The sequence below is a fragment of the Poecile atricapillus genome, chromosome 1, assembly GCF_030490865.1.
Source record: "Poecile atricapillus isolate bPoeAtr1 chromosome 1, bPoeAtr1.hap1, whole genome shotgun sequence".
Taxonomy (NCBI): Eukaryota; Metazoa; Chordata; class Aves; order Passeriformes; family Paridae; genus Poecile; species Poecile atricapillus.
In genome coordinates, this window is record NC_081249.1 from 35,224,521 (window position 1) to 35,296,609 (window position 72,089).

Genomic DNA, 72,089 nt, shown 5'->3' on the forward strand with positions numbered 1-72,089 from the left:
TATATAATATAATTCTTTGGTCCTAAAAATATTTTCAAATGAAGAAAAATTCATTACTTGGGGTTTTGCTTTTTTTCTATTCTAATAGCACTTCAATGCTTCTTTAAGATCAGAGGTAAAAGTACAATAGCTCCTTTGACCATACAATATTTGGGATAAAAAATGGCATAAATACTATCTACTGAACAAATCAGCCAGACAAAAGGAAAAATAATATCTGTTTATTCTTTCTACAGATCTGAATACTTTTGTAAAACAGAGTTCAGCACTATAGCCAAAACTGCAGAAAAAGCCTCTGAGATACAAGTTGATTTTCTTAGCTGCATGGCTGGTTTCAGATCTATTGGATTTTTCTTTTTATTATTTTGCATAGAGTGGATCATAGCAAGAAGTAAGGGAAATATAAAAAAATATGTATGAAGGAGTATTTCCATTGGATAAACTGCTCAAAAGCAGATAAAATTCTATGCCCAAATGCCCAAGGCTTATGTGTGTATACATAGTTTCAAATATATACAGATATGTCTATATAGTGTATATATATATATATATATATACACACATCTATATACGGCAGCAGAAATCATGGAGCCAGAATCCAATTCCAACCATGGTATTGTGTCTAATTGCACTGTGTTTCTTCCTGTGCCAGCCTTGTTTACACAGAAGTGTACACATATTCCTTGATGAGTAGCAGTGCTTTGAATATTGAGCTGTTAAAGCATTTTACATATCTTCTTTCCAGTAAAATTAATTCTAATTAGCAAATAGATTTAGAATAGCTAATAGATTTTAGTAATTTATTCACTTTTTGTTCACAGGGAAGAAGCAAGATAGTGGCTGTTGCTCTTCATATTTGTTTTCATTCTCCCAGACATTTAGAATTTTTCCTTCCTCAGTATCTTTGGGAAAAGAAAAAAACCCCAAAACTCAGAACCCACTTAACAATTTAATTTTGTGGTGAGGAATCTAATGATTGATGTTTTTTCCCCACACTTTATATATTAAATACTTTATTGATTAAACAATGCAAATCTAAAATACACTTTTATTTTAGATTTTCTTTTCAATTGATAACTATTTGATAGTCTTTGTCCTGGTCATGCTGTTATTTTTGGTCAATTCCTTCTTTGATTTATCATATGGACAACAAATTTTTTCAAAGCCAAAATCTCATTGCTTTATAGTTGCTTTATAGAGTCTCCCATTGTCTAAAATAAATTTGCTTTCTGGTAATCACATGGTGATTATATCACAAGCACATCTGGTATGTTTCCTGTTTTGGGTTTGCATATCAAAGCGAAGAAAATTCTTTGAAGCCTGTGGTGAACTGGGAGAGGCTGAATTGGAAGCTTTATTGCAATTCAATATTTTTTTCTGATGAAGGTATAGGCAGAGAAAAAAATGGCATTAAGCATAATAACAGAAATGAAGGGCTTCAGAGGAGTCTTACTGCACCAAAAAAAGTACCATCTCCATCCAAGGATATTTTAGCCCTTCTCCGTGGTATTGTAAGTTGAAGTTCATCACCTTCTTCTAATTTTGCAATGCCTGGCAAAAGATTTGGAATATTTTAAAATTAATATTTCAAATAAACTATTTTATAAAATGGTACTCAAAAGTCATTATGTATCATCTTGCAAATGTAAGCATGGCTTGTTACTTATGAGTGCTTTTATCTTTAGGCACAATCTTAGAGGTTACAGCCTATCCAAAACTAACACTTAACATCCTCTCTGAAGATGGCCCTAATTTCCACACTGCACTCGGCATGACACAGCTCACATAAGCAAACACTGCAAAAATTTTGAAGAGTGGTGTGCCCGGGTTCCTCATGTTATGGTGATGGGACAGTCAAGGGCGGCACTGAGTATTACTGGCCCTAGACCACTCTGTTCTACATGTCTGGGGGAGAGCTTGACCAGCCTAATGAAGTTACCACAGATCAGCTGATCCACTGCAACTGCAGAGCACAAAAGTTTGCTTCCTGCCAGCCACACATCAGCTGATATGATAACCAAGAGCACGTCACCTTCAAGCTGCAGCCTCTGAGCTGAGAACACATCTAACATCTGCTGTGACACACACTCATGAGAGAGAGCAGTCAGAAACATTTCTTTTCCAGGTGAAAACAGAATAGTGGGAATTTGGGAAGCAGGAAACGTGGAGTGGCAAGACAGAGATCCTAGCTAGGAAAGGGGAGCAGTAATACAAGGGTAAAATTTCAATATAGATGAAATTGAAGGTGGTTATGCTGTGAGAATGAAGGAGCAAAAAATTAAAGAAAATGTTTGGACAGCCTCAATTGCCAGGACAAAGTAGTTAGGTAGGTAGGTATGTAGGTATGTAAGTAGGTAGGTAGGTAGTTGGCTAGTTAGCTAGCTAGCTAGTTGGAATTTATTTTTATTTGGAGAAAAATTAGCTTCCTGCCACATCCCATTTGTTTAATGCCATTACTTGCTGACAGTCAATTCCATCCCTCAATGTCACCCACTTCCTCATAAGGCATTGAAAAAAAATCTTGCTGGAAAATAACCAAAGATAAAGCCCTCAAAATCACCATTAAGGTGGAAAGACAGACAGATAAGAAATTATATATGAGGTTTTATAGGCCTTGATACTAATTCCTTAAATGCTACTGCAGGAATTTACACATATATTCATCAAGCCTGCTGGACTTGCATTAAATATTTTAATTGGTCTTTCTTGTGGTGTTTCTAATTTGTGCAGTCATAAAGAGCACCGTATAGGAATTAACTGCTTTCCATCAAACCAAAGACTAAAAATGCAGTAGCTTTTATAAGGAGTAGAAATATCACATTAAGGTATGCAAGTATTGGATGGCTAAATACATGACATTTCAAAGAAGAATATAGCTCTTTAATATTTTCTTGGGATAACTAAATGTGGAATTCAACTCCTAACTTAAACTGAGTTCTTCAATAAGGATGGTAGGTACTACTCTTGCCTGCCTCAGGCATCTAACTGAAAGCACCAAAATGTCTAACCACATTACAGAGTCAATGGAGAGAGCAAAATTGTTCAGGTCACCAAGCTGGATGCATGATCTCCAGTTGCTGATACTTTACATAAAGCTGTGTTTTCTGGAAGTATTCTGTAATTTTTCAGTTAGCCAGATCCATGAATGCAGACCCTGCTCCTGCCGTCTGCTACAATACAACTGCCCAGCAGTACAGATTCTATTCTATACAGCTTATTTGCAAACAAAGAAAAGGAAAATGCAGATATTTACCAGCAGTATAGCAAGAATTATTTGGATAAGACTGTGGCATATTTTGGATGCAGCGAAACAATGTCACCAAGCTGAGATCATCACCAAACACATGAGCCTTCTTCCTCTGTATTAGGTGTCCCATAGCAAATGTGGTATCTGTATATAAAACCTACAGAAAGAAGAGGTGTAAACTTTATTTTATAGAGGCATTAAAAAGACCTTACAAAAGTCAGGTGTTGAAGTGAATTGAGCTTTCTCACCTGGCCATATATGAAAAAATAACCAGTTTCTTTGATCACTATTTTATTTCCTTGTTCTTCCAGAGCTGTTCCACGTTTAAAGCTCAGGAGCCAAGGGACAATGCTTGAATCATCTGAAAGAAAACATAATTTTGGGTGATTGGAAAGGTTATTTTCTTCATTTTCACCTGCCAAAAATTAACAAAGCTGACTTCTAGATGGAACTTCCAGTCTCACTAGGTGGATTTCCCCACTGAAAGGATATTTGTAAGAGCCATCCAGATAGAGGGACCTTCCAGATTCAGGGACTCCCTTGTTTTTTGATTTTTGTTGTTGTTGTTTTATTTTTAAATTTGCTGTTAAAACTCAGTTAATGCTTTGAAGTTAGGTTGAATTTGTTGAAACAGTTATCCCATGGAATAGTTAACTATAAATCATGGCACATATTCTTACCTTTCTGTTGGATATCACTTTTGCTGTCAGCAATCAGTTGCAAGCAGGCCTGCAGCACTGTGAAATGAAAGCATTTTGAAATCAAAGAAACATAAATCATTAATAGAATAAACTTATGAAATTACTTTAAGAAAAAGAGAAGGACATGAAAGAAATCACTCAGTCTCATCACTTATTTTAAAACAGAACACACTGGTTTTGACACAGATCTTATCATGTGTGCAAAATGAAAATTCCTGTCACAAAACATATTAGATGACTTTCAGAGATCATGCAGATAAGTAGGAGGCCTCAGGTAGCAGCACAAGTACCTTGCTTGTTTTAATATCTGGTCTTAATATAATTATGTAGCAGTAAGTCAAATGAGCTAGAAATCATCAGGTCAATTAGCCTCATTAATTTTCTAAGCAAAAAGCTTGAAAAAAGCCCCAACCCAGCTAGCTACGACAGATAGCAGACTTTCCAACTATATTTTCTGTATTATTTAGAGAAATCACTTTATTTTTATAGTTGCTGTAAAATGTTAGCCATATATTATATCCTGATAAATTCTCAAAGTCCATATAAATATATATATATATATATGTACTTTCAATATGTTTTCAGTTACCTACACTCAATCAACCAATACTGAGACTAAGAGGGAAAATAGAGAGATGACTCTTAGCAAATTAACGCACACATAACAAACAGCTTGGTTTTTGTCAAAAAGTGTTGCTCAAAACTGTAGAGAATGGTGGCACTAATGAGAAATTAGGTATTTCTTCAAAGAAAAATACTATAGAATGTTAAAATATAGATTTGCAAGTGAAACAAAGGTCTTGTAAAAAAAGTCCTAAGGATAAGTGTCAGGCAACAGGATAAAAGGAACAAAGAACAGCTGCATTTTCTTGGAGCAGATTTTAATCAAAACATCTGGTTCTCATTCCACTTTGAAGGATGGAAAACTGAGTAGTAATATTTACTGCACATGACAGAGACCAAATGAATTTATTAAGAGTCAAGAGAAGAAAATTCTGCCATGGATTGCTCCATTTTGTTTACCACTTCTCAGACAAGAATCAGATTTGACCACACAGATTTGGTTATAATGAGGAATGCCATGGATATGTGGGATCCTGTTTCTGCATGTGTCAGTGGTACCCACCTGTGTCCAGAAGCAAAAACCTCTTGCTGCACAGCTGGTAGCAGGAGAATTCGGGTGGAAAGCAATCTCTTTCTGTTTCTAAGTCTCCTTATTAAGGGGTCCTTCTTGAAAACAGCAGCAGAGGGCTGGATGCTCACCAGCACTCAGCAGCGCCAAATGGCAGCACACAAGGATTCAAGTGCACATCTGGGAACGCTCCTATGCCAGAATGATCACACAACCTGCAAGCTCTATTTATGGTAATAGGAATGCTACTATCCAAACTCCTGTCTCTTACACGGAAACGTGTCCTTGAGTCCCATCAGTACACATCAATAATGTGCTACAATCTATAGAGTTTTCAAACCAAGAATTTAAAGGCATCTGAATTATCTACCTTCTTGTAAGAAATAAAAAAGAACTCAAGCCAAGGCAAAATTAAAAAAGGTATTATACTTCATATATTTTTCTATCACACTTGTGAGCAAAAGACTTTTCTGGAAAATAAACTTCCAAATAAAATTAAAATGTGATTTTATGGAGACACACAACGCAGCACATCAGGCAATTAATTTCACAAGGTATTAATTCTTCTTTTGAACAAAATGCCTGCCTAGTGAATGGATTTTGCTAATTCCCTAGTATTTCAGTAAGCCCTAAAACAAAATTTTAATTCCTGCTTTTAAAAGAACTCACTAGTGTGGCCACCAGATTTTTCACGAATCAAACGAGAGGATTTGTGATGATTCTCACTAATCAGCTGCTATCCAGCTGGGTACCAGTGAGTAGTGTCTACAAGCAGTGACAGCTATGGCTACTTTAGCAACTCTTGTTAAACTCACTCTGCAAACTTGGTGGGCATTCTACAAACTATCCTAATTCTCAGTTTTCAAGTCTGGATTTCTTTGTCAGCTGGTTGTAGCCCTGAAATTCTAGTCAGCATTGATGAGAACTGCTGACAGTAATTAAAAACTGTAAGATCAGTACAGCTTGAGAATATCTCCATCTTTTTTAAAAAACATACCAACTCTGCTTTATTCTACAGACACCAGATTTGCACTTGATCTCTAAAAAAACCAAATCCGTCTCTTTTAAGAAATAAAGATAGGAACAAGCCTCCACAGAATGTAGTAAGCTTGTTTTTAGAGAAAATGCGTGCAACAGTGCCCTTCATGACAACACAAATTAGCACAGTGGCCATTTTGCCTAAAGCTATGAAAGACAATCTCTAAAAAAGTGCTTGAAGGATTAAACAATGTTCTTCAAAAATATGTTCAGAAGCCAAAGCTGACATGTAACTATTTCCAGTATATACAAGTACTTTGACTTCAGTGGAACTACTTACATGCCTAAAATTAACTAATTAATTGAAACAAATTCCAGTAAACACTATTGCTATTAAGGAGAAGATATGGATATACAAAAAAAAAAAAAAAACATTTTCTGGGTAAATTAACAGGAATTTTCAGTAAAAAGTAAATGTTGTTAAGAAACACTAGCAATTCTATTTCAGGTACCCTAATCTTACCTTAAGTACAATAAGAAGAATATATGTGTTACGAAATACACGTTGGATAGTTGCTATTGAATGTCTTTCAGCCCAGTGTCAATCAAACCTGAGCAACACCTTTATAGTCTAAAGGATTTTTGATTAATAATGAAAAAAAATACAGGATTAATAGTGAAATAATAATAATCTTGAAAATGTGGAAAAAAATATCTAGACTGAGTGTGACCATGAGATCCGTCTGTAAATGAGTGTATCTAGAATGATAACGCGTGTCCCATCCGCTTGTGAGCTCATGTAATAGCTTTGCTTTGATGAACATTCTTTTTTCCCCACTGATTTTAATTGCTCTGCAGGCTGTGGGTTGGCAGAACTTCATTTCAGAGACTGTCTTATTCCATGAACAGAAGACTCAATTCTGAAGATGTTAGTCAGTCCAGATGCCTTTATAAACCACAGCCAGCACATGAAATGATGCATTCTCTACTGGTTGAGCAATGTAGTCAGAATTTTAAAAAAACCTACTATCTTTTGCTGAAAGACAGCAATCCAGATTTCTGCATACCTCCATGATTTAAGACCATAAATCAAAATAATTAGATTAATTAAATTTATTAAATTTATTTAAATTAAAATAAATTAGATTAAAATAAAATATTCCCTCAGATGCAAACTTTATAATTTAAATTGCATAATAATTTTAGTATTTTGCAATCTCATTTAATGATCTATCCAAACAACATTTCAAATTTAATATTTGTAAGCTCATGTATAAAATTTAAAGTTTTAGTATCTGAGGCCTGAGACATCTGTGCCAATTTTTGCTGAAATAAAACATAGGAAAAACCCTAACCTTGCAAAAAAAAAAAAAACCCAAAAAACACCAGACCTGCTTATTTAGGTTCCTTTTTTTTTTTGTCTAGATCTCTTTGTAAGCTTCCCTAAGCACATTTAAAGACCAGACAATTTAATTTATGACAAGCATTTTCTTGAACCATTTACAGTTCTTCTTACCTTAACTTCTTGATTTCGCATCACAAGATATCTTATTCTATTTTTTGCTTGTGCATTTTTATAAACTGGTTTTCGTGACCTCTACCACAGCAGAAACCAGGGCAACTGGTTAATTTGATGCTTTTTAGTAGAGTTGTCTTTACGTGCCATTAATATGGATTCAATCAGTCCCTGCATTAAAATGCCTTGATCATAGTTGCACATATGACTAAGATCTAATAAACATCTTCAAAGAATTAGTATCATTATTTTGACCTTCACAGAATTGTCAATAATGTTACATTTAGAAAAACAAAGGAATTGTTTACAAGGAATTAAGACTTCTGTTATACAGTAAGAAGCACAATATTGGTTTTAAAACTTAGAGCCTATTTGATGTATTTTTGACTGTACAGTGTTCTGCATAAAACACAGCACTGGTTTATTCACTTATTCATTCAGTGAAATTCTTCATGTAAAATTGCAGGAATTGCATCAAGTAATTTTCTATCATTTTGCATGGAAGGTTCTATTTCCTTTTGAGTTAGACTGCTGCCAGCAGAAACAAATAAGGTTAACATATCTTTTCAAGAAGTAGGCCTTCCTTTTTCCTTTTTAATTTGATTTTAAGTTTTATTTTATATTTGACCTCTTTAAACAATAAAATATGAAGAATTGTGAATATTTGGTAAAGGAATTTTATATGTGGCATTTGTTTAGGCTAGTAAAAAAAGCTTACATCTCAATTCAAAGATCACTAAGGTCAAGTTCCACTTGTAAAACCTCTTGCTATCCCTCTATCAGAGGGATAGATAGCTAAAGCAACAACATACAGAGTCAAAACACTTCCTACCAACAAATGTACCAATTTTCCAGTACAGCAATTTTATCAAGAGCAATGGGAAAATCCTCACACCATGCTTGGAAGGCAATAGTTACTTCCCATGGACACAACAGATATTGGAATAGAACCTGAGAATTGCTAGTAAAAAAACAATTGCTAAGTCACATGCCAGGTTACCCTGCCTCACTGATTTGTGGAATTGCATAGAATAGCTCCTCAGCTCCTTCACACATGCTAGGAGCTAGGTAACCTCAATACACCAAAGTAAATGTAGTCCATGGGGGCTCCAGTCTGATCCCAGTGGGTCACCTACATTTGTGTTTACAGAAGTCCTAATTCTCACCTCCCTATGTCATTGGAGTCAGAGTCCCACAATAATGATCAGAATGAGGCACTGAGGGAGTGTGAAAATGAAACCTGCCATTTGTACTTTGGCTTAGGCAATACAATCTAAATCTTTTTCCTAGACTCAAGTGCACATGCAGCTTAGGAAGAAACACACAGGCAATGCAATCAATAATTGTAAATAGAACATAAAATTCAGAAGAGGTCTTTTGTTGTGCACCAATTTTCCTCCACAGATGAAATTTGTGAAGAGAAAGATAAAAAGAACAAATGAATCTGTTGTAATGTGTCCTGATATGACATTTGCCAGAAGCATACATTTCAAAATCACCTATTACCTCCTACTCATTGCATCAAGAACTCTGGTTCTGACTGCTAACTGTGAAGCTTTACTTGGAATTGATGCTCGAAACACTCCTCTTCAACCTACCCAAGCTGGAAATTTTTGCAAGACATAAAACGTATGACTACTGATGACTAATAGTTTTATGCATTAGCACAGACAAATGTGTACCCCGTAAAAAAAGAAATAACATTGTGTTAAATCTACTTCTGTTCAACTGACCTTTCAATTAAAATGCTAATTTTTGGCCACTGGTACGCATTAAAATGGAAATTCAGTATGTTTAAGAAAGGCTGTGCTGGGTCTAAAAAAAAGAATGATGGGGCATCCATTCCTGAATTTAATGATTAAAGTCTAAAAACCCCAGAACTGAACAATAACTTTATTTATAAAAAATATACTAGCTCTATATTTTACTTCTGCTCTGTTGAAGCACAAGAGAAGCAATTAAATACTAGTGATGTTTCCAAATATTAACTTTCTAAGGAATTGATCCATATAAAAGTAAAAATGGTGAGTCAACAATTAAATATGAAGTCGGACTCTACTTTGAGACACTGCTGAAGCAAACAGAAGCAGGACAAGAACAGGCACCTCACTCAATACACTGATTTAGCTGCCATTATAACAGAATGAGTGCCACACACCTGCAGGACAATTTGGAGACTGATGGGATTCTGGTACCTAGATATGAATGTCAAAAGATCAAAATGCAGGGCCTGTAATTCTGTGTACATGACCGATAGTAGACTGGATTCAGCACCATGAACAACACCATGTTCTTCTTTAACTCACTCTGCTAAAACAAAATTTAACACTGACTAGTGGGTTCATGGTCATCAGTGAAATGTGATCTGAGAAAATATGTTACTGAACTCTGAAAAGCTAAATCTTTTGTAATTAGAGCAGGCAGAAAGCTAATTCTAACAGACAACCTTTGATACATATGCAAGATTTGAAATTCACTTTTTTTCTTTTTTATATACAAAAATATGAGGTTCATGTTAGAAAATATTTTTGTAATAGGTCAACTTATGTAGCTTTTCCCTTTAAAATTAATGTTTATATTCTGTGTTTTCTGTCATCCATCCTAAACAACTTTAAAGCCAGCTGCACCTTAAAAACTGTTTACAGAAACAAGTAGCTTAATTGAAATTTTACGTGTTAGAGGTACACAGGCGTAATCAAAGGTGGCTACATGATGAGAAGAATCTCAAGTTCTACTCAGAAGCACAGCTGAGGAGCCCCAAACCCTGCTTGCCTCAAATAGCAGGAAGACTAAAGATGAAAGCTACTGTGAAGGAAACTGCACAGTATTGATGCTCTAACATTAATTTAAAAAATGACATCTTATTTTTTATGATATTTGTACTTTAGATCACTTGTTTTTATTTGGGAGTTCCTAGGGTGGGGAGAGGGCAGGGGAGCTCTGTGGTTTCTGTAATAGGAAACAGGCTACAAGAAATGCAATTTAAGCAATCATGACCTCAGTCCTGTTTGCGAAATCTTTCTTAGCCAATATCTTGAATCAAAGACTACTAATGAAATAAGAATAAATCTCTTATAAACTTGTGGATTTTAAGTGATGTCTTAAATTAATGGGTGTTTTCTGAATATTGGAAGTAGAGTGATTATACTCTAGAATTTTAATTTCATTTAGCTTACTGAAGCTCAAGTGAAATACATTTCACATTAGTTGCTCAGTGAGAAACACATTTTATGCAAAACTTCCTTTAGTATTTACCTATAATTTAGTCCATTTCAACTTCTCTAAACAGTTTAAGATACCATTTAAAATAATATAAAAGTATACATAAGAAGAGTGAACTGATTTAACAACTCAGGAATATTTTTAGTTATTCAGTGCAATTAGAGTACGTGTGCAAACTGGCATAATAAAATTATGCATTTCATCTTATAAGGCCTCATTGTGTTTGGAAAAAGAAACAAATGTAGGCATATTGTCCCAAAAGAAACAAATATATCCCATTAATATGTCAATTCTACACATCTGATGTCTTTTATGGAGCACAGTCTTCAGTGTTCTTTGCAGAACCTTTGAAAAAGGAGATACATGACCAAAAAACAATCTTACTGGAGAGACATTCCTTTATTAATTTTACTATTTATTGATATGTTTTAAAGTAGAACTGATGCTAAACTTCTGAATTCCTTGTAGTCTACCTCCTTTGTCAGGTACAAGCCAGCCTTTCTTTTTGAAAGCTCCTAATTCCCTAAAGTTCTCATTACTTCCCTCTGTTCCCCAGAATAGTGAATTGGTATTTTTATTAATAGATTTCCGTCCCTACTTTGATCATAGAGAATTGAACAGTTAAAAATCTGAATGATTTGAAGTTGCCTTTCCCAACTCTAAGACATCATGCAGAATCTAACACTCAAACTATACCTGCAGATAGCGTAAATATTTGTCATCTTAAACAGTATGTCCCTGCTCATGGCAGAATGGTTGGACTACATGGCCTTGAAAGGTCCCTTCAAACCCAAAAAATTCTGTGATTCAGTATTCTGTCCTTTAAGAGAATATGCCTATCATTAACACTATTCATCCACCAATAATTCTGAAAACCAGAATGGGCTCCAGGAGCATGGATCAACTGACACGAGAAGGAAAACATAAATCAAACACTCCTGCTTTTCTCTAGACAGTACTCAACTGCAGCATCCCAACCCACTTCATCAGCTGGTATTTACCTTTTTCTTCTGTGTTGGCGACAGACCGCCTGCCCCTGTTTCTATTCCCGTTCCAGATTTCCTTTTGGAAGCTCTCAGCTGGGCCAGTACCAGCAAGCCTGCTCTCCTAGCAAGGAGAAGCAACACTCAGTGAGAGCAGCTCCACATTTCACCATGCCCTGCAAGTCAAAACCCACCCCTCCATCTTACCTGCCTGGAGCCAGCTGCAGACGCTTGCAGGAAGGAAGAAACAGGGGTACCTGCTTTATTTTCACCACGGGACACAAGTGGCTGGTCTAGCGGAGACCTTGCCTGGGCGCTGTAGATCAGCTCGCTGCGCAGAGCTTCTAGTTCTGTTTTCAGGATGATAACATGGTAAAGAGACACTGCTGCAAGACAAGAGGACAGGAGCATTGCAAGCCACAGGAATGTGACAGAAAAAAGTCCCGTGGCGCCTGAAACAGCACCAGGGGGGGCAGAGGGAGAGGAGGCGGTATCCTTCTGTTGGATGACGTGCACACAGTCCACGGATTTCATCGCTGCTCTTTCCTTACTAAAGCCAGAGGGAGAGTTCATCTGTCCCCTTCCGAGGTGCAATCCATGTTACCAGTTGCTCTCTGAAACTAAGGGCATCCAGAATAAGTGAACAAAACGCCCAGACCATTTCCTGTCATATGAAGCTGTTGATAGCACCATTAAACTTATTGTACAGAGTGAACATCTAAGATTCTGTCTTCCCTTTGTTTTTACCTCTCTGTGCTGCATTTTGAAACGAATACTTTCTCACAAGCTACCTTCCTCCTTTCACTTTCCACTAGTTATTCATGTGGCAGCTTGCTATAGCCATTTCCCATTATTTTTAAATTTAGGCACAGCCAGCACCACCGGTAACTTTGAGCCTTATCTAGAAGGGCAGAAACTGTGTAAAGTTTCCTGGCAGCATTTCATCCACTGCTGCTTAAAAGATATACACGCATGACAGGCATGTGAAGGCATACAGATGTACTCTCTATATACATTATATCACCTATATTAACATGTTTATATTCATATCTAAAGTGCCAATATGCCTACAGAGGAGACAAATTATTATATAATTTTTTTGTCCTTTCCTTAAAACAATAGTGAAAAACATTCCCAGGTATGTGTCACAAATTACAGGTTTCTCATTTGTATGAAGATGCAAATCGTGCAGTTCAATTCATCAAATTAACTTGAAAAGGGATGACATTTTATTAAACTTTTCTAATAAATACAGTCTCTCTAAAGAATTTAAGAACCTGCATTAATGCAAAAGGGAATGCAAAGAAGGAGGGAGAGGAAATTTGGTGGGGTGGAACTAGAAAAGGTGAAATCTAGGGGATGGAAAAGAATAAGAGAGGAGGAAATAAGAACAGGGTGAAAGGACAATTATTTATGTAGAGAATTTAAAATTAAACACAACCCAAAACTTTAAACAAGCATGCTGACACACTCAGGTGAATCCTGAGTGTCTGGTTTAAGTTTTTTAAGATTTTATTAGTCTTTTCATCTTAAAACTCCATATTAGGAATTTCTTTCTTCTCTGCAACATCAAGGCTACCTAGATATCCCACAAATGTTCATGTGATTTTTTACTATCTTCTCAAACAAAATTCAACTTTTACCCCTTTGTTAAAAGTTCCATCAGTCTGAGACAGAAGAAAAAAGATAAACAGTATCACAATTATGGCTAAAATCAATGGGTCAACCCCTCTTACCATGTAAGTAAACTTTATCTTTTCAAAAGAGAAAACTTTTACAGGTCAATCCAAACACTGTGTAATAAATCCTGATGATGACACCTACCAGAGTAATTCAGATCAATTAATTCTGTTGGGAAGGAGAAGGAAGAAGGAAAACCAGATAATAACAACTTCCGTAGCCTCTCCCTCTTCTGTTTCTTAAGGCTACAAGAAATTTAGTGTGATTATGAGCTTTACCATCTTCCGTTGTGATGCAAGGCACTCTTTATTTTGCCACCTCTATCAACCACACACATCCTGCACAGTACAGTAAATCTGTTCCTAAATGCAAAGGAAAAAAAATATACCCTGTATCTTGTGCCTAGAAGCCACATACACACTGTGAGACATCAGTATGGGGTGGAAAAAATAGAATACCATACCATTTCTGTTCCCATTTTAAAGGCTAAGTTAAGCTGCAAATGGGGTTGCATTTTGAAGTTAATTTAAGATGAACTAATGCAAGGTTTTTTAACAGAATAAGCATTTATTGGAACTAAGCAGACATGCCTTCAAGTATCCCTAGACATCAGAACATTACCAGCCTAGTACTGGCTGTTCCAAAACTAAAAAATAATGTGACAGCTGGAAAAGAAGTGCTATTTTAGCAAATGAAACCGAGTGAGAGAATGAAAGTTATAACCAGCTATCCAGGAATACCAAGAAACTATTGGCCAGAGGTCTCTGCAGTGATTAATGTATCAGAAAATAACAGACTGGTATATAAATAGCAGTGCTCTAGCCATTTCTAGAGAAAATAGGCTGTTCCCAGCCTCCATAGACTCTTTAAATGGGGTCATTATTTGGGCTGACAATTGTGGTGACATAGAGGACTTCTGTAAGACGTCTGGCTCCACCTTGCTTATAATTCTGATCAATGAGAATTTCAAATGGGAAAGGAGGAAAATCACAACAGCCCACACATAGGAAATTGTTAATTAAATATATATATATATATTATATATACATATATTACATATATACAAAATTTGTAGCTAAGCATCAAAAGGATCTCTCTGTTGGCAACCTTGTATTGCTCTGTAGATTTATAAGCAGTTCTGTGGTTTGAAAGAAAATGTAACTTCAGACAACTTTTGTGATGACAAAATTGGTGGAACAATAACTAATGACAATATGAGATCAATCATGAAAACCAGTATGAATTACCTAGAAATATACTTAGTCTAACAACTTCTAATATAATCAAATGGAGCCTTAGTTAATTGCAGATGGCTAATTGCATCAAAGTAAATAACAAATTACTTCCAAAAAACCACCCAAAAATCACCAAACCCAAAAAAGGCCCCAAACCTAACAAAAACCCCATGTTAATGCAGAGCCTAGAACCTGGACTCAGTGCCTCAATTCTTGGCACTATGTCCTGTCATAATGTACTCTCCTTATGATTCCTCTTGTTGGCAGAGGTGCAAAGCGATCCTTAGCCTGCTCAGAGCACAGTCAGTAAGGCTGGCACATGCTGTTTCTGCTGTGCTTTAGCATGACTAAAGAGGACTCAGGAGTGCTCAGATCAGCCTCCCACCAGCAGACATGGGAAGGTGATGATTTCAGCTGAACACAAGCTCTCAGTGGAATATTCTTGTTGAAACAGAGGCATACTATTTGGATATATAAGCTGGGGGGAAATAGCATCATGCTTTTATATTAACAAACCTACTTGCATGTAGCTAAGACTGATGAAAATGAACTGTGAAAAAGGTCAAAAGTCCAAAATGAATATAAGAGAATTATAATATAAGAACTTATCTCAGAAATGGTATTCAGGTTTTGGTTAGCAGCCTGCTTCTACTGGACAGCTTTCCTGAAAATCCTTTTGTAAACTTTTGTACCACATCAACAACTGTGGACTCAAGACACCCATGCAGTCAGAAAACCTTAGGGGTCACATCGAGACCAGTTCAAAGCAGCATTTTCCAAACTACTACTACAGAAGAAAAGGTCATTGCATTAAACTGCACAAACCTAGTCCTGGCCATCTAACTCTGCAAACAAATATGAATAAACCCTTAAAATAAAGGTATTCTGAAATTATGTTCTGAATTTGCATGCACAGTACATGATCCTTGCATACACATTGTGTCTCCTTAACCCAAAGGATGACCTATGTTGAACACTCAGATTAACTGACTAAAAAACTTTTTTAATTTAGCCAAGATAAAAAATTAAGAAATGCCTTGGTTAATCTAAGAATTCTAATTAACCAAGTCCTTCACTTCCAGGAAAAAGAGCAAACATTTAGGTAAAATTCAAAATAATAAATAAATGAAGACCAAACCCCAACACACTACCACTGAAGACTCTTAAAAGTGAGAATGTTTCACTACAAGACAGGAAAATGAGTTCCTGAACAAAATTAAGGCTGGTTAAAACTTCCAAGGTGTTATAGCAGAAACAAGCCCTGTAATTTTATGCAGCTAATTAATTTTTTTAAATTTCTGTTATGCAGAGTATCAGATTAAATGATCAAGATGAGTCCTGCTAATCCGAGAATTTATAAAAGATCAACATTATATCTGTGGGGAACCAAGACAGCGATAGTAACCAATCATACAGGAAATTTGTGGTTTAACCAGAAACTGAATTCTTGATTTCCTGAAATCCAGTTATGTACTTTAACCACAAAAGCATCTTCTTTGTGGGAGAGGAAAAACCCATCATGAAGTTCAATGCACAAAAGAGAAACAGTTGATATGTCTGTGAAGGCTTGGGTAAAAACCTAATTTACTGATGAAACATGGAAGTTTGCTTAAAAATTAATGTTCTGTTTTTAAAAAGGAGGTTGTGCAGATGCTGCAACCCAGAGATCCAGGCAAGTGTTTCAAAAGCCGCACTAAAAGTACGCCTCCAGTGGCAAGGGTCCAGCTTCACTTACATCTGAAGCAGCCACAAAATGGTCCCTGCGGTTATTACAAGAAAGAGACCACGACATCTCGCCTTACCACACAAGACAGTGCAGAACAGATAGAGGTGCGCAGAAAAAGCAAAGGTTCCATTCTGAAATTTTACATTTAATTTTGAGCCCTTTCTGAAGATGGACAAAATAAGAAGACTGTTTTGGAGGAGATCAGAATAAATCCTGTATTATAGTTTTCTGCTAATAAAGAGACCTGTATTAAGAGTATTCACAGATACCCCTCTGAAACAGTACACATTCCCTTCAAGAGCACTTAAATAGTTCTTTCAGCCATTAACTGCAACTTCCACAGTAGCAAATCCAGGCAAGTTCTGCCTCACAAATAGATCCAAAAAGTACTCTTATTTCTGGATATTCCACTCCTGTAGCTGTGTATCTTATAATTTTAACTTCTAGGAAGCTGTTGAATACCTTGCAAGTAAAGGATGCAAGTTAACTGTTATACAAACAGTTAAAGCCTTATTTGATAAATAACCTTGTTAGACGGAAAACAAAAAATTCTATGAGATTTTTCTGAGGCAAAAATGGTAATCTTTTCCCTTTTCCTCAACATTTCAAAATTGCCAAGGATAACACAAATGTCTCTGCACATTTTAGGTATGCCATCCTTGTTTTATTCCCTGTAATATTTTATTTCTCTAGATATCTAGACAATTTGGGTCCAAACGCATACCACACAAATCTATATGTGACTTGCAGCCACTGTCACTTTTTAAAAATTTATTATTACTGTGCTTTCAAAGAGAAAAGGAACTGACATAGAAAGGAAAAGCAATTATTATAGGTGTCATTCAAAATATGCAGCAGAACCAGCTAGAAAATAATTTAAAAAACCTATAAAATATAAAAAGACAACCCAGGATTTATATACTACAGCAGCTTAATGCCAGCCTCCTCCCCTTCCCCCCCCTCCCTCTGTGATGTTACAGCAATTGCTTCTTACTGCCCAGGGAAACAGGAGCTCTGTCACACAGCTGAAGCCCACTTCTCTTACAGTCTCACCAGCTTTGCTATCCAGCAACACAGAGAACTGCATTTCTCCACTTCTTTGACACTATGCAACCTAATTTTGCACAGATGGGCTAAAAATGCTTTTGTATGGTAATAAGATAAACACGGAGCCATGGCCCTTCATGTGGGAGTGGCTGCTCTGCTGCTGCTACAGTCTGGAGACCTTCAAGAGAGGGCACAGGACAAGGATTCAAGTATTTTCAAACCATAATGTAATTTCCTCATAGCTGTATTTGCTACACTGTCCCTGAGTCCTAGAGGAGAGACAGGAAAGGGTTCTCTGCCTGACCTTTCCCTTTGAATTTTTGTAAATAATTAGCCCACACTAGAGGTTAAGTGTAATTCAAACCAGCTGTAGAACTTCCTTTCTTTCTGTCTTCAAGGAGCACAACCCATTCCTTAGTTACTTGGTCAAACTAGCGGCAACGTCTCTCTGAACTTGGTATGTGAACATGCTTACATTTCTGTCAATCACCTTGCAGCTTTGCATTATTCAGCTCATTGCTTCAGATTATTAAATATGTATCTCCAGTTGAGAGAGAAACCATGTTTCTTACAGTAAAACCAAGTCTGCTCTTAAACTGCCTTGCCTGAGAAAGAAAAATTGCTGTTTTTCCAAAACATACAAGAGTTATTCTGCCCCCATCCAAGCTGAAGCATAACAAATTAATCACATCAATGTTTTCAAAACAAATCCAGAACATAATCAGTGTATCTTCCTTATCTACTTACAGGGACAGAACTCGGTCCAAAATCTAAAATGAAGACCCTGAATAGGGTCCAACAAGAGATTTAAAGCTCAGGCATGTTCAATATCTTTGGGGCAAATAATTTTTGCTAAGACAATGGTTCAGCATTTTCTCAAAACCTTGTCTGTCTATATTTGATCTTCTTAACAGACACCAAGTCTTTGGTCTAGGTTTCATTTCACAGAGTCATAGAACAGACTGGGTTGGAAGGGACCATAAAGATTGTCTTGTTCCAACACCTCTGTCGTAGCCAGGGACATCCTCCCCTAGATCAAGTTACCGAGACCTTCATCCAGCCTGGCCTTGAACACTTCCAGAAGTTGTGGGCCATCCACAACTTCTCTGGGCAGCCTGTTACAGTGCCTCACCACCTTTACAGCAAAGAACTCCCTCCAAATATCTAATCTATACCTCCACTCTTTCAATTTTAAGCCTTTCCCTCTTGCCCTGTCACTATATGACCTTGTAAAAAGTCTCTCCATCTATCTTGTAGCCTCCCTAAGGTACTGTAAAGCTGCAATTAGGTCACTCCAAAACCTTTTATTTTCTGGCCTGGACAAGCCCAATTCTCTTAGCTTTTTCTCATAGAAGAGGTGCTGCACCCATCTAATCAGATTGGTGACCCTCCTCTAGACTTCCTCCAACAGCTCAATGCCCTTCCTGTGCTGAAGAATCAAGAGCTGGATGCAGGGTTCCAGGTGGGGTCTCACCAGAGAAGAGCAGAGCAGAGCAAAGGGGCAGAATCCCCTCCCTGGCCCTGCTGCCCATGCTGCTTTGGATGCAGCCCAGGACATGTTTGGCTTTCTGGGCTGAGTGCTCATAGCTGGGTCATGTCCAGCCTCTGATCCATCAGCACCACCAAGCCCTTCTCAGCAAGGCTGCTCCAGTATTAGTTTAGATGTTCGCATGAATGTCTACTATAATTTAATCAGTACTCGCAAATTCAGAGAAAAATTCAAATACAGTGTTTTGCCTGGTATGAAGGCCTATACCCACTTACTAAGCAAATGAGTATAACATCATGAGACATTCCAAGACACAGTTTGTGTTGCACTTTGTAGCCCAGCTGCTTATTAATTTTCAAGTAAGAAAAAGCAAATGCAAGACTTGTGTTCTCCAGAACAGCACCATGCAAGTAAATTTTAGTGACAAAGTTCACAAGACAGTAACCTGCTTCTCATTCATGGCAATATTCACATAAAGTACCCAAATCTGGAATTGTTCCTGTACTGTCATTTCTTCCTTTACAAAAATTTTTTTTTTCATTCCAAATTAATAGGTATCTTGAGCATAGAGTCCAAATGTACCACACCTACACCCCACACCCACAGCCCTGTTTCCTAGGTACTGGGTTAAAAATGAACTATAAGCCTTGCAGTAATTCAGGAGAGGACACATATTTTGCAGCTTTAGAAAAGACAGAGTAAGCTCTTATTTTCTGGGTATTTCATATTAACCATGCCAAATGGGAGCAGAGGTGATATAAGCTTAGTAATACAATTCTCTGTAAGAAAGTAGAAATTGCTTCAGTCTGAGTATTCCACTCCAAGCATGAATTAACTAGTTAAATTAAATTGTAAAATAATAATAAATTATATAATAAATTAATAAATTAATAAATTAATTTAATTAAATTGTATGAATTAACTATAAATCTGTGTGGCATTATCAGATTTAAAATTGTTATTTAAAATACTGACAGCAGAGGTGGCAAAAAAGCATAGTCAGAAACACTTCAAAATACTTTCTAATGGACATAGTATTTATACCATCTCTCAGACAACAGAGAAATTTTGAAATGCAAAATGTGCTAGAAAGTGATGGATAGCTACCACATACCAGTTTTACTTACCAACACTTACTGAAAGTGAGGATACATGAAAAAGCTTAGAAATGTATTTGTAAAATGCTTTTTCCCCTGCTGTAATAGGTTTCCACAAAGGCCACATCTAACAATGCAGATGTCTAGTCCACGTGCTCTGGTTTTACTAAGTGACGAAAGTGATACCTTGGGATTGATCTGTTACCATGCAAACAAAACTACCTCTTCACACACACTGAAGACAAGCCACAAACTAGAACAAGATATTAACAGCACTTTTAATGTATCAATTTATTGCATATGTCAGTACATAAAAATAGAAAAGTGTTTTTTGTAAAATTAACTTTATTGTAAAAACCAACTAGAATGATAATGTAAAACTCTGCCACAATTAGCACATATACAGTAACATTTATGCTTTGTCTACAAAACTTAAGAATACTTTATAAGACAGTTTTGCCTTAACTATATATTAAAGAAAAATTAAATTAAAAGCTTGCATCTCATAATCAGTGACTGTTTCTGAATTCAAAACGTAAGTTTTATTTAGAACTTCAATATGCTATCTCTATTTACACCTCTGTGGGGTTCTACTCTAAATTATACAAGCAGGATGGCATTGCAAATTATACCTAATGGGATACATCAGGCTGATCCCACTACATGCAAGAGGCACTGACTTTATATTTGGCAGAAGTGCCCCCAGCAAAATCAACTCTCGTTAACAAAAATAAAAATGTATTTTTCAAGAACTGACAAAATACAAATGGAGGTACATCTGCATCTTTTTGCTAACAGAAAAGACCATACCTTGGACTCTCAATTCTGCCTTGCATTCTTCACTATGAACATCCAGCATGACCCAATGATTAGCTTAGAGATGCTGATATGCATATTTTGTATAAATAGTTAATCCTTCTGCCCTTCAGCTGACAGATTGTCCGTAGCCTACCAAATGCATTTGTGCTCTATTTTTAATTTTACCTGAGAAATGGACATGAGGGCAGCTAAACCAGTTAATGTTTCTCCAGAAGAAAGCACAGCTTCTCTCTCTGCATTTCACAGTTCGGAAATTCTGGGAATGTAAACTTGGGTTAGTAGGAAGCCGCAAGTATTTCCAAGAATTAAAACTACACACACGTGTGCACACACCAGGTTTTATACTTCCTTACAAGGAACTCTACTGCTACAGCTCTTCAACTCCTGATCCCTTCCTGGGAACTTTGTTTTTACTTTTTTTTCCTTTTTTTCAAATTTAATTTCCTCTTAGAAAATTCCTTTAATGAAGATATTTAAACTAAGGCTTTCTTATAAACCTGTGAAAAGAACTCTACTTCTTCCCAAATTAGAAATTTGTATCTACAGAACAAATATTTGGGAAACATCTATACACAAATGGATAACTCTTATGGGAAAACATATAACAGTATTAAGTAAATGCAACCATATCATAACACACCATTTGGCAATTTAAAGTTATTATTACTATGTTCATTGCAGTTCAGTTTTTAGCAGCAGATAACTGTGGTTTCTATCACACAGACCATGAAATAAAAACAAGTCTTCACTTGTAAGAACAAGTTTCCTCCCAATTCTTCCTCCCTCCCTTACTTAAAGAACTGTATGCAGAGCAGTGGAATATTTTAATAAAAACATCACTTCTATTTTCCTTCACTGTACTTCATAACTGTCAGGAAAATTAATCCAAAAACACCAGGGGTTTATGTCCAAAAAAGGAGACAGAGGAGTCCTTTTACTTTATTCGAATAAAGGGAGAGGCTCTGGTGTTTGTGGGTTAATTTTCCTGATAATAACCAACGAAATAATGCAACGAAAAACAGCATAATAACATTCATTCACAAGCATATGTGGCCAACCCATTAAGTGAGAAACAAAACTGTGCATATATGAAAAGTGGAAGAAACCACATAAGTATAAAGGATGCATACATGACAATTGTGCCAACTCACACCCAATACCTGCAAAATTAAAGTTTCATATTTACATCCTGCAGACAATATAGTGAAAATATATGGCTTGATAATAAGTAATGTTTAGATACAGCCCACTTTGAAGAGTTTCACATTGCCATAATCTAACACCACACATTTGACTTTGTCTTAGCAACAGTGTGCTCAAACAGGAATACTTCATTTGTATACAAGTGCCACATAATACTAGGGATATTCTGGGGTTGAGAATTTTGTTTCAATTGGTGGGAAGTGGGGTTAAATGACATGTTGCTTTAGAAATTGATTCACTTTGTGAACCCCACCCCTCCACCCAATGACATTTAATGTCAAGATATGACAACTTCTAAAGCAATTACTTTCTCTTCATTGTGTCTCCAACAATTAATCTACTCTTTTGGCTTTATAAACTGAATTTTAGAAAAGCAGTATTTGACTGCCAATTTTCCTTCTCTCCCTCCACCGCAATTCTAAAGCGATGTGAAATAGATGAAAACCTATGGAAGCAGCTCATATCTCAGTGTAGAATACATCAGGGAAAGGCAATGATACATCTATTAACTTCTTTCTGATATATAAACACAGCCTCATCTCCCAGCCCCCAATCAAACTTCTCCAATACACTTTTCCAAAGTACCCCTCTCCCCAAAAGGGAAAAAAAAAAAAATATTACCACTGTAAGGCTGAAAAGAGTTTTGGTTTCACTCAGATTGAAAAGTATGCTCTGTTTTCACGTCTATAGATCCACAAAGATGTGTAGTTTTTTTCTATCAACTCTAAGAAAACCTTAATAATAGTATCATGTAAGATACTTACCAGAGAAAGCAGCAACTTCTGGTATGTATATGTTTATTTAAAAAAAACCCAAAAAAATCATGTTTATGAAAAGATGTATCACCCTATCTACAAACTGCTGACAACTATTACCCACATGTAAGAACTATAATTCCATCAGGAGGCATAACCATTAAGGCACCAGTTCACAAAAGCAGTTTTATTCAACCAGAGAACATAAGCACAAGCTTAAAATATGACTGTCCCTCACGAAACAGATTTTAAGTGTGTGCTGAGATGCTTTTCTGAATCAGGACATGGCAGAAAAGTTTACTTAAAAGTTTGATTCAGGGCAACTTTACAGATTGCATGGAAGGTTTTCCAATTTGTTCTTTCCATTAAAAAAAAAAAAAATTGATGAGGCAAACTCAGCTGCAGCAGATGAGTAACTAAACCAGCAGAAGAGATCTAAACAGCTCCCACACTCCATTAGAGACTGAGCTAACAGCGCTATGTCTTTGATCCAAGGTTGGAGGGGACCTTCAAAGTCATCTAGTACAATCATCAAGCTAACACAACCATAATCACCCCTAAACCATATCCCCAAGTGCCACATGCAGATGACTCTTGAACAGTTCCAGAGGTGGTGATTCCACTACCTCCCTGGGCAATTTAGTCTAATGACTAACTATGCTTTCAGTAAAATTTGTAATACCTTATTTGAGCCTTCTTTGATGCAAGGCCATTTTCTCTCATCCTTGCACTTGAAACATGGCAGAAGAGGCTGACCTTCACTTTGCTACATCCTCCTTTCAAGTGGTTGTAGAGCAGTAAGGTTTCCCCTGAGACACCTTTCCATCAGACTACACACCACCCCATCCCTCAGCTGCTCCTCACAGGACCCATGCTCCATACCATTCCCAGCTCTGTTTTCCATCTCTGGCCTTGCTTCAGCACCTCAATATCTTTCTTGTAGTGAAGGGTCCAGAACTGAGCACAAGACATGAGTTGTGGCCTCACTGGTACTGAGCACAGGGGCAGTCACTGCCCTGCTCCTGCTGGCCACACCATTGTTGATACAGGCCAAGATACCATTGACCTTCTTGGCCACTTGGACACACTCTGGGCTTATAGCCAAGCAGCTGTTGGCCAGCACCTCCAAGTCTCTTTTCTGCTGACCAGCTTACAAGCCATTCTTTCCCCAGCCTGTAGTGCTGCATGGGGTTGTTGTGACCCAAGCATAGGACCCAGCCTTTCGTCTTGCTGAACCTCATGCAGCTGGCCTTGGCTTGTTGCTCCAGTCAATCACTATCTGCAGAGCCTTCCTACCCTCAATGATATGACCATCTAGGACTATCTGGACATTTTCATTATCCTTACTGTAACAATTGTACACATTTATCTCTAATCATGTGGTCACTTGTAATTATTTGAATTTGTTTCTTTAGGAGGTATAAATAAAGGGCACAAACATTTACCTATGCCAGCATAAAAGTCTGAACACAAAAACCTACTTTTACCTTGTATGACCACCCATTTTGCCTTAAGAAATACAACCTCAAATGCACAAGCAGACTAGTCCTAACAAATAGTTTACTTGTACATTATTGAGAAGAGCTTGAGGCAGAAAGGAGCTTAGATGGCACTGATCTCTTTCAGAAAAAGTTACTTCTCTTTTCTATAGAGAAATTGCCTTGGTAAAATCCTGAAGTCACGATGTTAGGCACATACAACTTTCTGTGCACTATTATAATACAAATAGTAAATGAAAATAAGGAAAGTATCTTTTCATCTTCATCTGCAGTTTGAAATATCTAAGTTTGCATAACCATAAAACCAGTAATAACCCAGGACAGTATACTTGCAAGTATACTCTACCATTTATGTTACTTTATATTATTTAGCACATTAAAGACTTCCCACTTTGCATAATATAAAATTTCAAGAAATTAAACACTAATCTCATGCATGGCACACTTTAAATAAACTCTAAGAGAAGCAACAAATCATTGTGCTAACCATGGCTGTCCAAAAAGCTCACACATATAGCAGTGAATACCAAAGAGCCTCCCGTTGTTCTAAATACATTCTGTACTACTTTTGTAGCAAGTTTCTTTAATAGCATCTGTTGTACATATCAAACAAATGGAATATATGGACAGAGATACCAAAAAAGTATGAGAAAGACATAAAATGGTTCATTTACAATGCTGCAAATGTAAAAGTTATCTGGAACACCTTAATAAAATATCAGACCTTTCCAAGTTTAATTTCACTCTTTAGGCAAGTACAAGCATGACATACACTTAAAAACAGACATTCTTTTACCACTTATCACAAATCAAGGTACAGCGCCGGTACTTGCCCCACCCCATCCCAAAGAAGAATATCAATTATATTATTGTTACGTTAGATGACGTTTTCGCCATTTCTTCAGGGGAGTGACTCTTTATTACTTCTTTGATGAACTGTTCAAGTGCAGTGAAATAACCCTGGCACTGCCAAGTGTCATTGTGAGTTCCATCAGGAAATATTGCCAATCTCTTAGTCCGAGCTGGGGATAATTCATAAAGTTGCTTCATCATAACTGGTGGAATTAACTGGTCAGACAACCCAGAGATGAAGAGAGAAGGCATTCTGCACTGAGAGATTTTTCTGTAGGATAGAAATTTATTTTTGTAGCACCATAATGGAAGATATCTCATCGGAAAGAAAGAGAACAAAGTGCTGGCCATGTATGGGATGCTAAGAAAGGTGTTCTCCACCACGATGGCAGAAATCCTATGGGAATTTTCAGAAGCTAAGTGAATAGCTACTGCTCCCCCCAAGGAACGGCCAAAAAGAAAAATTTTCGTTTTATCAAGATCAGACCGACTCATCACATAGTCTAAGACAGCCTCAGAATCTAAGTACAAGCCTTCTTCGCTTGCTTCTCCTTCGCTTTTGCCATACCCTCTATAATCGACCAGAATTAAGTTTACTTTCAGGTTTACCAGCATTAACAAAGCATTTGGCAACCTGTGGCCAATGTTGCCTGCATTCCCATGAAAGTAAATGATGGTTGGAGAATACGCTGCATTGTCCCCTGTGTATCTCAGCAGAATAAGATTGAGAAGAACTCCATCTTTGGTTTTGATGAAGATGTTTTCATGTGGTATACCAGTAGGCATAGGAACATAAAGGCGTGATGAAGAGGGCTGTTCAGGAAAGTAAAGCAGAACATCCTGGAATTTATATAATATACCCGCTATGGATACAAATATTAATATAAGGAGTATAATGCCTCCATACAAGTGAAAAGTCACTATCAAGGGCAAAAGACAAATACGGCAGAGACTCCAAGACCAGGAAGCCAAAGCTAGTAGCCATCTTTTAACAAAGGTCCAAAGCATCCATGATTTTTCCATTGTAGAAGTCAGTGATCTTTTACTCCAAGTAAATCCTGTAAAAGAACCCAAATGTATACATATAAATATAGGAAAAAGAAACAGGTAGAAATTTAAGCATTTCAACTTGCAGAAGATTAATGGCAAGTCAATGTATTGGAGCATTAACATAAAATTTGGTGGCAAACTCCCCTTGAACTTTTGGAAACCATTTGGCTCTGTAAAACAAGCAGAAATGCAATCATAAGGAAAGGCTTTAGAACTCTTCAAAACCCCATTTACAGTATTTCTGCAGGCAGTCCATTAGCAGCACTAGAAGACTGGTTGACTGAGACCACAGTAACTTCTGCTTTCTTTCAGACTTTCCTACTAAGCAGGAGAATAACCATACAGACTATGCCACCAGTTTGTCAAAGCTGCTAATATAAGTAACTCTAGAATTCAGAGAACACAAACAAAAATAGCCCTTATTTCTAAGTTGCTAAGTAGCATGCTGTAAGCCTGTGCACGTCAGTCTGCAGCCAGGGGAGGCTCACCACACATCCCAGCATTGCTATGGGTTAGTGGCTGCCTTTCAGCATCTCAATCAACTGAGCCACACCTGAACTGCTCAGAAGAGAAAGACTCCTCTCTTCTCAGATATCACATTGTATTTACCATTATGACAGGGGTTTTTTGCTATATTTTGATTGCTTTTGATTTATAACAATCATTTTCCACTATCAGATCAATAATCTGCATTAAGTCTTTATCTGAACGGAAGATTTTATCATCATGCAAGACCACTGAAAACAGTCAGTTAACTACATTTTTCTCTGGTCAATGAAAAGCACTGCTGAAAATACAAAACATGAAAACAGACTCAAGAAAAAAACATACACACAGCATAAAATGAAGAGAGTGATGTTAATGACAGTGGATTAAACCTTCTTTCCAACCAAAAGTTATGTCTCCCAGCATCCATACAAAATCTTGCATACAAGATGAACACTCCTGGTTCATATGGAAACAGACAAAAACTGACAAACCTACACAAAAATTACAGTAACCATTCAGTCACCACTGAATTGAATAATCACACTACCTGGAAGGGACAACACAAAGCTACTTGTTCGAGAACACTGAGCTATATAGCTGATAATAGTTACACTTTGGAAACAAAGTTATAATTTCCTAAAATGACATAGCACAGCAATAATCTGAATTCAAACTCCAAAGTGAAGTTTGACATGCAGATTCATCCAAGAATTTCATGACAGCCATCTTGGTAGGCTCGGGTGATAAAAGGTAATCTCTGCAGCTACAACCTTTGCATTCCACAGATATAAGCACCCAATCTGACCAGGAAAAACTGGCATCTCCGTTTTATGCAAAAAATATAAATAAATCAGAAAATAAATGTCACATTTTAAGATTCATGTAATAACCAAACCCAATGTTACAGCTTTTATATAGTGTATCTACTCCAAATACATAAAACTGGTGAAATGCAAAGTAGTCTAAAAGACCAGTTATCTCAACTTAGCTCTCTTATATTATTTATAAGTTCATGTTTATTGTCCATATCCAAGTATGTATAAATACTGTCTATAGGAAGATTTAGTTCTTGTGGTCCAATTCCCTTGAAAAGAACTCAAAATTATTAGAAGACATATAAAGCAGCTTTTTTTCTAAGAGAACTTCCTAAAGAAGTTAACATACATTTCCTGCCATTACATTTCAAGACTGTAAGAACACTGGTAATGAGACAATAAAACCATTCTCCTTACCTACACTATTCAACACTTTGCTGACTTTCTTATAAAATGAAAGAAACTCCAAAAATGCTTTCTCAACAAGATGTTCACAAGAGAAAGAGACCCACTGTTAAACAAAACTACTATGAGACAAATAATTAATAAAAATCTCACTTCAAGTGATGAAGTTTTGCAATAACTACCCCACATACACTAAGGATTATTATTTGGAGACTGATACCCATAGCTGATTTTATAAGCTATGTTAGCTTCATGAGAAGGTCACTACTTCTATTTTTATTTCACCAATATTATCAAAATATTATACTACTGAGACAGTGCTACTGTGTGATTACTTCTGATATATATATATACACAGGTATATACAAATATTTTGCTACTGGAATTGTAAAGCCAGTACACCTTATAACTAAAGCTCAACATACAGTACATAGTTAAAAGGAAGAGCAAACTACACAGCCACAAATGTTTCATGCTCACTACAGATTTAAATAAAGCTGACGACTCCGCAATATTGAACAACTGCATTACTACTTAAGTTTTTTTTCCCAGCTGTGTGAAACTTCACCGGTTCCATTAATTTCCAGGCCTCCACATCTTGTTGCAAGATTTGTTAGCTAGGAAATGAAGATAAAAATTTTTCCTAGGCTCCTCCCCGCCTTTCAATACCAATTAAAAGATTGCTAGAGCAGAAAAGGATGATTTCTCAAACAAGCATACAGCCAAATCAATAAAATCTCATTCTCAATAAAGCTACAACCCGCACTTTCTACAGCACTCAAAGCAACACACCTTCCACAAACTATCTTGGACAGCAGAAGATGATACAAACAGACCAAAATTTCCACTTGAAGGACAGAAATAAAAGGGGTAAGCTAATAAAGTAATATTCAGTGAGCAGTAAGGTCAGCACTTTTTGAAGTGTATGAGATTTGAGACTGCTCAGCATACTGCAAAACAACACACACACACAAAAAAGTCTCTTCTTGGTGTTTATTTCCCACTCCAGGTGTGCTGGATGGGAAGTTATAACTCTTTCAAGCAGTTTACAGTATAACATCTTACAATGCAAACACTCTGTCATGAATTGTGAAGAGTATGCCTTTCATTTTCTGTTGCATCTCTGATTTTGTGACTAGTAGGAGCCAGAATAATCTGGAAAAGGCATGAGTGGGAGAACAGTATATTTAGACTTTGATGTCTGATGTGGTCAACTTGAGAAACAGCAGACCCACCAACCCACCACCTGGACAAACCTGATCCTCTCTCTAGACAAGACTGCTTCTGTTCCTAGACTACAACGACCAGTCACGGACTTGCCCCATAACTGTCTGAGGTCCCAGTTATATCAAGAAGCATTCACCCCTTTAAGTTCTTGGAGGGCATTCTTGCTTCACTAAAAAAAAATCTTTTTTTTTGGTAGAATTATTGTATTACAGCACTCTATTTCACATAATTGTTGTAACTTTGAAAACAAGATTTTCCTATAACAAGGAGTCACATCCTATTTTACAGCATTCACAGTATTTCATAATCACTGATTATTTAAATTAAGTAAAAAGCTAGGTAAAGAAGCATAAGGTCATTAAAAAAAATTGTTTCCTCTTGTCCCTCTGATAATGTGCATTAGAAAGGCTAGCCTTTGGGAATCCTAATACTTCTGGCAAGTATTTATTTGGTGATGCTCGTAAGCTTAAAAGACAAGCAGAAGACAGTACTGAAATACAAACCTTTACTGTGGAGACCATTGCCACATAGGAAATGCAGCCCAACTCAGTCTTAAGACCTAATGAAAGTAAGACTTAGCCAGACTGCTGTTGTACCTTTGGCTTAAATTGCCATGGAACTGTATTATCACTCAAAACAGAAAGGAAACTTGGAAGCAGTGAGTTTCAGCTTTGTGCTGGGATATACACATATGTTGATATACACACACACACCCTCTGTATCTATACATCTTCACTGCTGAATCCACAGCCTAGGAACTATTGCAGACCTTTTTATTCTGTCAGATGAGCTACAAATCCCAAAATTAGGTAGCTACTGAAAATACAAATCACACACAACAATTAAAATTTTGAGGAAAAAATCCCTTCTTTATAACTGAGGCATTTTAACAGTATTCTATTTTGCCCTGATGCTATTTTAAAATGGTTAACACCATTATCAACTGAAAGAATAACAAAAACTCAAGAGTATATTTAATGAACTAGGGAACAATTTCTGGTTAATTTTGAATGGCAGCTGAAATTACTCTTGTATCTGCCACAGGTTCTGTTGTTTTGTCTCTGTCTACATTTTCAATATTAAACATAAAATTTTTCAAACACTAATCATATCATAAAACATTTACCTTTAGATGTGATGATTTCCCAGGCTTCATCTCTGCCTGAAAAACAATTCCATTTATGAATTTTGAGTAAAGTTGTTTTGACTTACACATGTAATTTACTGTTTATCTTATTACTTGAAAGAAGATTCAGAAGTGGTAAGATCCAAACCCCCTAGAAGTTACAACTGCTTCACTAGTGAAACTGTGCATCTCATGCTCCTCCTATCAGGCTGAATGCTTGTTTGAAACATTGGATGACCTTGAAAACATCTTATAATGAAGTTCAAGAAACACAATGAAATGTCCTGGACTATATACACAACACAGAGTATATGACAATACTGTAAAATTACAATAATAATGTTCATATATAATTGTAATATATTTAATAATAACATAGCATACATACACAGTGAATAAAAACAAATATTACATTCTCTTCTTAAAACTAACTTTTAGCGCCTAAGTAGCATTAAAGTTGGTCCTAAGAATCAAAACCAGGTGTTTAATGGCTGCTTCCTCTTTAAAGAGCTTTAAAAAAAAGTTAAGTCTCAACACTCACTCCAAATCCTTTGGATTTCAAAGCAAGCAAACAAAATCAAATATTTCTCTGTGTTCTTAAGAAATACTGAATTACATCTGTCTCCATTTCCTTTTCCTACACTCTTAACTTCTCCAGATACAGACAAAATTTGCACAAGAGTTACACTGACCATATTTATTCAGAAGACATCTGTAACTAGAAATATTAGGCCCCCAGCTATAAAAAGGTAGTTTCCGATGGGGAAACTGATCCGGAACAAAACCTACAAGCTTAGTAAAGACCAGAATAATGCAATAATGCACTTTCCTAGTATTAAAATCCTACAGAGACGCGCACTTAAAAAAAAAAAAAAAAAAAAAAAAAAGGAGAAAAAGAACAGCAAAGTAGCTACTCCTAAGAAAACAAAAAGTACATTAAGAGTATCTAGAGTAAGTAGCAAGTTAAGCGTCACACATTTCATGGCTCTGGCTTTAAAATTAACCAGACACTTGTCCTACTTATTTCAAGCAGCCAGCATCCACAGCATCAAGCCGTACACATTGACAGCTGAAAATGCTTTCCCCTTAACTCGCGTGACACTTCTCCTCCCAAAAGACGAATGGCACAAAGTATCATCATAACTCAAGAATTACGATGATACCGTGTAAAGAAACCAAACAAACCCAAACAACATCAAAACAAAACAACAACAAACCAAGGCTGCCTATACTTATAACTTAGAACCTTAACTTTCTAGGGATCATAGGCTCCAAAAACATAGTAATTTCCAAGCTTGTTAAATTGTTTCTTTTTTAACTGAAGCGAAACACCCAGCTCAGCCTTTTCAAAACAAACACTTGGCCCATTAAGAACACTACAGCTACCATCAGCCCCACCTTCTACAAGCACCCATTTGCAGGAATTGTTCCATCTGGCAGTAGAGACAAACGAAACACCGGAGCGAGACCTTGCTGCCAAGAAGCGTAAGATCTCCCGGGGCTTCGCAGGAAGGCACCCGCAGGAACTTTTTATCGGCGCTGTCACGGGAGCAGCTCCTGGACACAGGAGCCGCACACCGCCAGGACAATGTCCCTCCTGCCTCCGCCCCAGGGAAGAGCCGCGTTTAGCCCCGGCGAGACCCCAGACCGAACCCCAAACGCGCCGGCCGCCCCCTCCGCCCCGGCTCCCCCCGGCCCGGCGCGGCCTCAGGGGCCGGGCCCGCCCCCTCCCGTGCCGCGGCGGGGCCGAGGCGCCGCCAGACCCACCCGCCGCATCCTCCCGGGCGGCGCCGCCGCTGCCTCGGGCCAGCGCAGACCCCGACGCGCAACTTCAACCGCCGCTCCTTCCTCCCGAGGCAGGAAGTCACCGCAGCCGCGGTTCCGCTTCCAGGGCACGGCCCGGCCGCTCTCCCTTCTCTCCCCGCCTTTCCCCGCCCCGGCCTCCGCCACCGTTCCCCGCCCCGGCCCGGGGGCGGAGCGCGGACCGCGGCGGCGCCGGGCGGGCCCTCCTCTTCCGGGGCGGTGTGAGGCCGGCGTCAGCCCGGCTCCGCAGGTAGCCGTGGGTCCCCCCTAGCGCGGCCGTTCCCCCGTGCTCCCGGAGGTCGGTCCGTGCGGAGCGGGAGGTGTCCGCTGCCCCGTGCTGTGGGGTGGCCAGGGCGGGCCCTCTCCGGCCCCCTTGGACACCGCTCCCCGCGCCGGGGGACAGGGGCCGAGGCGGGTGGCGTCGGGGGCAGGCTGCGTTCTCGGGGAAGGTGGAGGGAAATCGGTCTCCGAGCACGGAAAGCTCCCGCCTGGGCAGCATCGAGGGGGGCGCGGTGCCTTGTCTTGCCGTGCAGACATTTGTCTAGGTGATGCCAGTGTTTCGGTGTCGCAGCCTCGCTGCTGAGTTTGACCCTTAAATGAGGAATCAGCTGGTGACCTTTAAGATAGTGGTTAGATCTTAGGTATAAAAATGAGTAAAAACGTAAATCCTAGTTAGAGATGTTTTGGGTTTTTTTAAACAAAATAACGTGCTGGCGTTTCATTTATAAATACATAATTTTGTTTTGTTCCCAGTGAAAAACAGACTGATGGCTTCTGCACCTGTTTCGCAGCCTCCTCCTAAAAAAACGGTGGCCTCTCATGTGCCTTTTGCACATCTGTGTTCTACTCTGGAGCAAATACAGAAGTGCAAATCTCGTCCAGAGAAAACCAAGTATTTCAAGGTTTTTCTGGAATCCTGGAGGAAGTTCCATGATGCGCTTCATCAAAAAGAGAAAGATGTCACAGATTCCTTTTACCCGGCTATGCGACTTATACTCCCACAGTTGGAAAGAGAGAGGATGGCATATGGAATTAAAGAAACTATGCTTGCAAAGCTCTATATTGAACTGCTTAATTTACCAAAAGATGGAAAAGATGCTGCAAAGCTTTTAAATTACAGAACACCTACAGGCTCACGTGGAGATGCTGGAGATTTTGCAATGATCGCATACTTTGTGCTAAAACCTAGGAGCCCAAAACAAGGCAGACTGACAATAGAACAAGTCAATGAACATTTAGATGCAATAGCTAATAACAATGCTGCTAAAAACAAGGGTCAGTTAAAGAAAAGTCTTCTTCAGTTAATTACCCAGAGCACAGCACTGGAACAAAAATGGCTTATCCGAATGATTATAAAGGATCTAAAGCTTGGTGTTAGTCAACAAACTATATTTTCCATTTTTCATCCTGATGCTGCTGAATTGCACAATGTTACTACTGATTTGGAAAAAGTTTGCAGACAACTGCATGATCCCTCTGTCTCACTTAGTGATGTTTCTATCATGTTGTTCTCTGCCTTTAAACCAATGCTTGCTGCTATTGCAGATGTCCAGCAAATTGAGAAACAAATGAGTAACCAGACATTCTACATAGAAACTAAGCTGGATGGTGAACGTATGCAGATGCACAAAGATGGGGATGTGTACAAGTATTTTTCCCGAAATGGGTTTGACTATACTCAGCAGTTTGGTGCTTCACCCCTAGAAGGTTCGTTAACGCCATTTATTCATAATGTATTTAAGAGCAATATACAAAATTGCATTCTTGATGGTGAAATGATGGCTTACAATCCTGAGACACAAACTTTTATGCAAAAAGGAAACAAATTTGACATAAAAAGAATGGTGGAGGACTCTGATCTGCAGACCTGCTTCTGTGTATTTGATGTGTTGATGGTTAATGATCAGAAGTTGGGCCATGAAGTACTGAGCAAAAGATATGAAATCTTAAATAGTGTATTTACCCCAGTAAAGGGCAGGATACATGTTGTCCATAAAAGAAATGCCAGAACAAGAAAAGAAGTAATTGATGCTTTAAATGAAGCAATAGATAACAGAGAGGAAGGAATTATGGTGAAAGATCCCATGTCCACCTACAAGCCTGACAAACGTGGGGAAGGCTGGTTAAAAATCAAGCCAGAATATGTCAATGGACTGATGGATGAATTGGACCTTTTAATTGTTGGTGGTTACTGGGGGAAGGGGTCTCGTGGTGGAATGATGTCTCATTTTCTATGTGCTGTTGCGGAGACACCCCCTCCAAATGAAAAACCGACCATTTTCCACTCTATTTGTCGTGTTGGCTCTGGCTATACCATGAAAGAGTTGTATGATCTAGGCTTGAAACTGGCTAAACACTGGAAGCCCTACCATAGGAAGAACCCTCCTGGTAACATTTTGTGTGGAGCTGAAAAACCTGAAATGTACATTGAACCTTGCAACTCTGTCATAGTTCAGATCAAGGCAGCTGAGATTGTTGACAGTGATATGTACAAAACTGACTGTACTTTGAGATTCCCCCGAATTGAGAAGATAAGGGAAGACAAAGAATGGTACGAGTGCATGACTTCAGACATGTTAGAAGACCTCAGGAGCAAAGCACAAGGAAAGCTGGCATCTAAGCACCTTCCTATAGATGAGTATGATGAGCCACATGAGAAAAAAAGGAAAACTGTTTCAAAGGTGAGGAAGATAATTGGAATAGCCGAGCAATTTAAAGCTCCTGATCTTTCTAGCGTAAGCAAGGTTTCAAATATATTTGAAGATGTTGAGTTTTGTGTTATGACAGGAACGGGAAAATACTCAAAGACTGAGCTGGAAAGCAGAATAGCCCAATGTGGTGGCAGTGTGGTACAGAACCCGGGGCCGGAAACTTACTGTGTCATTGTAGGAGCTGAGAATGTCAGAGTGAAAAACATCATTGCTTCCAACAAATATGATGTGGTGAGGGCAGAGTGGCTCCTTCAGTGTTTTGAAACCAAAATGCTGGTGCCTTGGCAACCAGCCTTTATGATTCACATGTCTCCTGACACAAGAGAACATTTTGCTCGTGAGTATGATTGTTATGGAGACAGTTACACAGCAAACACAGATGTTGCGCAGCTCAAGGAGGTGTTCTCAAGAATGAAAGACAACAAGGCAATGCCTGTGGACTTGATTGCAGAGCTAGAAGAACGTTATTGGTGGAACAATTGTCAGCTTGGTATATTCAGAGGAAGCACTGTTTATGTGGACTGTTATGCTGTTGTTAATGAGCCCAAAAGCAAAATCCCTGGAACTACACTATCAATTAGAGCTTTGGAGCTCCGTTTTTATGGTGCAAAAGTAGTTTCTCACCTTGAAGAGGGTGTCTCCCATGTTGTTGTAGGAGAAGATCATTCACGTGTAGAAGAGATGAAAGTGCTCAGGAGGACATTTGGGAAAAAATTTAAAATTGTATCTGAGCTATGGGTAACACACTCAGTAGAGGAAGGAGTTGCAGAGAATGAAAATCAGTACTTAGTTTAAAGCAGTTTTTAAGATTTGAGCAAAGGCATGATTTGATGCGGATTTTGTGAGGTTGTCCTAAAATTTTTGTGTGACTTCATGTCTGTTTAAAGCTGGCTCTGGCTGAAGAACAACACTGAATTGCTGAAATCAGAGGAAGGCTTTTAATTTTACTGTTGCAGAAGCAAGGGGATGCTAAACTATGTTGAAAGGAAAAAAATCACCACAAGATAAATAATTTAAGCCTTTTAAACAGATCTCGGGAGAGGTCTAAAATTTTACATAAATAAAATATGTCTGAAACTGGCTAGTTTTTTCTAGCTTTAGTAATGCCTGCCTTGATTGTTCAAAGTGGGGACAATAATTTATTATTTTATGGAGATTCTGCTATTTATCTATTGTCATTTTAGAATCACATACATGTTTTTGTGGACTTGTTTCGTATGTATTCCATATGGTAGAGAATTCAGTAATTTATAAACTTCATCTGGACTTTTTAACTTTGCTTACATTGGTTTTAGCACCACACAGCTCCGGAAGCACTTTGATTTTAGAATATTGTGTAGATCCCATGTTTCTTTGTGTAAATAGCCTTTGTACAAAAAACCTAACTTTTCATTGAGGTGATAATGAATTAATAATGACCTATATATGTATGAAATACAAATCAATTACTTAAAAATTGTAATAATCACCTGTGCTCATTACAGTTTAACAGAGAATTGTGACAGGACTAGGCTTTTACAATTAACCAGTTCATCTTTTAAGAATGCTTCTTAAGTTATTGTAGGATAATTTCCAAATATCCAGTTCAATGTATATTTTTCCAATTACTAAATAAAATCTATTTTTAAAGTCTGCCTGGTATTTATTTTAGTAAGCAGTAACTTTTGAAAAGCACAGAATTTCTTATTTTACTGTTACATAATTCATGCACTAGCTTTGAGGGGAGAAAGGTTGAGGCCTTGTATTTTATTATGTCAACGTTGGTATCAAACGTAAATGAAGTTAGGCAGACCATACAGAGTCAGTTTTTAGCTGACCTCTTTCTTCAATGCTTTCCATGGTCATGTTCAATGTTCATGCAAAAGTTCCTGTAAAAAGAATTAGGAAATATTATATTAAAGGTTAATTTGAAGGACTGTATTGTTATCTCTTAGTGTATCAGCAGCTCCCTTATTATCTGAAATATACTCAATAGATAAAATTCAATAGTCACTCTCCACAAATTTCCTGTCACCAGGTCTGCTTTGCTCTTTTTCTCAGGTGGGGCTGGTACAGTGGGACATGCTTTTTGTTGGTGAGGATACTGCCTTGTGCCTGTCTTGCTGTTCCCTCAGCACGCTTTCCCTTGTGGAGCAGCCTAGTTGCACCCCTTTCCTAACAGGGATTTGAATGAATGAGGGAAAGCCTCACCTTTCTTTTGTCCCCCTGATACTTATCTGGTCTTTAGCTTGGATGTGAACTCCTTTCCAGAACCAAATTTAAAAATTGTGGAAAGCTTGTTACCTTTTTACTGTAGTGCATCTGTTTGGTGAAGCACTTAAAAACTGTGGTTTCTGTTGCCCAATTTCCAGTTACTCTTTTCTGAAAGAGTACATTTGTACATTAAGAGTGTATTAATATCCTTGAAAAGCAGAAGATCCATCTACTCAGGTGAAATAGTCAAAATCTCTCAGCTATAGTAAATAACAGGTAAGATGTACTATTCTGTTTATGGCATCTCAGTGATCTGGTGAGAGATTTTAAAAAGCTCTGTAGTTTGCTTGTGGGGTTTTGTAATACTTTGTGTCACTCTTTCTTTTCAAATCCAATCAAAAGCCATTCAGTCTTTCCAATCTGTATGTAATTGCAGCTTGAATTCTTTCAAAAGAGGGACTTGAAGTTATAAAATATCATAAAAAGATGAAAAAATGTTCATTTGAAGGTGACTAGAGAAATGCCTTTTAACATAGTTCAGCTGAGCATAAAGCATCTACAGCTGGAAACAGGTGTTGTACCACAAAACAGTAGATATGCCTGTAAAATTTTATGGTACTATTTTTTGCTGTGGGGGGATAAGAATGAGAGAACTCTCTGTAAGTTTGACTTACTATACAAACCTAACAGTGAAGGAGCGTCTAGGTATAATTATAATGTTTCTCCACGTTCCTTTCTTGAACCAAGCCAATTAAAAGCCACCAAACTCAAAATTATTGTCTTTTAGAAAAAAATATATTTAGCATTATTTTTGGATGTTTTAAACAGATGTAGCTTTTCTTTCTTTGTAATTTTGGGAAGATTATCTTGAGAGGACATAAAAGGGAGTTGAATTTAAGTTCAAATTGCAAGCATTAATGTTCACAGCATATGTGATTGTATTTGAAAACTGATGTAATAAGAATGTTTCAACATGTATAATTGTCACTAGATTGGTGACAAAATATATTTTAATTTATTCTTCTATTAATATTATGGGTAGAGGAACTATGTAAAGCTATGAAACCAGAGTTCATTTTTCTCTGTGTCATGCATAAAGTACAATACATTTTCGAGGACTAAAGTTGCTAGAAATAAGATACCAAGGGGTTAAAAAGGGTTGTTACACAGCAAATGAGTGAGTATGATGTGAGGGGTTGCGTATTCCATTCTTTTATCCTTAGTCCTTCTCAGAATAGAATGAATTCACATAAACTGGAGAAAAAACAAAGCAAACCAAGAAAACCCAAAGCATAAATCAAATTGAATTACAATGAACATGAACGTCAAGGTGGTTCAGTCTCCTGAGCAGTGGAAAGAACTCTCTAAGTGCTGTGTATAAATGTTTAAATACTAGCCATATCTGAGAGAACAGAAAAGCTGTTTTTCAATTTGAGGTGATGTATAACTACCAATTGTGAAAGTGAAAACAGGCTCCAGTAATTTAACCACTTTCATCTGATAGCCCAGTCCTGATTTGGGAGTGCTGAGATAACAGCTTCTTTCTTGTCATGGTAGACTTTACAAACAGAAACATGACAGATCCAAGGAGGTAGGATTTCTTCCAAGCACGTGGAAGCTTCCTCCTGCAGCTAATATGCTACAGCCTCAGCAGACTTTGCTACAGCAGCAACAGCAGCAAGAAGAGATAGTGTGTTCTCTGAAATCTATGTTTTTAGCCTGCACATCTTGCACCTGCAGTCAATGCAATAACTGTCTGGTCAAAGGCAGTTGGATAGGAGTTCCTGTTGGTGCATAAGTACACATATTCAAGTAAAAGACAGCAAATAGATGTGTAACACAGCTAGTCTCAGCTAAGTTTTTGTGGTTGCTTTTTTCTTTCTCAGTCTTCCACAGCTTCTCTCTTGAGTTGGCCTCTTTTGACTGGTGTATTATATCGGACCTGTGTGCTGCCAAGGTGGAATGAATTTATACATACAGTTTAAAGCTAGTTTGCATACCTCTCTTATGCTTCAGTCTGCCCTGTAAACTTGTTCACATATAATTATACCAAACCATACCTCTTGGATTGGGGTTTTTGTTGGGTTGGGGTATTTTTGTTTGTTTTGTTTTGGGGTTTTTTTGTTTGGTTAGTTTTTTTTTTATTATTTGTTTTGTTTGTTTTCTTTTTTGGGTTTTGTAAAATTTTTATTTTACCTAAAATTTCTGAGTGCTATTACAGTAATAAAATACAATTATTCAAAAGTAAATATGAAGATGATAGGTATCCCATTGTTCAGGTGTCTGAACATGGTTATATGAAGGAAAGAGAAATAAACAAGATAGCCAGTTTTGCTGATTACATCTCTCTGTAACTGAAACACAGCAGGTGCTGGGAGTAGACTGCCTGACACTGCTATAGCAGCAAGCAGGGCAGATCAGTGAGGTCTCATGCATTAACAACATTAACAAGGTTAATAAGTAAAAGACAGTTAAGAAAAATCATTATTTTACTCTTTTTTTTTCCTCTGAATTATGTGGTAATTTGAGAATAATTTTCTTCTGTATCAATGATCTAAATTCTTATGCTTGGTGATGAAGACCTGTATGAACAGAACAACTGCTGCATACAGATCTCATACAGATTCCTGGCAGTCACTCAGTAAAGGCATCTAAGGTGCAGTACAGATAATATTTAAATTTTTAAGACTGAAATATTTAACTTTTTTTAGTGACTAGGAGATACAAATAAACATTTTACCACTAGGAAGAGACCTGACTCTTAATATGTAATGGTACAGAAGAATTATTCTACTTTACGTGTTTTGGATAATCTGCCTTCCTGACATGTGTTTTTGGAAGACATGACCAATTTAACCTTTCCAAAATCATGCTTACGTTTGCTCTCAGTGCAAAATGCTTTTAGAATTATGGACTTCTTACTGGGTTGTCTTTGTTTATGAATTCTGGTCTGACTTACACAATTCTGTGGTTGTTTCGGGGTGCTGAACCCTTGGCCCATGTTTTGGCTGCTGCTCAGGGATGGATCGGTCATGACCCCGCTCTGGACTTCTGCAACTGGCTGATTGTCTGTCCAGCATGTGAGTGAGCTACAGGAGTTGTAGGGGGAGGGGAATTTCTAAATCAGAGTAGCCAAAACCTGCTAGAGCATGTGTAAATGTGCACATACATATAGAGTGTGTATATATATGTATATGTATGTCTACATCTGTATAAATATATGTATAAATATTGAGAGAGAGAGAGAGATGTGATGCTTATGATGGCTCACTTCTGCCCTCACCTCTTATTATTCCTTCATCTTTAGCAGTGCTGGAGAATGTTTTTAGAGATCTCAGAAATGGATGGGAAGGCTAGACAAGAATTTGTGACAGTGTTGCAGAATTTGTACCTACAGACTGCATCAGGCCAACACACCTACACACAGTCACTGGCATGACTGTGCTTTACGCACAGACCTCTTCCTCCACATCTGGAAAATGAACTGTTTTACTTGGTCAGTAGAAACAAGAAGTTCCCAGGACTTAGCACAGACCATTTCTTACATTCTGCTGCCTACACTAAACATAAGTGCTTCCCAGTTCCAGTTCTTAAAACTATATTGCCAACCACCACCAGCTGTTCCTTATTAACACAGCAAAAGTTCTCATTTCTTAAAAAAGTCTGGTCATGTAAAAGCTGTACTCTTAGCCTTGATCAGGCCATCCCAGCTGGTGCTTCATCACTGTTTTGGAGAATGTTACTTGGTCCAGGCCAGGCTGCGTTATGGACAACAGGCCTGTGCCACTGATCTGTCTAGTCAGGATGAGGAATTGAGGCCGAGTTGAACATCTGACATGAAGAAGAGACTTGAGACCATAGAAAATACATGCTATGCCCTGGATTATGTTCAGAAGCAGACAGGAAACATGGGGAGGTGGCTGGGTTTTGTGGTCCCTGAACACAGGCACAGCTCTGCTGTGGGAATTTGAGCTCACGGGAAGACAAGTAAGTGTTCATGATTGGCCATGCAATTATAGGTAATGTCAAAGCTGAATGAATGCATAGAGGCCAAGAAAACAGACCACAGCTGCCTCTTACACAGGCTGAGGAGAGATAAAGAGTGCTATGTTGACGTAACCAAAGTGTTTTCTGTGCATCTCCAGCAAGGGCAGTGGCAACGCTTTGCTGCTGTTCACTTAAGCCTTCACCCACAGTTATCTGCCCTTTGGCTATATTCCAGAGTTTCCATAGGGAATTTCAATACTCATTTGTTATTGCACAAAGGTTTTAGCAATCAGACAACACACAAATCACATATTATCTTTCACAATTATATTAAAAGCTTACAGGAATTAAAATAAAGATTAAAATCATTTAGCAGCATTCACACAATAACAGCTCCCCAAAGATGATCACAGCAATCAAACATTGGCAGGAAATAAATAGTTAGGCAGGTGGCCAGCATAGATAACTTGGCTCATCAGTATTCAAGCAAGAACAGCCTTTCCATTATTAGTTAGCCTAATTTCCCCCTCCATGCCACAACCACCTCCCAACCTCTCTTTTCGCCTTCCCTTACTGCTTTTGGATGGGATTGCACCTTGCAGAATCCTGTCCTAGGTCTTGTTTTAAATGCTGTTGAAAGAGGGAGACAAGCTATTTCAATTAATATGTTTATCAAGATGACTTGGAAGTTAGTTAAATGCAAATAAAGAAGTTTATGCACCAGCATTAAGCAGTATGTGCTGTGCTGAAAATGGTATGAAATAATTTCTGTGTATGAGACAAATAGGCTGGACTGGTTGTTTTACATACATGAATATACTGTGAGGAGGTTCAAGATGATCACAAGGAAGAAATAAGTTTTACCAGTATATCCTAACTTAAGTGTTGAGCCATCAACATTATGTGTGTCTGGCTTCAAAGCAGAACTGCTTAAATTTGCTAAACAGCAGAGAGAAATCAGGTCTGCCTGTTTCAAGTTACTTGTAAAAACCCTTCCTTCACTTCCACATATCATGCAGATCACCGATTTGGGTGTCCAGCCTGTTCACTGCTGCTGTAAGCTTAGTTCTCTGTGAAGACTTTCTAAGATAAAGTGGGTCCTCTTCCCAGGAGTTCTTCTTTGTAAAATGGTCGATATATACCCCAGAAATTCAGAGGTAGAAAGCCTGCCTTAATCTGTCCCATAGACATCTGTAAAAGTGAAATCTGATTCCCTTTGACTCTTCACACCTCTTTCTTCTTGACATTCTTAATTATGCATGATCCATGTTTTGGGAGAACAGTTAAAAGAGCTTTCACCCTTCTATGTATTCCACCTACTTAATTTGCAGTCTGTGGTTTAAGTTTTTTCCCAGGAATGGGAGGACCATGATACTGTTCTGTATTGTACAGAAACATCCAGCTGCCTGGTTCTCTGACTAATGGACCATTCATTACACAAAAAGGGGGCTCTAGAAACCCCACAAACTGGGTGAAACACCGCAGGAGAGACTGGATTGGTTAATAACTCAAAAAATCGACCTCTTAACTGCCCAGGTGCAGACTGCAGTGCACACTCATCACAGGAGGCTACAGCCGGGCCTTGAACAAGATAAGGGAGGAAGCTGGTAAGAGGCAAATTCCACAAGGCAGGACAGTGTTTTTTATCATGCCAATGTCCTCCTTACATAATGGCTCAGGTATGAAAACTTCCCCCCAGAGAAGTTTCTTGACATTCACAAGTAGCCTGAAGGTACTCGCCCCTTATGATGGTTTATTGTTGACTCAGCTGTGCTGACCTGAGAGGTTTTAAACCACCAAAGACTCCTGAAGCAGGCCATGATCCACAGCATTACATCCTTCAGTGTGAAACTCCACTAATCCTACGTTCATGCCCCAGGGAAGGTACCTGGGCATTCCCACGTGAACCTGAGCACATATAAACCCAGTGGATGCTGTTCTGTGGGTTTCCCCCACCCCTGATGGATTAAGACAGTGACCATTGCTTTGACCAACAGACTTTGAAGTTGCAAAAATCAAGTCTTGTGGCAAGCTCCAACAGGTCGTGACTATAGATCTTTCTACTCTTATTCTTTCTTTCCTATTTCTATCTATCTATCTATCTATCTATCTATCTATCTATCTATCTATCTATCTATCTCTCTACCTCACAATTACCGTTAAATAAAAATCTGCATTATTCACTTCAGCATATGGTCTCATTTGCACCTTACTTCAGGCAGTGGCATCTCTCTAATAATTTTAATTATTGGATCTGAATACACTGTTAAGGGCAAAGAAAAATCTCAACTGAAAGAAATTTACTAATTTCTTTTTTCCTCCAAATTTAAATATCTAAGGCAAGGATGGCACAGAGCTTGAATTCTTCCTAAAGCTGGTTGAACATAAACTAATCTTTGAAAAGGACTGGTAAACATCCAGATTTTTGAATGGCTTTTTAACCTGGATTCACAAATGAGGTATTTGCCATGGGAAGTTTCAGTCCCTGCTCTCAAAGTGGTTTATTTGTGCGACATTATTGAGAAATCATGATAGGAACTGATACAGCAATCCGTATAAAGGCCCCAGCCACTAGCCCACAGAATGTAATGAAAAGTCTTGGGCTGATGTGAATACTGTATTTCCAATAAAGTCTCCAATTAAAAGACAGAGATTTTTCTCACCACAGTTCTTCTGCTGGTTGAAAATACCTATAAATTTCCAATGTGTCAGGTCTCACTTTTGGTTTTGGGGCAACAGTTTACCTGTCAGCTACCAAATTGCTCCTGACTGATTAGGATGTGTTAAAAGGTAAAGGAGTGAAGTCTGAAAATGGGATATATACAGTGTTGAGGAATTTTTATGGTACCACTAGAGTTCAATTAAACACATCTGTGTGCTTAAATATAAAAAAGGAACAGTTAATGGATAATGCACTGGACAGAGTTCTACCAGCATCTGCAGCTCTATGTGGAGTCTCCATAGATGTGTCATGAGCAGATTCTTTATGAACTCTTGCATCAGCACTAATCCTGATAGTGGCTGCATGTAACACCTCAGCCCAGGTCTGCTGTCCAAAGCTCATCACTAAGCTTGCTCCCCTGAATATTCCCATTCCAGGGTGTTTTATAAGGCAATGCCAAGGTTGTTTCTCATCTCCTCACCCAGGAGAGCTTTATTCCCTTGTAGGAAGTCCATCTGTCTCTGGCATTCCTGTTTTCGGACAGGTTAACTCTTTCTTGCAGCTAGGTCTTCTAGCCCCACATTTCAGATCATTAGCTGGCCTATTGACAAATTACCCTATTGAGCAGTTGCAATTAGACCTTTCCCTTCAACAGCCAGACTTCAAAGACCATGCAGTGGAGAGCGCAGATCATTTAACTCCTTTTCTCTTAGAAGTTATACCTCAAAATCCTCTCCCTGTCCAAGCTCTGACACCAATTGCTTTTGGTCTCTTTGGGTTTTGGTGGCATCCACAGAAGCTCACAATGGCTGAATCATTACTTGTTTGATTTGTCCAGTTGATGTAACATTTTGTAACACTTTGGACACCTTTAGCTATTTGCAAAGAGACTGTGACAGCATAATACATACAGCTATAAAGTATATAACAATTATTCATTGCTTGGCATGTACAGATGTTAGCCACCTAATAAAGAGCTAGGTTAAATGTTAGTGTGCTCAGCCTTCACCCCTTCTCATGTGACACTCAGAGACTGCAGGGAGAGATAGCCAGTGATCAATAATGAGGTCAGGTTAGGAAGATCCCGGCTCAGGTAAAGGCACCAAGGTTAGCCATTGATGCTCTCTGGATTTACTCTCTTCCTGAGTTCTCTTTCACCTTCTTTTTCTTCCTACAGTTTTTCTTTTTCAACTTGGAATTTTTTCTTCAGAATCTTTGAAACACTCACAGACCCAGCTTCAATAATTCTACCTCCACTGTCGGCTTTACCTTTCTTGTCTCATATGGTTCCACTCTGCAGATGTTGTCACAGCTCTTCCAACTTAGCAATTTCCTCAGAAGTCTGAGCCAGCTTTCTCTTGCAGAGGTAAGCCTTGGATTCTTGAAACAAAGTCAGCTGAAATTCTGTGAGGGAGGAAAAGTTGTATGAAGGAGATAACTTCATAAAACATACATGTATATATATGTATGTATATATATATATAGTAACTTGAAATATACTTCTTTTGAATTCAGAGAGAAGCTGCATGCATTAAGTACTGTGTGCAGTAAAATTGTCTTTCCAGAGACTTGCTTTTTTCTTTTCTTTCCTCCCTATGAGAATTTTGTGTTAATCATAAAGTGAGAAGTCAGAGACAAAATGAAGGGAACTGCAGCTTGTTAGGAGTCAGACCTCTTTACATAGAAAGCAGATTATTTACTTGTTCTCTCCCCCTCCCTTCACATTTTCAATCAAGGTGCCTGAAAAGAATGAACATTGAGCAATCAAAGTCTGAATGCCTGTGTCTGCGTCTGTTCGTATATAGTAACTTCTGAGCCAATAGGCCAGTTCTATCCAAATTTCACAGAGAAACAGCAGTATCCCTCTCTCTGCCCACTCCTCTGCCCAAGCTCCAGTATGGGAGATGCCTGAGAAGAGAAGGTGGTAATGACCTCTGTGAGGGAAAGAGTCTGTGGAAAGAAAAATATTTCAGGTATCGAAATAACTTCTCCCAGTTTCCTCATTTTCTCATGAAGTCAATCCACCCAAGGCACAGAAACAGGAACACAGGCTTCTTTGAGACACTGGCTCTCCTGCTCCAGTCTGCTGCTTAGTGCTCACATGAAGAGGGAACAATGAATGCCCAATCACATGAAAATATCGTACTTCATTAGGCATCAAAGTGTCTAATCACTGATCTGCAAAACTCTTTGAAACCACTCTCATCTGGTTCTGTTGCTCAGAGAACTCTGTATGTTCATCATTGCTGCAGTGTGATGTATATCCTGATGTGCACCACACTTGGGAAATGCCATGATTTTTATTTGGGTTGTTCATTCAGACTCTCAGAACCTAGCACATTCCTTCTATGTTACTGTCTGCTGTAATATGGTGCCAGTTGTCATTTTTATTTAGGGAGAAAGATACTAAAAATACAATGCTATCACATCCTTTTTATGAATATTCAGTGAATCTAAATTGAATGGAAATAAAAGGAGAGTACTCATATAAGAAAGCAATTTCTACATGAACAGGAAGAGCCAAATATGAGGAAAACAGACAGACAAAAATCTATTCCACAGATTGTCCTTTTTAATTCCATAAACTACATAATTGCCAAGCTCAGAGCATAGGGAGAGTGATTTGATAACCAGTAGACAATTCCAACAAAATCATGTGGCTTGATTATGGTTTGGTTTAGCTGGTATCCCAGTTCTTCACCAGAGTTACTGGATAGTGTATGGGATGAACGGTTGCTGCACTGTCCAACCATACAGGAAAACAGTAATTTTATATTTTTGTTGGTAATGCAGTTTCAGAGTATTCATTTCCTCAGGACATTGCAGTTTCTTCCTCAGAAATTTTAGGGTTATGGTTCAATCCAAGTCTTTGGCAGTGCTGTGCTTTTCCTGAAATGGTCACAATAATATGTCACCGAAAAGCATTTTTTAAAGAACATTTTCTTCTTCAGAATCCAAAATATAAAATCCAAATCTAAACACAGGTATGATTATACAATTTCTTCTTTAACTTGTTCTTGCATGATTTGATAATATTGTGTGATGTTATCAGTTTTAGTAGTCCTGGGCTCAAGAGGCATATGTTTCCTTCATGGTTCACAGTGTAGTGTTATTTATACTAAAATAATATCAGCTTTCATTTAGGGAATAGTTAAAAGAGCTAAGTTATAGATGTAAGAATTAAACAAGCATTAAAATAAGAATGTATATTTCTATGGATAGAGGGAGGGTTCTAAAAATTCTTGTCCTGAATAAAAATTCTACCTTTACAGTGGAAAACTTAGTGTTGTAATCCAAAAGATAAACTAAAATTCATGGATGGTATTGGAAACAGATGTAGTAGCTAATATAAAAATTAATTGTCCCAGGAAAAGCAAACTCAAGAGGGAAAGAAACACCCTTGTGCTGTGAATGATTTAGACATTAATGAGTCTCTGTTCATTAGCAGTGATGATTGTTAGCACTTAAGACAGCATAAAACATCAATGTCTCCTTTTAAAGACACTCATAAAGCAGACAAATTCTACAGCAATCAGAGTTGAATGAAAGTACTTAAAAGTGAATAACAATCAAATCAAGCAAAGACTTTGTATTTCTTCTCTTTTTCTTTTTTTTTTTTTTTTTGGCTGTCTGTTCTTGTGCTCTGTAACCCAATATCAGTGACAGCAGCTGGCTCTTAATGCAGACAAAAGAATCCTCATGAATACTGAGTTGACATTTAAAGTCTTATGATCACTCAACTTAGGGAATACATTTGTACATGAAAATTCAGCTGACATATAACTGAAAAAATCTGCTGAAGTAACATAACTTTAACTTCCTGAGCATAAAAATAAAGCAAAGATATTACTCTATGTTTTTGAAATTACCTAGGCTCTGTAAAGGTTAAATAAATGAAGCATTCAATCCACAGTTCTTGAATCGTCAGCCAGCATTCCCAAGTGTAGAAATGTACAAGACCAGAGTACAAACTATGGCACCACTGGAGTGAAACATTTAATGAGAAAATGCATGTTTGAAAGATACCAATCAGCTTGCATAGGCTGGCCTTTACCTCCTAATTTGTAGTAGTTCCAATGACATGAGAATTTTCACCTTGTATTATTCTTGTTTTCTAAGTCCTTTGTCATAAAAGCCCTTTGTTATCTTCATTTTGTGAGAGTTGCAAAAATAGGATTTAGCTGTTACACCTTAGGCGGAGTTTAGACTACTAATTAGCATCTTCAAGACCTCTCTAATTACTACCAGAAGCCACTAAATCTTTGTATGTTATCCCTGGTAGCATTCAAGTTTGGGTCGGGCTGGGCTCTGAGGAACCTGATGTATTTGAAAACGTCCCTGCTCATTGCAGGGGGTTGGACTGGATAGCTTCCAACCAAAACTGTTCTGTGATTCTTATTCTATGCTCCTTGGTACATTATCTTAAAAAAATATTTTGTCTTCTGCTTCTGAATATGTAGAGCAGCATGTCAGTTTTCACAGCACTGAGCATTTTTGGTGATGAAGGTTGATAATATTCTATCCACCGCTCCACAAGGACTCAACTCAGTTATCACTTCACAGCAAACCTGCTGCTGTGGTCCAGCCTGGTATGCAATGAAATTTGCTGTTCCTTTGAAGTGATGCTGGTTGTTGTTATAGCAAATGTTAACATGCAGGATATGGGTGACCTGTGTTAAATATCCAGTGCCTGAGAGGCTACAGGGTCACTTGTGCCAGCTTTCCAGAGGAAACCCAGGGCAGCAGGCTGAAGGCCTTGATATACTATGGGCATTTTTTAACTTACCTGTGGAAGCTGTGCAGGAGCACTGCATTGCCAGCTCTGCTTCAAGAGCTGGTTGCATATTTCATCCAGTAACAGCTTAATGCAGAATGTAAAAACAATACTTCACAAGTAGATTCAAGGTTAGAAGTTCTGCATTCTAAAACAACACAAAGCTAATGGGTTAATTTGTCACTGTATATATAAACATATACACACACGCACACACATATATACCTTGTATATACATATTAGCTTTGTATATATATATGTATGCACATATATTAGACTGTTGTCCTCCTCCAGAAGACATTCCACGTGTACATTTTAACTAGATGGAAATGCCTCTGGGTAGCCTAGAGTTCTTTGTCTAAGCCCTGGAGGTAGGTGACCTCTCAGGCACACCCACGTTCTTGCTTACTGTGCCTCTTTCATAGTCAAAAATAGAAAAAGCAATCCTTTTTCTATATGCACCTGTGTATAATTTTGTTTCCTTATGCCTGTATGAGTTCTCAGAGAGGGTTTACAGATACTCAGAGCTTTCAAGATGCATTCAGTGAGAAGCCCCATCTGACTATTATTAATGTGTAGAAAGAGTTGCAGAATATTTGAAATATAAATCAAGAGTTAAAATTTACCTTTACCTTAGTGTCATGTAGAAAGCCAAATGACTGTGTTTATAGAAATTACATTTTAAGAAAAGGAAAATCAAAAGATAAGTATATCTGGATAATCATGTTCTTTATGGTTTTGTACATTTGCATAAATATGTCTTTGAAATTAGAAGGAGGTTGGTTTGTATCAAAGTGCTGACTTGGCAAGAGCATCACTTTTATTCTGGTGATATCATCAGTGAAGAAGCAGTGCATCTGCAGTAATAATTGACCTTTTCTGTTTTCCCTTTTTTAAAAAAACCTGAAGGTATATTGTTCTTTAGTTGCTGAAAATGCATTTGCTCTTTGTGCTAAGTCAAATCAACACATGAAAAAACCCCTGTGTCAGTTAATGCATCAAGAGCAAACAATTTTGTTCATGTGTCATCCTCATAGTAGATGAAAGATCAAAAGCCATCAAAAAAGCCAAAGGAATTCAGTGCTTTGGATTGTAGCATATTTGTTGCTCTCATCCTGCCAACTGCTTAAAAAGATGGTTATTTTTAAGCGTGGAAGTGGTTTTACTGACTCATGTATTTTTTAATTCATTTTTAAAAGGCTTGTATTTAAGCATGTGTAGGACTGGATTAAAATTCAAATTTTAGTTTTCACATCTGACACACACAGATTATTCTGGGCGTCTTTAGCGCAAGTGACATTTTGAGCCAACCCTTTTTACGAAAGTCAACCTGATACAGTTTGACTTTGATTGAATGGTACTATTTTACACTAGCTGTGATCAAACTGTTTTGTTTAGTTTACGGCAGAGTCAATTTTTGGTGGATTTGGTTGAGACATCCTGTGGGTGAAAGCACAAAACAGTGGAAACAATTTCCTTGTCAGACAGTATTTTAGGAGACAACCCGCAGAGTTCAGCAGAACAGAGACAGCAGCAGTAAAACTGAAATGCTGTGTATTTGCCACTCTGTTTTGACTAAATCAAAGCAAAATACAAGGTAAAATAAAAATATTTGTATGGAAAGAATGTCATTAGGAAAAATTCTCTTGATTAATCTTGTATATGTATTTGTCTGAAAATAAAAGGGGTCCTTGCTTTAGAAGTATATACTCTGCCACTGACCTGTTATCAAACACATGTACCCATAAATATGAAAATATTTATGAGGCACCTACATAAACATGCCTCAAAAATTTTAAGACACATGTAAAAAGAGCAGAAAGAGAAGGAAAATGCTTCAAGACAAGATATGTCTTCACAAACATCATAGTTCTTAAGTGATACCAAGATGACAAGAAATGGCCTATATAGTTAAAGAGGCATGACATCTCTCCAGAGAGGCAGGGATTATTTAGAGTAAGACAAAGACAATCACTAAACAAGAAAGAAGCGGGGTTTTCTTAATTTCCATCTCCCAAAGGACATATTGGGATTTCTGGGACATTGTTTTACAGTAACTCTTTATAATTTTTTTTTTTTTTAATTGAAATGAATCTTACACCAAAATTTGTCAATCTTTATTTTTCATGCTCAAAACCTCTGAATAATCAATTGTTGCATCTGTTATTAGTACAGTGCAGTTTGTAGCACTAGCTGTTTCCTGGAACAACATGTGGTTTATTCCCAGATTAAGTTATTCAAAACATGGGACAGGTCCTAAGGGAACAAATAGTTTTAGGCTTCATGTTGAACATAAGAAAAAGCACTGGAAAACATGTGTTTTAAAGATGGAGGGGAAAATGGAAAAAAGGAAGGTAATTAATTTAGGGACAGAATCATCCAGAATCAATTAGGTTGGAAAAGATCTCTGGGATCATTGAGTCCAACCTATGACCCAACATCAGCATGTCAACTAGACCATGGCATTAAGTGCCATGTCCAAACTTTCCATAAATATCTCCAGGGAGGATGACTCCTCCACCTCCCTGGGCAGCCCATTCCAATATTTAATCACCTGATTTTGAACTTCATGATGTTGGTCTCAGCCAATCTATCCAGCCTGTCCAGAGGGACAGGTCAGTAATGAAATGGGGAAAGACTGCATCAAAAGGAAATCAGAAAGTTAAGAATTACTGCCATTAATGGCTAGGAAAGGGAGGCATAACCAGCAACTCCATTACATCTTATCCTACAAAGGAAGTCTCCTTAGCTTAATTTGGTAGCCTAAAATTTTCAGCCATAATGTCTTCTCTCACAAAAACATCTTATTGATAGAATTGTCTCAGAGGGTAAGAAGAAGCACAAATCACCTGGAGTCCCCCAGCAAGCCCTTTGCTTGTAGTCTTTCTTGAATCTTTCTTTACTCCAACTTATTAAGCTAATTCTGACTGAAGGATGACTCACAGCGTGACACTGAAGGAAATGTGCAAGTAAAGCAGACCAAAATAGCCTTGCCTCTCCCCATTCTCCGACAGATGGAAGGAGAGACCTTTACATTTCCTGGTGCAGTGGATCCCAGGCAGCATGTACAGTTTTCCACAATGTTCAGGAGAGATAGGTCCCAAATGAGGTGTGTTCCAATGCTGTTCCAGGGATGACATATGCTAGCACTGCTGCTGGAGGTGGTATTCATACAAAAAGTCTCTGCTCTAAGGAGGAAGGCAATGGGGCTTTTGATAGAGATGCATGAACATATGGCAAAATGTTTTGACATTGTAACAGTTAGAAAAAGGGAGCTTTGAGAGTTACTAAATCATGAGGAAATCAATCAAGTCTAGCAAGATAATGGTTATGACTGAAAGATTTGAAGTCTATAAATATAGACTGAGGAATGGGGGAAAAGAGAAGAAAAACAGAACAGCGATAGTAGGAGATAAAAGAAGGCATTCAGGAGAGGGTATGCCTGAAGTGATGCCTGAAATTGCCAAGAAAATGTGTCCAGGGGCTCCCCAACCTGGACAAAGGGATGAAAGAGCAAGAGGAGCAATTTTGGTGGGGATACTGAGTAAAATGGTGGGATCAGATGTTATTGGTAAGGAAAAGAAAGAGTAAAGTGACAACACCAGTGATGATAAAAACAAAATAAATAAAAAGGAAAAGGAATAATTATTAGTTATTTTAATTGTTGTTATTAATATTAATTAGCACTTAGAACTAAACAAATTGTTCCTGTCACTGGCATGAGTGTGTGGTGAAAAAGCACACAATGGCCTAAGCAGTAGGTTGCACTGGGGTGGGAAATCCTTTCCATGTGTTTTGGCCAGATGTTGGTTTTGCCTTAGGTAGTCTCTAACCACTGTAAAACCTCAGAGAATCCCTGCATGGGCTGGTGAGGGAACTGGTGTTCTGGCCCTGCAGAGTGGTCTCTCATGAGACAAGAAGTGTCTCATGACAGAGTGGTCTCTCATGAGACAAGAAGGTAGAAAAGGTAGAAAAACCCAGCTCTAACACTACTCTTAGCCCCAAATTTCCCTTGTGTGTGTGCTCCTGCTGCACTTGGAGCAGTGCAAGACATGCTGCAAGTCCAGTAACTGGGTGCACATGGCACAGCCTCCTCTGTTCTCTCCAGTCTGCTGGTGCGGCTATGTCACCAGATGTACCAGCTGCTAGGAAAGTGTTTCCATTGCTGGGTTTCACTGTTGGAAAGTGGCTGCTGCCATGGACAGGAGGAGAAGGGAATTGAGAGGAAGCTGCCATTGCTGAGCTGCCATTGCTTGCTGCTGTCCTTATGCCTCTGGTGGCTCCTGCTGCATTCCAGACAAAACTGTCCTACGCCATGGAAACACCAGAACAGTGTTCCTCAGCTCCAGACAGCAGCACAGGACAAGTGTCCAGCCAAGGTCATCTCAGCATGGGGCTCTCTCTGCTCTGCATCACCACCTGGCAGCCCACAGCTGGTGTGGGTTTGGGCTCCCTGTGCGGACTGAGAAGAGAGAAAATTGTACGGGCTGCAAGACTGCCGTGTGCTGGAATGACTGACAGCAGGGAAAAGATGATTAGGATTGTTTTTTTTACAGAAAGCAAGCTGTAGAAGCTAGGCAAAAAACCTGGATTTGGTGCAGGAAAACGTGTTTGGCTTCCCTTATAATCCCCTTCTGCACTTGCACTTTCTAATGTAGCATAAGCACTACATATACACATGCAAATTATTGATACAACATAAACCTCTTTCTGCCTTCTTTCTCCTCTACCCTAGACTCAATCGTTTTTTGTTCCTCCTCCAAAATCTTGAGTGGCTGTAACTAACCATTTTCCAGCTTGTGACAACAGCCTAAGCCAATGCCTTGATAGTACTTACATGGATTTATACCTGTTGAGGATTTGGTGAAAGAGTTGTTTACACATAATTAGCTTTTTGTTTGGAGTTAGACAAATATACCGGGAAAAAAACTCAGAGAAATACATATTAAAATACCCATATAGAATATGCTAATTAATATTAGCACTTAAAACTAAACAAATTGTTCCTGTTACAAAAATATTCCTGTCCCTAAAATATTCTTATTCTAAGAAGTAATAGAGACATATTGATTTCCTGCACATTTCTTAGCCTTCCTTTAAGTCAAATGGGAAACTGGATAAAAAAGGTAAATATTTTAATAATTAATATTCTGGATGTTTGATCCCTCATGGCTTGTTTTATTAAAAAAAAAAAATCTGCTCACCTTAAATAAATTGTTAATTTCTGAACTAATTTTTCTGTATTTAGAAATGGTTAATCTTCATAATTATTACTTAAATAATTTATTATCAGTTTCATATCTATAACAGAACTGTTTCTTAAATTTCCATGCTTCTTAGAGACTGCTGAATCCCAGATATTACAAATCATATATAACTAAGAAACTTTCAGGGTTAGAAAATATTTGGATGAATAGCTAATTAAATTAGCATCAGAAAGAGATGCAAACAATCTAACTGTATTTGAAATCTAAGGCTGGCTGCCTAAAGCAGCTTTAAAAGCCCTGAAATGGCAATTTCAGTTGCTTACAGCAGGTGGTAGTATGTGCTATTAAAATAAAATATTTACTTCCAAGAAGGACTGCAGCTAAGTTAATAAGAACATGAGTAGAATGGGCAAGAAATCGACTGCTGTAAATGAGTTAAAAGCTTGTAGATTAAAAAATTGAGTATTTATTACTTTTTTTTCTTCAACGCTTCCTGTTTCTCTGCCACAAGAATACAGCACTAACTTCTTGCAGGACATTTATGGACAAGTTAAAGACATATTACCAAAAATAAATCACATAATCCTTACATAGTTGTCTTCCTCCATGAATCCTACTGTATTAATTCCGTAGTTTTTTATATGAAGACAGACACGAAGTACTTTAAAACAAGATCTAAATGCAATTTAGGTAGGTAAAAGCAAACTGGTAATTCTGATAATCCACCTAAGACTGGATTGAGTGGAATTTCCAGTCTTTACTGCAGAGTCCACTAGGGGCCCAAGACTGCTGTTTCTGTACATATGCCCTAAAATCAATTTGGTCTAATACCAAAATCACTGGGATTAGAGTCTAGATGTGCCTACAGCAATACCCCTGACCCAATATGTATGTGCACATGATGCATACAGCCAATAAGATGAGGTGATTTACAAAGGAAACTGCATAGATCCCATATAGAAAATATACCTTTTTGTGGTGTTTCAGGATGGACTCTTCACTCATCTTAATTTTCCCTTTACATCCAGAATATACCAATGTCAGACAGATTTGCATCTTTCTGTCTTCATGCCCTTGGGAGAGAGCCTCCACAAGGCCATGAATTCCTGTCATGGGGACAACATATGAAAAACGGGGTGAGATACCTGCTTCTACTGTCAGAGGTAGTTTTTTTATGAGTGTGAATATTGGTTCTCCAACATTGGCTGTGAGATGCTGTGATCAGCCGCAGCTTCCCCTGCACAGCTACTTTTCCTTTGGGTAGGTGAATTTTGATGTCACCTTTCAGATTGGATTCTAGAGGTAAGATGAGGGGCAGTATAATTAATGGGGTCATGAGGATCAGCAAGATGTCTACCAGCTTCTGGGCTGCAGTTGATTCTGGACAAAGATAGCAGCAGATATTTAGGGCAAGTTTATCCATGAAATTATTGTTACTATGGCATTTCAAATGCCTACAAGAGTGATAAAGCAGTAAACATATTGTTGAGCAGCTCATAGGCACAGCTGCAAACCTGAGTTCTTTTGTGAATTTTTATAGGGTATTTTTCAGTCTCTAAAGGCCTTTTTGCCCTCATTTACTGCATTAATACAATATGTCTAAAGGTTGTTCCCCTTGTGATATTAGTTCAGCACAGCGTGGTCTTTAACTGAGCCGTCTTCTTGGAGTCTGTACAGTTATTTGCAAGTACATAAAACCAGCAGGTAATTTAGAAAAGTAATTTTTCTTCTCACAGAAACTTCTAATTAAGGTTTTGGTATTTCTCAAAATAATTTGTTGGCTATCAGTTCTGCTCAAACATTGCAAAAGTAGTACCCATAGGATCTTTGAGTTAACATTAGGGGATGAAATAATAAAAAGCTGCAAGGGTACCTGAGAGCACAGGTTCTTTATAAGCCATGTCCATTCTTTCGTGCCATCAGTTTTGCACAACTGAAATATTTTTCCTCAGACAATTTTTCCATTGCAAAGTGGAGAAGATTTTTTGTCTTTTTCCACCTTGGAGGCTCATTTTTAAAACCAAACGAGTCCATACCTCTGCAAATTGCAATCCCCAAAAGAGCAATATTTCCCTTCAACGAACAGGATCTTAAAATTTCAGTGTCAGCTTTGGCTGAAGCTGGGCTGTTACTCTGACATCCTTTCATTTTATGCTGACCTACCATAACCCCATCATTTCCATACTCCCTTGAGGAAAAGTTAACATTTATAACAAGCTGTGTTAAGGGATCTTGATTGCAAATATCCACTACGAATTTAGCAGAAACACTCTTGGCTTGTGCATTACATAAAATTTCAATACAAGAGCAGAGACAGATAAAAGAAACTGTAATCAACTGTGAATTATCTGCGGGTCGTTTATCCAGTTCCTGATTAATCACTCCATTAAATCCTTGCAAAGACAGTGAGCTAACTCAGTGCAGAGCCAATTTCTGTGAGCTGGGCTTCTAAACTCGAGTGCAGTGCCATATGAATCCGGCTGTGTGTGTCTGGAAGTGTTCACTTTGCACAGCTTGGAACTCGAGTCAGTAACTGTGCCATTCAGAAACTCCTGAACTGCTGCATGCAAACCATGCCCTGGTCTACCTGCACTCATTCCCATTGCTGGGAGCTCTGAGAAGAGTGACAGAGCCTCCAGAGTGATGCAGCATAAAGCCAGTGCAGATCCAGCATGGGCAGAGGGAAGGTGAATGAGGTCATGGATGTCTGAGGGAAATTCTGCAGAAACACTTGGCTTGCTAACAATCAGTCTTGCTAACAGAATTTTCCATTTCTGGTGCAGAATGAGGATAATGGAACCAACGCACAAGCAGTGTTGTCTTGGAAGTAGTAAGCCCATATCAAACTGGAAGTTTGATACAAGGAAGCAACTGTGAGAGTGGTTTCAGGTCCAGGTGGTGATTCAGTGATTATTGTCAGCTAGAGTCTACACAGAGGTGCTTGGAAGCCTCTGTACCGCGTTGCTAAGCATCCTTATGATGTAGGGTGCTTCACCTGTTTGCTTACCCATCTGTCCTAATCCACTCCATTACCCTGGATGGAAGAGAGCTAGTGGTTCTCAGATGCATCATCTATTTGTTCAAATCCACTGTGAGTTTCAGCTACAGCTGATAAAAAGCCTGCTAAAGAGATGCAAAGACTGCAAATTGAAACTAGGAAACTGAAGCAAAAGTACTATGAAAACTAAACACTAAAGCTTATACTTCACTTATACTCTGGCTTTCTAAGCTTTTTTAAGCTTTGGATAACTGAAAGATGTGTCTGGGTCTAGCTGAAGGCACAGGCCTGCAGTAAATATCAAAAGCCTAAGGCTAAACTCGATGACTATATTTGTTGTTTTCAGTTTAAAAAGTCAACATGGTGATGCTTGCAATAGAGATAAAGTATGAGGTAGGTTCTGCAATTAAAATCTATTGATTTACAGGACTGATGAGTCGCAGGTTTAAACTTCTGATTTTTGTGTCTAGCTTCCACACAGCTATTTTTTATGAAGAAATAGTTATAAGGAAGATGAAAGTCTTTCCAATCTCTCCCTTCCCAGTAGAAATACCAGTATGAAAGAGGCAGGTATGTGGCAGTAACAAGTGACTAATAGGTTACTGGATAATTACATCTGCCACAGGCTTATCTCTTAGCACCAAGTGCCTTGAAATTAAAAGCAGGGAGTATAAGACAAATGTTAGAGATATTGAATTAAGCAGAAGGGAGAAAATAGCCTTTAGAGAGACATAGAAATTGTAGTTCAGTTAGGCAACGAAGATTGTAATGCAACAGAGAGAGAAGTGTAGAAGCTGTCTTAGGGAAAAACTTTCAGGACCAGAATCTGCATAGAAACACACATATTTCGGGCCTGTGTCACACATGTGGCAATGTTCTGAATGCAAGGCTCTTTGCCATAATTTGCTAAGTCAAGGTGAGGTGCCTAGGCTTTCAAAGCAGGAGGAGAGAGAAGTGCTTTTAGATGTCTGAGCAAGGCAGTTGCTCTCTGTATAAGGAGCCAAGAATTTCTGTAAAAGGGTTCAGTACTTCTTATACAAAAGCCTGTGTCCCCTGATTCAGAACTTCACAGAAGGTTTCCCCATTTCATAAACCTGAGCCTTTGCTTAAAAGCAGACAGAAGGAGAGGAAGTCTCCTTTTTATTACAATTTGTGTGGTTGCATGTGAATTCTCCAGTGAGTATTTGAGCTACAGGCTTTCCATAGAGTGACACATATTAAAATACTTACAGTCATGTTTTTAAAGTATTTGAACCACAAGACTGTGGTGTTGCAGGAGGAAGGTCATTGCACATATCTGTTCTTGAAGGAAGACCATTTAGCTGTGCTGAATGCAAAATTTAGGGCCTTTTTTGTAACCATGCTATTCCCTCAAAATAGATACTCACTTTCAAAAGGGCATTCACCACAGTAGATATCAAGTGGGTGAAGATATAGCACTGTAACCCAAGAAAAACATGCTGCGGGTGGGCTTGATCTCCAAAAGTTTTAGCACATTTTTTGATCTTTAGTCCTCTATACATGAATTAAAAAAAACATCTTATAAGAAATTTAAAACAGCTTCTTCTCATCTTGGAAAAAAAAAAAAAAAGATGGAAGGGTATACCAAATTCCCTGTTAAATTCCCAAATTCCTATTCTTATAGGTTTTTTCTATCCCACTAAAAAGTGCAAAGTACAGCCTGTTCTGGTCACCACTGATCTAAACATACTTCTAAATAAAAATATCTTGGAAAGTTCTAAAACTGAAGGAATGTAACTTCCTGAATATTTTGCTTTTTATTAATCAGAATGCTTTCATAGTAAGACCTGTCTTGTAAAAATTAAAACATAAAGCCAAAAAAAACACCAAAAAAAACCCCAAAAAACCCAAAAAAACAAAACAAAACAAAAAAACCAACCCAAAACCAACCAAACCACTGATAATTTAAAAAATGTTAAGGTTAGCACTACTTGAAACCATTAATTAGGACATAGTGGCTGATAAACCACGTCTGGGTGGGTGCAGTCTGGAACCTGGTGCAGAACATACTTGAACTGTAGCAAGTAGCTTTACAGAAGATAAGCCACAGAAGTACTACAGTTCTGAGAGGAATTCATTCAGCTATGGATTTAAGCTGAGGAGCTTTTCAGGGTCAGAAGTAGATGGAGAATGAGGGCAAACTTGAGTGATGTCAATGGTGATTATACAGATGTCTTGGAGGCTTCTCTCCTGCACCAGAGCGGCATACAAATGTTGTCCCTGAAGAAATTGTGTTTGCACATGCTTACCTCCGAGCTCCAGCCAAACTCCCTAAGATTCTGTCCTGGAATAGCCTTGTCCCTCCATGTGATATTGTATTGGGTTTGCATGGACCAGTTTTGGTAGTGGGCCACTGCAGGGGTGGCTTCTGTGAGAAGCTGCTGGAAGCTTCCACCATGTCTGGCAGAGCCAGTCCCTGATGGCTTCAAAGATGCATGTGCCATTGGCCAAGGCTGGGCCAATTAGAAATGGTGGTAACATTTCTGTGATAACAGATTTAAGAAGAAAGAGAAACAAAACAAGGTTGTTGCACAGTTTTAATTGTGTCCAGAAAAGAGCAGGGTGAGAACATGTGAGGAGAACAACTCTGCACACACCAAGGTCCATGCAGAAGGAGGGGGAGGAGGTGCTCCAGGCACTGGAGCCAAGATTCCTCTGCAGGCCATGGTGAGGACCATGGTGTAGCAGCTGTGTCCCTGCAGCCCATGGAGGTCCATGGGGATGCAGAGATCCATCTGCAGCCCATGGAGAGCCCCACTCTGGAGCAGGTGGGTGCCTGAAGGAGGCTGTAAACCCGTGGAGACCCAAGGTGAGGGGCCCTGCTCCCGTGCTGGAGCAGCCTGTCCTTGGAGGACTGCACCCTGTGGAAGAGTGACCCACGCTGCAGCAGTTTTGGGAGGGCTGTTTGCCCGTGGGATGGACTCACGCTGCAGCAGTTCACAGGGAGCTGCTGCCCGTGAGATGGAGCCAGGAGAAGGTCACAGAGAACTGTCTCCTGTGGGAGGGACCCCACGGTGCAGCAGGGGAACAACTCCTCTCCCTGAGCAGTGGGAGAAGGCACGGGTGATGAACAGACCATAACCCCATTCCCTCCCTCCCTGAGCCACTGCGGTAGGAGGTAGAGCTGGGAAAGAGGGAGGGGTAGGGGGAAAGGTCTTTTTACTTCTCATTATCCTGCTCTGATTTTGTTAGTAATAAATTCAATGCATATTTCTAAGCTGAGCCTGTTTTGCTTTTATGGTATTTAATGAGTGATCTCTTTTGGTCCTTAATTGATGTTCATTAAATTTTCTCTCCTGTCCAGTTTACAGAGGGGAGTGAGTGAGCGTCTTTGCTTGGTGCCAGGCCTCTGGCCAGCATCAACCTACTACAAACTCACACACAGAAAAGAGCAATGATGTTGTTAATCTACTTTCAAAAGGTTGTGGACAGTTTACATAGGTCAAAAGGCAAGACATGGATGGAACTAAAAAACAAATATATAGGTAATCAGAACAGCTGTTTTAAAGAAAACTGAATGTACCTCAACACAAATGGGATATAGAGTGACCTTTGCTTTGGATGAGTGTCAATGGCAGTCAAATGGATCAACTGGTTGTGTAAATTGTCTTCCCTGAGTTAATCAAAAGGTGTGAATTTCTTCAGAAGTCATCCAGACCAGTAGTGCCTGCACTTAGATGCAAACACATGAGGAAATAGTGCAATGAAACATAGTTATCACTAGGGTATTTTCTTCATGCTTGCATTCAATATTTTTCTTTCAGGTTAATCTTAAAGTTCTCAAAAGCTGTAATTTAATGCTCAGCCATCAGTCTATTTTTTTTCCTTCTCTCCATCTTGGTACCAGTTTTTTATACATATACTATAGTGTGGGGGGTAGATTAGACACTAATCATATATAGTAAAAATGTGTTCTTCCTAGGAAATAAAGATATATTGATCACAACTTAACTGTGCATTGTGGTACTTACATTGAAATGTCTGCAGTTGTTATTCTGTCAGCATTGTCCTACTGCAGTCACAGAACTATCCATCTCATAAAATTCAGCACAAGAAGTCTCTTTGAATCAGCCAATCTCTCAATCATTCCCAATCAAGTGAAGAATGTTCATAACATAATTTCAAAAAATCTTCCTTCCATTCCTGCCCTGGTAGAAATAATAATTTATCTTTCACCTCTGGGTGCAATGACAATTGTGAAGAAGAATTGTTTATAAGTTATCAATGATTCTTGAAAGACTGATCTGGTTCTAATCCTGTGTGACAGGGAAGGAGGCTGAGTTGCTGTCCTTGTACCATGCCTTAATATTTATATAATGTTAGTCAGTAGTATTCAAGCCAAGTAAAATGTCAAATTTAGTTTAACTTGTACAGGTGTATGTTGGTTTGCTGGCTTAATTTCAGAGTTAGTTAATCAAGCATATCAATTTGACATCATTTAAAGGACTGCCTTACCTTAGGGGGTACCTTATTTACAAGAATAATAATAAAAGATTTTCAACACTTTTGAATAACAGGAGCACGCACACACACACACACACACACAATTTTTTACAAGTTTCTGAACCTGTTTCCTCTCCTTTACATCCATTGTTTTTCATTTTAATGAAATAAGCTGCTTTCAAGATTAACATGCCCTTCAGATGAACACTGAAGATAAAAAAAAGTCTCAGTTGAAAACCAGATGAAATACAGATGATACAATTACTTGCACATTTAGCTATTATAATATATAATGTTTAATATTAGTAATATATCTATCTATGTAAATATAAGTGAAAATAATAAGAACACTTATTATTAAATCAAATCCACCTTTAGCTTAGGTTAGTATTATGTGACTTAGAATTTTCCCTAACTGTAAGAAAAAATAATAAACTATATTAAAACAAGTAAAAATAGAATTTAAAAATACTAAATTAAAAACTAGACAGATACTTAATTGTGTAATATAACATCTAAGATAACACAGCTCTACCATGTAGGTTCAGCCCTGTATATTTTATTCTTAGCCCTTTATTCTTTTATCCCAGCAATTTTCATGCAGTCTCATGGAGAAATATTTAAAGGTGTGAAATCTGCTACAGAGGAATAAATATGGCTTACATTTATTTTTTTTTTTCCTTATGCAAATGCTTATGTTCCTGTATTCTTTCTAGCATATCATGTTCAGGGCATGTTTTAGAGGGATGTTCATAGATTTAATTTAGCAGCTCTTCCATGACAAGGTGCTGACTGTGCTAGTTACCAGTGCCTTCCTCCTTCAAGTGCCCACAAACTTTCCTGAGAGCCTTGGTGTCCCAGTAACCTCTTCAACTGCTTGGTTACATTTATAAAGGTTTGACTATCCACTGTGGGTGCAAATGGTCAGAACACAATGATGGCCTTTCATACAACTTCCAGTAAACAGGAGTTTTGCTCTCAGGTCTATGGAGAAAAAGAGTATGGCTTAGAGTGGTCAAACCTGGATGCAGTAATCTCACAGCAGGTAGACAGAATTCACAAAAATCAGTACCTTGATAAAAATTGTCTAACAAATAGAAAAAACATGCACCTTTTCAGACCTATCAGCAACTGTAAGACACTTCAAACGAAAGCCCCACAAAAATAATAAAATTATTATTACAGTTGTAATGAATATTTTTTTTTTTTTTACTTTCTTGTTCCTTTCAATCCACCCTTAAAGCAAAATTTTATAATTTTTTCTTTTCTGTCTTGAGTGGGTCAAGTTTTGCTTTATGGAGTTTGGAGGGCTTTTTTTTGGTGGTTTTTCATTTGTTTGTGGGTCTTTTGATGCTGTCTCTTTAGTTCTGTAGAAGACGATACTTCAGAAAGACATGAGCATATTTATTCCATTAATTCAATGGAATTGATTTGATTCAAGCTTCATCTGTATAGGGCTATTCTACCTAAAAGAAATATAAATGCCTTAAATATGCTCTTCAGTTCATGATGGTTTAATTAGACTAGTCACTCTAAATGGGCGAGTTAAAACAACAAGTTAAAGCTTGTGTTTAACCATATTTTTTTTAAGACTTGGATGGACCCACCTTCCTCTTGTGTTCCAAAATGGTCTTAATGCCCTCAGAATATTTTTTTTCTCTCACATACTTGTCTGCACTTTCTGAGATTTTGGGCAGCAGGAGGGTAGCCAGACATCCTTTTCACTTTAGTATTTTGCCTTAGTAAAAAGGGTGGCAGGAAGTGGACTCTCTTCTCAGGGTTTAGATATTTTCAGGAAACATTTGTGATGCTTTCTAGGGCTTTTAAAGCTCATTATATATATATTATTATAGTTATATTATATATATATATATATAGTTATATTATATATATTATATATAGTTATATTATTATAGTTGTTCTAATATCTCACTATTGAAGAGGTTCCTCCTTCACTAGGTGCACACAACCATGAATAAAAATCTTGGCAAGGAAGAAGGGCAAGGGGAGAGACCCCACCTCATCAAAATAATCTGAAGTGCCAACCTAAGATCGCTTCATATTTTAAAATGAGATCTTTGAGTTCCTTTTGTACCTGCTTCTGGCAGACAAACAACTAAATGCTCTTTTTCAGTTCAACAGCTAAAATCAAGGTAATAATCCTAAATTCTAAGTGGTGATTAGATGAAAATGCACATTTTTCACATGTTAAATAGGAAATACAGATGACAAAAACATTTGCCTGGATGGTTATATTCTGAGTTTCCAAAATATCATTGCAGTGCACAAGTTCTATTGTGGCTGAAATTTCTGGTGAACTGTAACTCACTTTCTATTTGGATTTTGCTCTGAAGAGCTCTGTTTTGGTGATCTTGTCATAAATTTATTTGCAAAAATATTTTTGTCCCAGAAAATGAATATTCCTCAGAACCAAAGCAAGTTTTGCTGGAATGAACAAATGGAATGAAAATTAGAAATATTTAATTTAGAGGCAATCTTTCTAACCAGAAAGCTAATGATTTCATAGCTGTGGTACACTTTTATAGATCAGTCCCAAATCTGGTTTATTTGAAACTGTTGGGCCATTGAGTATTTTAAGGTCAGTCACAGGAGTTTTTTGTCTGCTATATACTGTAACAATATCTAGGATTTTCGTCAAAATTTGTCATTTTTGTTTTGTAGAATGGGAAAGATTTTTGGAAAGCTATGTCAAAATATATCACAGGCAAGGAAAGTAATTTTCTGCTTTATTCTCAGTGATTCAAGAGTAAGTAATTGGGATTCCCCTTGGTGGGCATCACATTTCATGTGTAAGCATGGGTTCTAGGACAAGTAACACTGGTATAAATCAAAAATGTATTTGCTGACAAAGTCTTTATTGAAATTCACTGGCTTTTAGAGAGGTGCAAGAGGGTTTGTGATGGCCCTTCTCTTCATGATCCAAAGATCATGTCTCCATTCACACGCACAGAGGAGGCTGCAGATTTATTGTGCAGTTTAGCTGTGTGAAATATTGCCATGAGATTTGGACCAGACACTTCTCATAGAAGGGCTACAAAGTAATTTATTTTATTCCTTTAAGAAGTCAGTTCCTCACATTAAAGCAAAGGATGTTCTTGTTATGGAGGACAGCATGAAAAGAAGCAGTTTTGGTACCTTTTTGTTATATAAAATCCTATAAGGGGCCATGAGCAGAAAATTTATGTACATTAATAGATAAAGCTCTCAAAGGTGACCTTCAACCTTCTGCCAGAAAGAGGAAATGTGTTGTTATTTGCATTGCTGTTGTTTAGTAGAGGAACAAGCTTTGATCAACAGGCAGAACCTCTGAGGATCTGTGTTTGCAAGAGATTACTTAGGAACCACAATAAATCAGTTCATTTGCTGCATGCCATATGCCCTTATGCTTTCAGATTTTTTTTCTGATAGCTAGCACTTTCCTCGTCTGGGGAATGTACTTTGGGCTCTCTGGCTGAATGAAGAAAGCAGTAATGGAGTGGCACAGTATGGATGCAGGTCTCTACCTGACATTTGCTGGCATAATGCAGCTGAGGAGTGGGCCACAAGTGACACAGCTCCACATCAGCCTGGCAGCTCTGCCCAGGGGTGAGGGGAGTGAACCTTTGCGAGGAGCACAGCCCTAGATAATGCTTTGCTTTTCTGTCAAGGTTTGACGTGAATGCATAACACATATTGTCTTTCACCTATTATTTCTCTGAGGCTGAGTGCTACTGCTAACAGTAAAATTTCACAGGCTTACTTTAGCAGAATATTAATGAAAACTTTCTAAATCTTTGCACATATACATGCTAGGGAGAAGCTGCCTTTGTTGCTCAGAGAGATTTCAAACATTTACTTACTGTTGAGCTTTATGCATATACGTGCATGTGAAAGGTCAGAGATGGTCGTTCTATCATTTGGGATGAACACAGCTGAATTGAAATGTCACAGCAGTCGTACCTAGCAATTTAAAAGCTTTGGAGTGTTGCAAGCCTCCTGCCAAGCAAATAAAAATCAACTCTCTGACTGTACAAATTTACATGATTACAGATAATACATTTTACATCATGCTTGTGGAGTTTCTGAGCACCAGTAGGCACAGGCAGCTTTTGGAGTTGATTGGAGCTGAGAAGCTTGCTGTGCAGCCCTGGAGCAGAGAAGCAGGCTGCTCATAGCAGACCATGGAAGGCATCAGTCAACCTGATATGTGGCTGATAGATGTTAGCCATTTTAGACCTCTCAGACATTACAAAGGAATTCTGCAGAAGAAGCCAGGGGATGTTACAGTGTAATAAAGGAACATGAATAAAATTAATTTTAAATAATTGAAGAAAAGGTAGTGTCTCTGTAGGAAGGGCTATACTAAAAAGAGATCATAATCCCTTTGTCAAATGTTTATATCTGATTGTTTCAGCACTTTCCTTGCTGAGAATGAAAGCTGTGCAGGTACTTTCTTACTCAGGGGAAGGAGACCTGCTGGAACATCTATAGGTGCTCCTTCCCACAGAGAGCACCTTGCTGAAGAATGTGATGACTAGTTCAGATGGGATGAGGAAGGAGGAGGTGGACACCTTATCCATGGAAATGGAAAGTTCTTATTAATAAAAATCAATCCAAATATTTGAAGACTCCACAAGATGATTTTTAATTTTAATTTTGTGTTTGTGCAAGGAAAATTAAATCAAAAGGGTAAGAAAAAACAACTTGGATTCCATCTTTTCATCTGAGATTCATCCTGAGAAGAAAAGAAATTGAGTGAGTGCAAGCCATAATGAAACTCATATCCGTGTGGATTTGCAAAATGTACTCCTGACTACTTCTATAGTCATTAGGAATTTTTCTCAAACAATCCTCCAGAAGTGATAATAGCCAGAGGGTGTGTGTAAGTTCTATAGAAATAGTTTTGAATGCTACAGAATTTAATATTGTGGGATAATATTACTTAATTAATGTTACTTAATACTGAGTTGAATGAAGCTACAGGTTTAGGAGGCAAAAAAATTTTCCATGTCATCTAATATAGTTAAGATAATTTATTATTGTCTAATGAAATTTTACAAATTAAAATCTACAAATAATTTTTAAAAGTTTGTATATTTTGCTTCTCTAGTGCAGGTAGATATAATTTGTTTAGGAAAAAACAACTACTATAAAAAAATATGCTGTTTTCAACCTGCCCACTCTTAACATGCATTCTGTTTATCAAATATAAAATTAGTTTGCATCTTGTACATCATCCCCTAAGTGGGTGCTTCATGGCATCAGTGCATCTGAACATATGTTGTTTAATGACCTGTAGCTGTCCTGATTTCCAGCATCACTGTATTTTATATTTATATTTGAAAACAGTATCTGATTGACAACAGGCACAAAATATCCATAAAAATTCAGAAGAAGATATGGTTAGACTCTTAGGGGTTTAATAAGCTTTCTCTCAACCATTCCTTTGTTTAATTTGTTTGTGCAACTGTTTAGGACAATACCTAGTTCTTCCTCTTCTCCTTGCACAGTGAAGCTCTGACTTTAGCTGTTGACACTGCTGCAATAGCTTTGTTTTTTCTAGCAAATAGATAAGACTTTGTAAGCAGACAGTTTTATTCCCTGTGCCTGCCTTCAGAGGCATAGGACATAACCTCCCAATACCTAGATTAAAGGTCCTGTGAGAAAAAAGAGATCAAGCAATTCACCCACTCTGAGCCACCCTCTCAGGCAAAGAAAGAACATTTCAGTGCTCTCAGCTGTTGCCAAAATCCCAGCAATGTGAATGCTGCTTTTATCATTAGCACTCACCAAAGCTTCAGAGAAGATGGAAAGGATTTTGAAGTTCCTAATTTCATGAGGGAATGAAGGTAATAAATTCGCAGATCACTTGAGTGACTGAATAAAGACAGCTGTCTGGGGAAAGTTTGGGCTAAAAATGACAAGAGTTTCATATGTTGTTTGTGCCTTAATAATAGTCAGGGAATAGCAGAAAAATGTCTTGATGGTGGAGTCCACTTAGAGACCAGAGACATCCTGGGGAAAGGATTTGGAAAATCTAAGAAAACTCCTCTTGCTGAAGAAACAGCTGCAATGTTAGTTTTACTGTGGCTGTGGATAACAGCAGAGGGGGAAAAACAATAAGAAAATTTCCTGTGGTGTAGCCCACAAAATGCAGTCTGGTTTACAGACAGGAAGCGATGACCTGAGGTATGGTCCATTTCTGCCAAGTAATCTGCTCTTGGTGTGTTTGATACTGGTGATGGCACAAGTGTCCAGGTTACAGCTAATGCCTGCACAGATGAGAGAATGGAGGTAAAGCAAAGCAAGACAGTATTTAAACAATTATTGTTATATATGTGCACCACTTTCTCCCACCAAAAAAAGCCAGTCACCCTCCTTACTTGCCCCAGCAAACCTAAAATAAACATGGAGACAGAAAACCACAATCCATTATTCTTGAGCACTTTTGTTTTGGAAACATAAAAGCAGAAATGTAAATGATACTCTGGGGCAAAATGAGAAGTTTAGATGCTCTGAGGTTGAAAAAGGAGCTTTGTACTTACAAACAGCAAGGCAGATATATTTATATGTTTAATTGTAAAGAATGGAGACATAAGAAGATAATTAACCTCTAAATCTGGTAGAGGAAAATTAAGAGATTTTTGCTGCTCTGACTACTCTGAAAAGAGAAAGTGTAATCTTAGATTTGGATGTAATTTTTACAAAGTCTTCTTTGGATCCGAGGATTAATCAGGACAACTGGTTGTCCTATTAAGCTTCAGAAATCAGGAAAACACAGGGCTGCTGACAGACAGTCAGGCACCTGCTGGTTAGTGTGGAAGAACTGAACCAGTGGGTGCTTTCTTCTCTCCTTCACTTTGAGTGTACTGTGACAGATGGCATTTGGAATTGATTGGCGTATCTTGGATGGTTTGCGCTAATTTAAATTATCCTTCAGGTTTATCATATAAAAAAAATGAAGTAAATGGTGTGACTCGGTGAATCAACTCACTGAGAAAGAAAGGAGAAAACTCACTTTTAAAAATTCCTAAAATCTAACTGCACAGACTCTGAAAGGGCTGAACTAGAGTGTCATCTAAAATCTGTGCACTACCTCTTGGGACAAGTTGTGTAGCATTGTCAGTTTGCAGATTTACGAGGTGACTATATCAAAAGTCCTTCAGATGACTGTCAAAGACAAATGGTTTATTTAAGCAAATATATATTCAGAAAGAAGACGGTAGTATACAGTATATAAAGACGTTTTTCTTGATCAAAATTTGCCTGAAATGATTAATTTAAATAAACCACAGATGAGGGAGAGGATTGCATAGCATTCCCGTCATCTATTTGTATTAAGTCTTGATTTTTCAGGGATTAACATTTTGCGTAACATTCTGCACTTGTACTTTACTATAAGCCAGTCTGGTTCATATTCAAACAGGTGCTGTAGATTTGCTCTTGCTTCTGGCTTATCAGAAAGAAGAACCCACTCACCCAGGAGGTCACAGAATCAATTTAGAAGACAAGAAGAAGGAATCAGGATGAAACCTTATTACAGCTATGTAATTAGAAGCAGTGACAGCAGCACAAAGCTGCTTCCTCGGCTCCTAAACTCAAGGACTACACTTGGGAGAATAAAATGTGTGTGCTTGTCGGGCATATCAGCAAAGTTGCTGTATTCCTGCGGAGGTCTCACAATGCCGACCCAGCACTGTCCCAGCAAGGGTCCTGGCACCATCCCAGCCCTGCCACTGGCAACCCTCCCCTGCTGTCAGCACTGCAGGGCAGGTCACCGCCTCCTCTCCTCCTGCTCTCGGCTGCCAGCAGCAAAGGGACAATATTGCTCGGCCCAGCGCCAGTTGCCTGGTGTGACGGCGTTGGATCAGCTCCTCACCTGACATAAGCCAGGCAGAAGGAAAGTAGACAATGTTCTGAAAGGTGAGAAGAATCAAGAAGAAGGTGACAGCAACCTGGCAAAGTGTCCAAACCGGGAGGGAAGGGAGAGGGAGTTAAATCTAGGAGGGTCACCTTGAGGCAGAGCGCCCACTTCTCACAGCACGGTGAGAGGTGGTTATTTGTCTTTTGTGAGGACTGTACTTGGCCCAGAGAAAGGAAGAGAGTGATTGGTTTTTAAAATATGTGATTTTTTGGTAATTAAACATTTTATAAAGTAAATATTACCCCTTTAAAGTAGATTTCATGTTCACAGGAGAGCAAAGTTGATGATTTTATCAGCATTCTGCTACAATATCTCTGCTGCAAACACTCTCCTAAAGCCATGGAGATGATCCTGAACTGAACTTTCTACTCAACACTTTCATCTTTTAGGATCTTCTTGACAGACAGACTGCCAGTTGTCAGAGTGTCTGTCAACTGTGAAAGCTAGCAGCATATGCTGAGACAAGCTGGTAAGGGCAGGGTAAGAGAGATGACTTCTCTGTTTATAAAACAGGAGCTCGGTAAAGTGACTACAGCAACTCTCAGGAGAAGCAGATGCAGCTGAAGGTATGAAAACAAAGCAGTCTGAAGTACTGCAGGGAAATTCATTTAATGCACAAAGCAAATCGTCCTAATTCATCTTTAGAACTAAATAGTGCTCTGTTTTCTGTCTGATGATTCACTGTTATTATGCACATTATTGTTTACGACTAATGATTACTTAGCCTATCACTCTGACAGGTTTCTGCAGTGCAGATCGTATTATCAATGCTTAATGGGTGTTACTGCTCAGAAGAGGGATTTACACTCAGTGTTTGCAGCCTGGTATGTCAGAGAAAAAGCAAGGCAGCTTCAGTAATACTGAAGAGACCTGTACATCTAATGAACCACCTAATGCTCTTCAGAACAGGAAATTCCAAGATTTGAAACACTGTCAGAAACCTTAAAGAGTTTCTCTATGGTCATTCCTGTGCACCCTTTTTCCATCCTTGCATCTCTTCAACAGATGGTTTTATCTAAATTGTCTTTTTAAAACTGGGGACGATAAAATAATTAGGACACATGGCCTGCTCTCTCCACTGATCTCCTTTGACAAACAGATTATCATCTCCATCTTTCTGCAATATTTGGGATATCTTGTGCTCCAGGATTAATTTGGGCAACATCCACACTGACCTATGGTCTTGAGCCATTCAGGACACAGAATCCTAATACCTGCTCCTTGTAGTCACTTACCAGGTTTTTTTGCTTGGACTCATTCAGACCTGCCTCTGAAAAGTGGAAAAATGTAGAAGTGATCCCAGCAGTGACACAGAATCGCAAAATTATTTGGATTGGAAGGGGCCTGAAGTACCATCTCGTTCAATCTCCCCTGCCTTGGTACCATCCATGCTAAAATGCCCATTTTAAGCTGGCCATGAACTCTTCCAGGGATGGGGCATCCATAGCTTCTCCGGGAAAGCTGTTCCAGTGCCTTGCCACCCTCACGGTAAAGAATTTCTTCCTTATATCTAATTTAGATCTACTCTTTTTCATTTTAAACCCATTCTTTCTTGACTTATCTCTGCCTGCCCTTGTAAAAAGTGCCTCCCCAGCTCTCTTGTAGCCCTTTAGATATTGGAAGGCTGCTATAAGGTCTCCTTGGAGACTTTTGCTGTACAGGATGAACAAGTCCAACTTTTGTAGCTTGTTTTGAGAGGAGAGGTGCTTCAGCCCTCTGGAGCACCTCTAATACAAATGCAAAGGTTATGTGGAGCCAATCTGTGATAACATCTGCAGGCCAAGTAGGGCACTGCTGCTGCAAAGGACATTAATATCTTGACCTAATAAATATATACATGCCAGGTGTCTCCGTTTGTGCATTCAGGTTAGAACAAAAAGTTTATCATACAGCACTAGAAATATGGTCCCAAACTCGTCTATCAGGCACTGTGTCTTCATGACAAAGATGTCATGGAGACTTTGAAATGAAACATTGAAATGTAGCAATGCCTGCTTGGGTTATGCAAATTCCCCCAAGAAAAGGAAAATCCTGCCTCCTGTCCTGGAGCAGAAGCCCAGTAACTCCTTATTAGCTGGAAGTGTTTAATCAGCAAAGGGTTACAGATCTAACAACATTAAAAGACAGTTTATAGCTATATACTGGAAGAGACTTATCAAGACATGCTTAACAGAAAGTTTTCAAATCCACTGCATTTGGGAATTTATCATTAGACAGCAGTGTCAAATTTTAATGAGTGAAATTAGTTAATGCATGTACAGTGCTTTGAAGATATGAAATGTTATTTAAATTACGGGAAGTCAAATCAAGGTAAGCAATGAAAGCTGAGAAATGGGGAAAGAAATATCCTTATGTAATGATACATGTCCAGTGAAATTCTATGTAATCCTTGATCCGTGGAGAGTCCTCTGTCACCTTTAAGTGGGAATAGTCTCATATTGCTGTTGTTAACCTTGGACTAAAAATGAAAGAATCAGCTTTTTTTGTAGATTGCATAATTTCTGTTTCATTTTATCAAAAGAAAAAAGCTTCTTCTGCTTTTCTTTTGTAATTCATGTTTCACTAAGGGAACTTTGGTAAAATTATGTGACATTATGAAAAAGTCAGCTAGGATTTAAGGTGATTATTATCTCAGTTATAACACTGATTTCTGCAGCATTTTTTTTTAATTAGTCTGTTTAGGGAAACACATATTTGGGGATTAAACGACGTTTGGAATAAAAAATGAAATTCACAATTAAAGACAAATGATAAATCTTAAGAACAAAGTGGATGAAAAGAGGTTTTTAAATAAAAAATGTGAAAAATATTTTTATTTTTGGTTGAATTTTCATTATATATGAAGTTTGACAACACAATAACCTGGTGAAAATTCTGGAAAATATATTTTAATTTTATTCAATAAATTTTGTTTTTATAAAAGCAGATGTATTTTATCAGTATAAAGCTGGCTCATAAATCTTTTTCAGTATTTATAATGGAAACTCTTAGTCATCATGGCTGACTTGGTGTAGAACTCATGAAAATTCTGCTTCACATGGGAAGCTGAATTACAGACCTGCCAAAGCTCACT

General features: G+C 38.1%; 3 protein-coding genes across 8 annotated transcripts; 1 reads left to right on the top strand and 2 right to left on the bottom strand.

The window, feature by feature from the left end:
* Positions 1–205: 205 nt before the first annotated feature.
* TNFSF13B (TNF superfamily member 13b) lies at positions 206–32,154 on the bottom strand. Of its 3 annotated transcripts, none has more exons than XM_058831894.1 (7): positions 32,061–32,154; positions 11,987–12,399; positions 11,798–11,903; positions 3,928–3,984; positions 3,496–3,608; positions 3,254–3,404; positions 206–1,551 (listed from the first exon to the last, which is right to left on the bottom strand). In XM_058831894.1, exons 2-7 carry the CDS (start codon positions 12,350–12,352, stop codon positions 1,439–1,441), a joined length of 906 nt encoding a protein of 301 aa, XP_058687877.1. In that variant the 5' UTR covers positions 12,353–12,399; positions 32,061–32,154; the 3' UTR covers positions 206–1,438. The 3 variants fall into 3 exon arrangements, with proteins under 3 accessions (XP_058687877.1, XP_058687869.1, XP_058687861.1); XM_058831886.1 differs by lacking the exon at positions 32,061–32,154 and adding an exon at positions 17,415–17,504; XM_058831878.1 differs by lacking the exon at positions 32,061–32,154 and adding an exon at positions 17,474–17,496.
* ABHD13 (abhydrolase domain containing 13) lies at positions 23,965–32,198 on the bottom strand. 3 transcript variants are annotated; one of them, XM_058831845.1, is made up of 3 exons: positions 32,061–32,198; positions 30,294–30,329; positions 23,965–26,239 (listed from the first exon to the last, which is right to left on the bottom strand). In XM_058831845.1, exon 3 carries the CDS (start codon positions 26,202–26,204, stop codon positions 25,191–25,193), a length of 1,014 nt encoding a protein of 337 aa, XP_058687828.1. In that variant the 5' UTR covers positions 26,205–26,239; positions 30,294–30,329; positions 32,061–32,198; the 3' UTR covers positions 23,965–25,190. The 3 variants fall into 3 exon arrangements, with proteins under 3 accessions (XP_058687828.1, XP_058687846.1, XP_058687837.1); XM_058831863.1 differs by having other exon boundaries at positions 30,294–30,325; positions 32,061–32,138; XM_058831854.1 differs by lacking the exon at positions 30,294–30,329 and having other exon boundaries at positions 32,061–32,171.
* A 40-nt stretch (positions 32,199–32,238) lies between these two features.
* LIG4 (DNA ligase 4) lies at positions 32,239–36,439 on the top strand. 2 transcript variants are annotated; one of them, XM_058831834.1, is made up of 2 exons: positions 32,239–32,346; positions 32,850–36,439. In XM_058831834.1, the coding sequence occupies exon 2, from the start codon at positions 32,864–32,866 to the stop codon at positions 35,600–35,602; it is 2,739 nt and encodes a 912-aa protein (XP_058687817.1). In that variant the 5' UTR covers positions 32,239–32,346; positions 32,850–32,863; the 3' UTR covers positions 35,603–36,439. The 2 variants fall into 2 exon arrangements, with proteins under 2 accessions (XP_058687817.1, XP_058687810.1); XM_058831827.1 differs by having other exon boundaries at positions 32,292–32,394.
* The last annotated feature ends 35,650 nt before the right edge of the window (positions 36,440–72,089 follow it).

Coding starts and splice junctions, on each gene's coding strand:
- TNFSF13B (XM_058831894.1), bottom strand. CDS start 12,352: ATGAACTCTCCCTCTGGCTTTAGTAAGGAAAGAGCAGCGATGAAATCC. Junction 3,985..11,797: donor CGCCAACACAGAAGAAAAAG/GTAAATACCAGC, acceptor TTCATTTCACAG/TGCTGCAGGCCTGCTTGCAA. Junction 3,405..3,495: donor ATTTTTTCATATATGGCCAG/GTGAGAAAGCTC, acceptor TTCTTTCTGTAG/GTTTTATATACAGATACCAC.
- LIG4 (XM_058831834.1), top strand. CDS start 32,864: ATGGCTTCTGCACCTGTTTCGCAGCCTCCTCCTAAAAAAACGGTGGCC.
- ABHD13 (XM_058831845.1), bottom strand. CDS start 26,204: ATGGAAAAATCATGGATGCTTTGGACCTTTGTTAAAAGATGGCTACTA.